Genomic DNA, 72,089 nt, shown 5'->3' on the forward strand with positions numbered 1-72,089 from the left:
AAGTTGTTTGCTGCTTCCCTGAGTGCAACCCCAGCATGGCCTTTTTTGTTGTGCAGCCTCTTCCCCAAGGTTGTGAGAATATTTGACTAAAAAATTGCTGTCGTTGTCATCTGTCTGTCCACTGTTAGGTGTGTGTGTCTCCATTCCCATAACCCTATGGTGGGAATGCCTCCTTCAATGGGGTGAATAGTACATGACTAAACTATCCTTTGCATGCCTTCCTATTTTTCTTTCAATGCTTCACTAATTAGTTGAAGTACGTTGAGCTAACTTGGGTGAAATTATTGGGTGAAATGATGATGATTTTGTAAAATCAGGTTAGTCAGATTTACTCTTGGTGATGCAGCAGTTTGTTCAATATGATTTCTCTGGGAGACGTACTCATATTTGGCTCTAATTGTGCTTACTCACTACCAATATAACTTGTCATTAAGAGGAATAAAAATGCCTACATTTCATTTTAATATAAATCTATAAAAGAACAGTAAGAACTGTCTTTAGTTTATTAGACCAAATTTAACAGTGCCTTTTATGAGAGAATCATCATTATGGATGAACATACTAAGAAGTGGAAATTTTAAAATATAAAGTGAGGTTCTAGATGATATAATTTATTTGCATATTTTCAAATATAACTACTCCCAAGATTTCAATTTAAAATAAGACACAGAGAATGGAAACATAGATTGGCACAGGTGGAGAGTTCAGAGTCAAGAGAAAGGATTAGGCTAGGTTGTTAGGTTTATTGTTAGGTTCTTCCATGAGTTGACTTATATTTGTGTTATTTTCTTCATAGGTGGGATTCAGACCAAGATATTTTTAAGGCCCTCTTCTGCATTAAAATTCTATCATCCTGTGGGACCAGCTTAAAAAATAGAAAATAAGATTAATTGCTAGTAGAGGTTAGAAGATAGTTGATGAACACAGACTTAACAACTTGAAGGTGTTAAGACTTCTTCCAAAATATTTGTTGAAAACATTAGTTGAACTCAGATGCATAGGAAAGATTTTAAAATGCCTTTTACAATTGTTACATCTTTTATTTTTTTATTAACATTTTCTTTATCTTTATTACTTTTTTTTTTTTTTTTTAGACGGAGTCTTGCTCTGTCACCCAGGCTGGAGTGCAGTGGCCAGATCTCAGCTCACTGCAAGCTCCGCCTCCCGGGTTTACGCCATTCTCCTGCCTCAGCCTCCGGAGTAGCTGGGACTACAGGCGCCCGCCACCTCGCCCGGCTAGTTTTTTGTATTTTTTAGCAGAGACGGGGTTTCACCGTGTTAGCCAGGATGGTCTCCATCTCCTGACCTCATGATCCGCCTGTCTCGGCCTCCCAAAGTGCTGGGATTACAGGCTTGAGCCACCGTGCCCGGCTATCTTTATTACTTATTGTTATGGGTGTGTTACAAAACAAACAAACAAACAAAAAGCCAGAAAGTTTGACTTAACCTGTGTTCTTTTTACATGGATCAAGCCGAATTGGGTACATATACTAGTCAAAGTTAGGCATACATAAAAACTTTAAAACTATTTATAATTTACATATATTTATAAAATTACTTCTAAACATTATTAATGAGAAAGTTTTGACTTAAGAGATTTAATTTAAATAGTATTAATAACCATCAGTTATTATACAGAGAATAAAGCAGAATGCAGCATGGATAGTACCATTTTAGAATAAAAATTAAAGGCCAGGCTGGGTGGCTCACTCCTATAATCCCAACACTTTGGGAGGCTGACGCAGGTGGATCACGAGGTCAGGAGATTGAGACCATCCTGGATAACACGGTGAAACCCTCTCTCTACTAAAAACACACAAAAAAATAGGCAGGCGTGGTGGCGTCCGCCTGTAGTCCCAGCTGCTGGGGAGGCTGAGGCAGGAGAATGGCGTGAACCCGGGAGGTGGAGCTTGCAGTGAGCCGAGATCGCGCCACTGAACTCCAGCCTGGGTGACAGAGCAAGACTCCGTCTCAAAACAAAAAATAAATAAATAAATAAAAAATAAAAAATCGACAACAACTGTGGAATTGTTTAACTATAATGCACTTCGGGCCCCACATCGGCAGAAAGCATAGTAAAATTAAATAGTAAAATTAGAAAGCCTTTCTACAAATAAGATACCTTTCTGCACGTTTTTTTTTTTTTTTTTTCCTTTACATTAACTTGTTTAATGGCATTATGGTCCTCTCCATCATTTCTCCCTCGCCTTCATCAGCTGACCGACCATCAAGGTAGTGAGGAAGTACAGTCTATTTGTCCTCTGAAAGGCCTCTCAATTCTACCCTCTCCCCTCCATTTTCACCAGTCCATTCTAAGTCAATTGGGTTCATTTGTTCTTTACCTAGAGATTCACAGTAATCTCTTCTTACCCCAACGTCTCTTTTTCTCTTTTCCATTGTTGCAAGTTATCTTGCTATTTAATTAATTTATTATTATTATTATTATTATTATTATTATTATTATTATTTAGACGGGGTTTCACTCTGTCACCCAGGCTGGAGTGCAGTGATACAGTCTCAGCTCACTGTAACCGCCACCTCTCCAGCTCAAGTGATCCTACCATTTCAGCCTTTCACGTAGCTGGGACTACACGTGCGCGCCACTACTCCCAGCTAAATTTTTAAAAAATTGTTTTGCAGAAACAGGGTCTCTCCATGTCACCCAGGCTGGTCTCCAACTCCTGAACTCAAGGGATCCTTACACCTCGTCCTCCTAAAGTACTGGGATTACAAGTATGAGCCACCAGCCAGACAAGTTATCTTGCTAAATCTAAATTGGTCAAATCTTCGTTATTTGTAGTATATATTTTTATCTTTTATTGTTATTATATCTAGGACTTGGATAGATACTTCTATAGAGTGTTAAAAAATGCTTTCTCACACACACACAAATACATCTTAAAGTAAAAAAATCACCTAATATATCCTTTTCACTCCAAATAACTGATTTGCAGTTGGAAGTTTGCTTCCCACCTCAGCAGCAACATCTATAACCAATAACCACAGTGTTGTAGCCTTATCATATAACTTGATAAAAAACTAGGCCAGTATTACATATTTTTGCATGATGTTAGTGGTATCACCAATGTTCCCCTATTATGGTTTCTAAAGTTATAAGGACATCATCCTAGAATCAGGAAGACACCTTTAAATGGAGTAATATTTGCAAACACTGTCATGTGAGGCCATACATCATTGTCAAAGAGGCAATGAAAGCAACGTAAGCATCTATGGAGGCATTCAATGAGGTGGTTTGATATTACCACATTTTAAAATAAAATTTAATATACTTCTTAATGTTGCTTAAGGAGTACTATACCACTTTATTTCATTCTTTGTCAGGTTAAAACTAGAATTATTTATCATTTGTTTTCATTACTTTTTTCCTTATTTTAACTTATGTTAAAATGTAACTCTCACACACATATCTCATTCTCTCTGTCTTTAATTCAGTTTTGTTTGGTATATTCTGTTACAACCATGTTTTTTGTTTTTGTTTTTGTTTTTATTTTTGTTTTTTGTAGTCTTCATAGCCCTGTCATAAATAAGGGTGGTTTTCATGTAATGTTAAAATAAATCATTGATTGCATGGTGTTGAAAGGCCCATGCCAGTTTGTTGATGATCAAATACTATTGCTTTCCAAACAGGCATTTTGATATTTTAAAGACTAACATTAGAGGGGAACGAAAGGCAGATGTTTTACCTATAATATGATCCTTTATGTTCATGTAATTCTTTCATATGAGCCTGTTATTACCTTTCCCAATTACACACACACATGTATATACGCACACAATTTTGAGAGAAATACTTTGCTAGAGAAGTTTGAAATTGGCTGTTCACTCTATTATTAATTAAGAAACACAACTGAGAATAAGAGAATTCTCACAGTTTTGAAGTAACATTTAGAGTTGTGGGCTTACACAATTCACCATGCCAACACTTCTTTTCTTCCTTTTTTTCATGATCAAGAGAAGTGTTATTCATAATGATAGGGAGAAAATGGAGATGGGGATTGTGTTTCAGATTAGGTGATTGCAATGTTATCTAAATGTTTCTATCTTTCAGACAGATTGGTTGAGGAGCTGCCCAATGATCATCAGATGTTTTCTATGAAAAATAAAGAAGCATACCAAAACAAAAATATCTTCACCTACACAATATTTTCAGTATGAATCAATTAATTCGCTTCACAATATGAATATTCCTTTAGAAATATCAGTTAAGTTACAGATTAATTTGAACTACCTTAACTGGGAAATTTAAAACCTTGTTTTCCTGACAAGGAGATAAAACTTTTGATTCAAAAGAAAAAAAAAAAAAAAAGAAAATAAAGAGGAGATTTTAGCTATATTCTGAACACCCAAAGGACACCTCTAGGGAACAGAGCCTGTCAAGCTAAGTAATGACAATTTCAAGAAGTCTACTATTAGAGCAACTTTTAAAATTCAATTCTATCGAGCAGATACTGAACACTGCCCTAATTCATTTTTATGAAAATCATATGCAAACAAAATGATTCTGTCAAATATTCAGTATTTCCAACAAGCATTTATTTGTATGGAAATACATATTCAGAAAGGACATTGGGGTCAGATAAATATGTCCTAGTGCAAACATACACATGTATTTTTCAACAGTAGAGACAGAGGACTATTTGAGAGTTGTAAAATGAAGTGGAGGAAGAAAGTGAAGCTAGCCAGATGTATTTTACTTTTTGTACTCCATACTACTGATAAATGGAGAGGCAAATATGAACTGAGCTGATGAGTGGATACCAAAGGCAAGTCTACTTTCATCTTGAGGTTTTGAAATTTGCACTGCTTAGACACAACTCTGTGGCAGGTTGAAATTTTGAGAAAAGAATTTCTTTTGTTTGTAGACTGTATTCTATACTTTTAGTAACCAAGATATTGGTTAAATGTTGAAAAAAAAGTAATACCACTTTTTGGTATACAAAAAGTATACCACTCTCATTGTGAAACTGCCATTGCAAAATTATAACTGAGAAAATTATTGCAGTGAAAGAGATCCAAACTAGCCAACCCCATCTTGCTTTTAACCTCCAAGCTGTCTTTGTTCACTCCTAGGCATAGGCCAAGCTAACTTTGGGAGGAACTTGGTTTATACTTTAACTTTGAAACAAAGATGCTAACAGCCCTTTCCCAAAACAAACCCCTTTCCTGTCTGGGGACTAGACTGCCTTTGTAGGACTAACAAATTAGCCACAAGATTAGAGAATATGGTTTAAGAGTCATGCAGCTGAAGGCTACAAGATTCTGACCTTTTCTAAATTTCTTCTGGGGATAACCTCACTATTGTAATACCTAAGGTCACTGCTTGAGATATTTTGAAGACTCTGCACTTAATCAATCAGTTGGCACCACCCAGATTGATAAACTGGTGCATCCGGTCTTGTGACCCCCAGCCAGCAACTAACAGTGCAACAAGACAGCTTAACAGCTTCTATTTCCAATGATTTCATCTCTGAACCATCTAATCAGACCTGATTCACTGGTCCCCCTACCCACCAAATTATCCTTAAAAACTCTGATTCCCCAAATACTCTGGAAAACTGATTTGAGTAATTAAAAAACTCTAGTCTCCCTAACAGCAGGCTCTGCATGAATAACTTTCTCTATTGCAATTCCCCTGTCATGATAAATTGGCTGTGTCTAAGCAGTGGGCAAGGTGAACCTGTTGGGCAGTTACAAGTCTGTGTTAGCATTGTGCTATGCATTTCAGATTTATCCACTCATCTAATCCTCACAGCTATTCTACAACTAAGTGTACTTATCCATATTTTACAAAGGGTAAAAGATTAAGATTCAGATGTGAGGTAACTTCAAAAATATCTTCCCTGTTTCCACAGCATTAAATAAGTTTAAATTTGAAATACAGATCATATGGTGCAGTGCTTTTCAAATATTTTGGGGAGTGATTCACAGTAAGAAATATATTTTACATTGTGACCTATTTTATACATATACCTGAAAAAAGTTTCACAAAGAACCATTTGCTTTTACATAAATGATGTATTTTGATGCTTTTCTAATCTATTTTTCTATTCTATTTACTTATTTTTTTATGTTATAATCTCGGGCCACTGATAACTCTCAACCGTAAATTTTGATCACTTAATTATTTGATTATTTAATATTTTCCTCCAATTTCCTTGGAAATTAGAATTTTCCTAAAGACAAATAATACCATTCATTCATACATTCTCTCACTGTCAGACCTCAGTATATGTCTGTCATCTAATACAATTTAATTTTACCACTGAAAATTCATAATCTTAAAGAGTCTGTGTTATATTTCCCAGAAAGAGTGAAAGTAAGGGATAAAAGGTAGCGATATATAGGGGGAATCAAGACAACTTGTAATTATAGGTGTTAACATTTCATTGAGAACTATCATTCTTCTGTATTTTATTCAGTTCTCTTCCACTGAATTGGTTTATCAGATGTTCAAAGCAAGAGAAACACCTAGCCACACCCTTCCTCCTGGCCAACTTGTTGCCTTATAAAATGAACTTTGGTTCAGATGTGTGCAATTTGAACTCAAGAAAATCAGTTACAGAGAACGAACACGAGATTAAGAAGCACATTTCTTCTTTTACCTTGTAGTTAATTCAGACCTAAATTTCTATATGATTAATTTGATTATTTTAATATTGTAAAAAGAATCTATCCCTTCATTCACATTTTCTACTTGGAAAATGATACCCATATGGATTTTTTCCTTACATTTCTGTCAACTTTAAATATGAAATACTGTGTTTCTAAAGTTTTAGATAAAATCCTTTTCTTTTATTGTTTGAAGGCACTCATATCTTAAGTACAACCTCTATGTTAATTTTTGTGGACCCTTGGATTTACTACACATCAAAAAAAAGTTAAAAAGTAAATACAGCATTAGGTGGAAAAATATATGCTTCTATGATTCGTTTTGGGTATCATGAGAATCATATACAACTAAATGTCTACTTTCAAAACTATAAATATAATAAAATTCTTTAAAACCTAGCATATGCTGCTTCAAATGAGACTCAGTTTTGAACAGATGTTCCCTTAGACCTGTTATATTAAGACTAAAATTACTAAATCAGCATTAGATGTTTTTAAACTTAGAGCCATATTTGCCACTGATTTTTATTCAAAGCTCCCACAGGCGTCAGTGGAAGATGCATGCATGGAAAAATGGCATAATATGTATCCTAGTTTTATTTATTTCATATGTATACAGCAGTATAAAATAATTTATTACATTTACACTCATTTTACTTATGTATTATTATAGCATTCACAGTAACAAACACTATAGTTAAGATTGAAACTCATCTTTAGTTATAATACCCTGTTTTCACTCACAGATAACTGTCTCAAAAATGTGTTTAGAGCTGAAATTCCCTGCTTACTTTCAGCTCTAGCACGTATGAATATATTGGAAGTCTGAGTTCTATCATTCAGAAATTTTTGAGTCTCATGTGAAATTTAGTATTTTTTGAATGATGAATGCAAGATTTTTATGCAACTCAAAAACGTCTGGAGGGTAAAACTTCAAACTAAGCATGTGACAAATTTTCAAGAAATAAAAGCAATTTTTCTAATTTTACAAATACTTAAAAAATAACAGTGATTAGAAATGCATGCATGCACACTAAAAGTATTAGAATTTTAGTCGTATTATTGCCTGCAATACTCTGGCGGCACCCATCTACCCGCATTCTTACAGAATGCTATAATCTAAAACCTATGCCAAGATTTGAAGAAAAAAATACTCTACTGAACAGTTTCACAAATTACTGTATAAGGATTTTGTCTGACTTCGCAGAGGGATGTTTCTTGAAGTACTAACAATATATAAAATAATTTTACTACTTCATGGTGTAAAAAATATGGAATTCCATTATTTTCTGTTTTTCCTTGTTAAAAAGGAACATAAAAGGATGTTAAGTGCAAAGCCTTTACCACTACAAAATTAGACTTGAAAAAGATAAAGAACCCAAGAAATTGTAATATGAAAAATATAAGATTTTCAGAAAAATCATCAAGTATACCAATATTTTAAGTATTTTTGAGTTCCTTGGGTATCAATAGCACACACAGAAAAATGAGGGGGAAAAATACATGCAATGACAAATAACAGTGCTATGATCAGTGAGTAACTTAAATACTTTTCTTGATCTTGCTGAACTTTTGCCACATTCTGCCTGAGTAATTGTTTTAAAGATTAACTGAGCTCCAGTAAATAATGTTTAGAAGGTAAAATGGTACAATTAATGTACAGTTGTTAAAGATTATGTTGAGAATTGTGAGATTCTTTTTCCTCCTCTTAATTGAAGAGGCAAGATAGCTTCTATAATACAGAGAATCTGATGCCAAATTACAACTCAATTAACAAATAAAACAATGAGAAATTAAAATATTCAAATATTCGACTATAGTTCTTAATTTGCAATGTTTGATAAAGGCATTGCATTTAATATCTTTATAAAATAAAATACACATATTTCCTTAATATTTGCCGAGTAAAGATGACACACATACTGACACTATTATATCTGTGAAGTAATTCTGATGTGATATTTAAATTTGATTTAAGATGATTTCACCAAACTATGTTCACACATTAAAAATTAGAATTCTACATGTGGATGAAATATTTTCTAAAAATTGTCTTTTGACATACCTTTGAAACATTAAGACACTGTTTCCACAGGAAATTTTTTTTTGACTTTGACTGCTCTAAAACTAACCATGTTAACAAGGAGTAAATGACATGATTATTTTTTTCTGAAATAATTTATTGACAAAATACTGTCTAATAAGATGGATATTATTTTTCTTTGATGTATATAAAATTATGTAAGATTGTATATTAGAATGACCAGATTAAATAGAAAGCCTATTCTAAAATTCCTTGATATATTAATCTAGTAAATGCTTAATTAGAAACCTTCATTATTTGTTGGTTGCACTTTCCATTTTATAGTACCCCTCATGGGAAGAAAACATTTTAACCAACTGACTAGAATCATATCCTTACTCTGCTGTAACTTCTAATTTATTTTGGATGCAACAGATAGTTGATTAATGACCTAATAATTTAGCATTTTATCTTTAAACAATACTATTTGTCCCCCAAATTAGGAAGAAGTTCTGGTTTTGGTTTTGTAGATTGATGGTGTAATTTAAGAACTAAAATCTAAGTTAGTATAACTAGTTACTAGGATATATGAAAATAACTAATACACAAATATATAATATAAAAAGTTGGTTCAAGGGAGATTATATACAATGATATAAAAGGTTAAATAATTAAAGAAAATGTCTTTGAAGTAAATGACTTAATATAATTACTATACATGAAGTGAGTATAATCTTATTTTCAATGCATGCAGTAAGGAAGATGGATGTGGATATTCATCCGTGATTGCAAAATGATGCATGAAACGTTTTAATTAAAGCAGAGTGACTCAAGAAGAAAATCATTTTCTTGTTAAACAAAAGAATTGGAACAAACAGATTTTTTTCCTGTTAAATTATGTATAAACATTTCCTTACTAAAATAGTCTGTCATTCAAAATACTAATGTAGTAGTAATGCCAAAAATTTAAGAAAATGTTACTGCTGCACTTAGTGAATTTATGTGCTTTTTGTATTACATATGATGTTAGCTTCATATATGTTTAAAGAGACTTCAAAAGGCTGGAACATTACATACATTATTTTGATATATGAACTGACTGGAATACGATACATTAATATATAATTTGATAACAGTCAAATAAGTGATACCAATATATCACTCTAAATGTACATATCAGGACCTAAGTGTGTGTGTGTGTGTGTGTGTGTGTGTGTATGCATTTTAATGTTAAATCTAAGGAAAAATTTCCACTTAAGTTACATAAAATGTGATGAAGAACATTTGTCAAGTGTTAAGTTTTAGTCTATTCTTTAATAACACAGTGCAGCTCAAACTGTCATTGAATATAAGATCAGTTAAAAATTAAGGGAAATATTTCAAAACAGGTTTCTAATTTGAACTGGGCAAACATTTTGATATAATGTTGAAGGTTTGATATAATATTTTGATAAAATGTTTTAAAGGGTGAGGGGAGCTGTGACAATTCTGTTTTTTGCTTGAAAGTTTATCTTACATTGTCTGATAATTTTTCCTCTCTCTAATGTGTTCTAACCAGCATAAACAGTAGAAAAAAATATATAAAAGAAGGGAAAGTGCTTCTTACTAAATTTAATAATATTGTTGACATAAAAGTAAAAGGCAAGCTTAACTTTTGAAGGCTGACTCATGAAGAATTTTTTCATTAATCAAACACTGACTACATTTAAGCTATAAAATTTTCACATGGAATACTGAAACAATAATGTAACATGTTTCTATCTCTAAATTTAGAGATCTTTCATATTTTAGTTATTCCTTACCAGTTCAGATGTTTATATATCTCCATATATTCATATAGAGTTATAGATGTTATATTCATGTGTAATTAAGTCACAAAACTATGTAAAACTATGTAAAATAAAATTCTGTGTGAGTTACATGACTGATGACTTCTTAAAATAGTAATCTTCAGTTACATATTTTACACCACAAAATGTACAGACACCCAGTTTTTTTTTCTAACAACAAATACTGGTGAATTTATCGATTCTTTATAAAAGCTTTAAGTGATTCTAAATTCAAAGCCATAGAAATAGAATCAGACTCATGTAGATTGTTAGATAGTTTGATAGTATATAGTCAGTGCTCTGTCTGATAATATCAATAGCTACATCTTTGGCATTGAAAATTCAGTATGAGTTTTTGACAAAATTTTGTAGCTTAGAGCATCATTTTCTTTTAACAAGGAAAAACAGGGTTGAGTAAGATATGAAAATTGGGAGAAAACTATTAATGATTTTTTCTTAGTAAGTTTGTCATTGGGACCCTGAATTACCTTTTATTTTATTGTATTATGTGGACTGTATGCATCCATTTAAAAACCAACTGAGTTGTACCACATTTTAGGAAAATTATATAATATAATATATATATTTTATATTTATTTAGAAGCTTTGAAATAGTACAGTAAACACTTTGCAACACGGTGTATAAACTACAGAATGTCTTTGATATTTTGTGGGTCTTCAGAATACAACATTTTTTATAACCCACAGGTGAAAAGAACATAATCACAATTTCTCTTGTAAAGTTGGAATAGTTTGGGGGACACTTGATCACACAAAAATAATATAAAACAGTCAAGTTTAAAACAGTGATATTGCATTTATAATGCACAAATTTCCTTTATCTTTATGACTGGCTTCTCGAGGTGAATATAAACATCTAAAGGGCTCAGTGACATTTGGGGAGAGAAAGATAGATAGTGCTGTAAACAGGCACACACTGATCGGGGAGGCAAAATCAGTTGCCTCTAAAGTTTCTACAGTTCTGCACATTTCAACTCATTTCTCAGGCCTGCTGAGAGCAATTAGGTCCTATAATTGGCCATGATGACTCCGCCCGAAATCTAAATCAGTTACACATGACTAACTGGATGGCCAAGATAATGAAGTTGAAAAGTTGATGCTTTTGTTGGTCGACTTTGTGCAAATCATGCTGCTTCAGGTAAGTCCTGTAGAATTGACTAGCATATCCTTTTCCGTGCTGTGAAAAAGAAAGAAAAATACTCTAAGAAAAATAGGTTGATTTTTGGAGTTTAGAATTACATGTTATTGTAAAAGAAAGAAATACAATTAGAAACTAGTTGTACCCTCACACCAAACACATGTAGTGTCAAACTTTTTCACTGCTAATAGTCATAGCCATTCTGCTGTTTGGTATTCTGAAAATGATAATTTTGATATTCTTATAAATTAGTTTTGCATGGGAAATGGATATTTTATATACCAAAGACTAAATTTGTCAAGATTAACTTCTTAAAGTTATCTAAATAAAACAATCCCTACACTTCACTATGCAAGAGTATAGAAAAAAAAAGTGTGGCCCTTACATTTCTAGAAAATGTCTCTAGCAAAATCTATAAATAACTCGTTTTACATTTTATTTCATAAACTATAAATTATATATATTAAACCAATATTTATTACAGAAAACTGTACCAGAAAGTAGTTATGTAGTTAAATAATTTAAAGATGACTCACATTTTCTAGGTTTATTTAATCTCATTTATAAAATTTTAAAACCAAGTCTTTTTATGGTCCATAAATTTTTTTAAAGTATTCTTATTTATGAGGATCAGTTTTCTCACAAAGGAATTAATAAAGGCAAAGGGGAGAAAAATATTATCAAATTTGTTCCAGTTGTATAAAATATATTAAATTACAAAGCAGAATGCCCAGATTTGATTGTCCAGATTTCATAATTTTAAGTATTTTATTTGTAATGATAAATAATATTTCTTCCCTTATCCATAAACTTTGTAATATTTGACCATAAGCACAATGAGAGCAGTTGTATCATATCAATCAGTATGTGGCACATAACAGACGTATAACAGAAATGTGCTGAAAATAAAGCTAGTTGAATTTAGATAAAATTTTCACATATCTCATTAAAAGTTACAAAGCACATTAAGTAGCAAGACTGAATTATTTTAATCTCATAAATGGTGTTTTTTTTAAACAAAGATAAGAATGATCTTCTCAACCTTATTCTCTGGTATTTCAACTCATTTCAAGTCTATCTAATTATCTATTTATCCTAATTTATTTTTCCTCAAAAGTTCAGTTTCTGATCATGAAACAGTTGTTTACTAGTTCACCACTTAGCAGGCACATCAATTAAAACCATAGAGTCGGCCGGATGTGGTGGCTCTCGCCTGTAATCCCAGCAATTTGGAAGGCCGAGGTGGGTGGGTCACCTGAGGTCAGGAGTTTGAAACCAGTCTGGCCAACATGGTGAATCCCTGTCTCTACTAAAAATACAAAATATTAGCCTGGCATGGTGGTGGGCGCCTATAATCCCAGCTACTGTGGAGGCTGAGGCAAGAGAATTGCTTGAACCCGGGAGGCAGAAGTTGCAGTGAGCCAAGATCATGCCATTGCACTCCAGCCTGTGAGACAAGAGCGAAATTCCATCTCAACAACAACAACAACAACAACAACAAAAACATAGCAGTCAGGCACCATCATCAACAGAAATGAAAATGAAAATAAATATCTACATGTATTATGTAGTATAATAACTATTATTGAAAGTAATCAGAACATATTTTATAATATTATATGATATCAAGAAGTATAAAATGAATTTGATACAATATTGTACCACACAGTAGCCAGGTCATAATATTCCAGAGAATATTCTACAAATAAATGGAATTATTATTTTAATAGAATGAAATCCTATTTTTCTGTGTCCTTGAGTTCAAACTGTTTCATGAGAAACTTACATGTGAAATAATTCAAATAAATGTGTTTACACCAATCAGAATTGAAAATTATTCAATAAATTAGAATAGTGAAATCATAGAAGTTCAAGTTTATAAAATGACTCAGAGCAAATCATTACGGTCACCAAATAATTTGTTGTCCAAACTGGACCCACTGGTGAGTGAAAAGAAACACTATCATTAGTTACAGAAGATTTTGTGCTTTCTGGACAACCCAGGAAAATATTGTCACCTACAAATAATATTACTTCTTTCAAAATAAGTTGGGTTGGGGCCTTTATTTTTAATAGTAAAAATCAGAAAATGCTGATTTAGAGGAAACATTCTTTTCTTAGTTCAAGAACAAAAGAAACTCAGGAGTGACCTATAGTCAACCTATAAACTAATTCATTATGTCAAAAAACTAATATACTGAAAAACTACATCTTAGTATAAATTCAGAAAGTAGTCAACCGAGCATATGTTTAGAGTAATAAAATATCATTTCTAGTTCTTATGGCTTAAAAGCCATTAACAAAAATATTATATGTTCACTTGATTTAGTTAGGATACAAAAAGAAATTGTTTCTTTTTAATAAAAGAAAGTATTAAAATGGTTCACAGTTACAAGAACACAGAAGCTTAACACATGTTATACTCAATATCTTAAATATAAACATAAACTTAAAATACATCTTTTAATTGCTGCTTAGAGTTACATGTTTTTTTTTAAAGTTCACCTATTCTACTTGTCTGAATAATCCACCTATTCTACTTGTCTGAATAATATAATCACCTTTTATTAAATTTGCTTCCTCCCACCTATGCGTTAATTCAGTAATGCAGATTTGGATAGGACAAATATAAGATCTGAACTTAGATCTGATCTAAGTTCTGACGGTCAGAACTAATTAGATTGAAGAAGGAAGATTTCCTCCATGTCAGAAGTTAATCATACACTTGTGAAGAGTTATCCCTCAGTATCTGTGAGGGCCTGGTTCCAGGTTGCCCCCCAAATCGGAGGATGCTCAAGTCCCTTATAAATGGCCTGTAGTGTATGCATATATCCTATGCATGTCCTCCTAAATATGCTAAATTATCTTCAGGTTACTTACAACATGTAATATAATGCCTAACAGCAGGCACATCACTTTGTTCACATAAATTCAAGGTAGTACTCAGTGCATGGCAAATTAGTGTTTTGCTTTTTGAAACTTTGTAGGATTTTTTTTTCCAAATACTTTTTATCCACAGTTGATTGAATCCACAGACAAGGAGTCTAAGGATGCAGAGGAGCCAAAATCTTGCCAACCTAGAAATAGTTTATACTATTACTAAAGTTTTAGTCACATCCGCTTTATTTCAAACCTTTTAAGGGTTGAGTTTAAACATTGAATAACTATTATTCTTGGCTGGGCATGATGGCTCACACCTGTAATTCCAACACTTTGGGAGGACGAGGCGGGTGGATCACTTGAGCCCAGGAGCGTGAGACCAGCCTGACCAACATGTTGAAAACCCGTCTCTACTAGAAATATAGAAGTTAGCAGGGTTTAGTGTCACAGGCCTATAATCCCAGCTACTCTGGAGGCTGAGGAACAAGAATTGCTTGAATCTGTGAAGTGGAGGTTGCAATGAGCTGAGATCCTGCCACTGCACTCCAGCCTAGGAGACAGAGCAAGGCTCTGCCTCAAAAAACAAACAAAACCTATTATTCTTTTAGCATTGCATGGGCTAATGTTGGACAAGCAGCAAGCAAATATCATCTGACCCTCCCCCACACACAAAAAAATTAATTGATGACATTTTAGAGTCAGGACCAGGACAATTATTCCAGTGTTAAGTAACATGGAACATTTGCTGATGCATTTCAGGTTCAACAGAATGAGTCAAATACACAGAGAATCTCTATGCTTTCTAATGTATTCTATGTATGTTTTGGAATTATCAAAGCATACTTGGAGAATTTCTTTTTCTTTTTATTTCACAAAATCATTTTTTTCTTGTGATGCATCAGCATGTAGGGTATTGGTCACTTGATGGGAAAGAAGGTTTTATTTTCAATCAAATGAAATCAGAAGTAATAGGAAAAGGACTATGTTCCTTTTTAATTTTATTCATTCAGTGCATTCATTCTTCATAGTGAATCATAAATGCTAGATTAAGACACTTATCTTAATATCTAAACTACAGGTGAAAACGTATCCTTAATGGAAAAGAGAATCTCAAATATCTACCTTCTCATAACTTAGCATAGATATAATTTTTAATAAAAATTCCATGGTATATATTTTTCCTTATATTGTGGAATCCTATTTTTGCCTTTTATAATTTGCAACTGATATTAAGCTATGAGAAAAAATTAAATACTTAAATTAATATTTTAAGGTATTAAATTGACTAATGACTTAAGACAAATGACGGTCACAATGTATGTTGCAAAAATAATTGTAAAATTGTCAGTACTGATATATTATTTATTGCATGTAATTGCCTGATAAAAATTATCTTACATAATACATTAAAATAAAAATTTTAAATTGAATATTCACATTGTCAAATTTGCAAAAGAGGAAAGAAAATACCCTTTACACTTTATGATTGTATAAACCTCAGACACTAAAGAAATACATTAAGTTTATGAAATAATCTATTTCTGCAATTTAAAGAAAGGACACCCTTCAAATATCTCTGATGCCTGAGACTCTCCACTGCAGTGAAAAATTTCCGGAGGCTGAGATCAGTAACCTATTCCAGAGCTTATTCAAGTGTTCAATAAGCCTCATCATCAGGACACTTCTTTACATATAAATGCATCTAGCATACAGGAACTTGAACACATTCGCCCCGTGGAAGTCAGAAATATCTGCTCTCTGCTCTATGTAAAAGCACATCACACACTTCAGAATAGTTTTAAAGTGAGCCTCCATTAGAAATTTGTACAGATAAACAATCCATTCTTTTAACTTTCCTCTGTCTTATTCTTGAGTCATGTTTAAGGGTTCCCTTTAAAATCTTTTTGAATTTCTTTTTTCAGTTTAATCTTACATCCAGAAATAAGCACAGTAGTGTTAACTATTAAAAGAGGGTAACTGCTTGATTTTTTATTTACCTTCCATTTGAACACTCATATTTGCTTTTATTTTTTAACATATAGTTGTATATTGTTTGGATTTTAAATCATTATCTTTCTCTCCCCAGACATTATGAATAGATTAGATTTTAAATTTAAATATATATGAATCTATATAAATACATATTTACATAGATTTTTATACTATATATTTATATATTATTTACATAGCTTTATATTATATATATTTTTAAAAATCTTGATTACTTCGGTTTATTTATTTATTTATTTTTGAGATAGAGTCTTACTCTGGTATGCAGTGGTGCAATCCTGGCTCACTGCAACCTCAGCTTCCCGGGTTCAGGCGATTCTTCTGTCTCAGACTACTAAATAGCTGGGATTACGGGTGCGCACGACCACGCCAGGCTAATTTTTGTATTTTTAGTAGAGACGGGGTTTCACCATGTTGCCCAGGCTGGTCTCAAACTTCTTATCTCAAATGATCTCCTCACCTGGGTCTCCCAAATTCCTGGAATTACAGGCATGAGCTACTGTGCCTCACCAAACTACGTTCTTAATTTTAATTCATAAGGTTCATACTCTCTTACACTAAATGTGTTTTTTCCTTTCACTAGACAGAATGCTTTAATGCCTTTTTATTCTATTTTGACAGAGATAAGACATTGTAGAACATAGGTGGAAAACAGGAATTTGGAGATGTACTATATGTAAACCTGATTACTCTTTCAGAAAGTAAATCTCATAAAATAAATGACTCAAACAATCCTTTAGACCATTAATGTGAGAAATACATAGTAAAGCCAGGTATTTATTTTTACTTTAGTTTATATGTATATTGAATACTTACAACATAGTTTGCAATGAATAGTTATTAAATTAAAATTTAAATCCAGGGATATTTAAAAATAAGAAAATAGGCAAACACAGTTTTGTGACATAGAAATATACATCAATGGATGAATAAAATATATCATTTCAAATAGAAGAGAGAAGCATGTTGAGCATAATAATTGTGTCATAGACATTCTCGTTCTAGCAACTCTGGCAGCCTTAAATAGTTGGCCATCTCTCCTAAAATTCTAATGTTACCATTGTGGGAGATATTATTTACCACTTCAAGCCATAAGTTAAAAATGGGTCCATCCTAATTTTCTCACCTAGCAGAGTGTGTGCAATGAATAAATTTATTTCATAATCTGTGAGGTACCTTCCAAATCAAGTAGAGTTGACATACTATGAAAGGCCCTAAATTTATTACCAAGACAATTTCAGAAATTAGTATTGATCAGTGTTTATTTTTAAACCAAATTTCATTGCTATGTAAAGGACTTAACAGCTTTAAAAATAGGAGCTTTTATTTGTCCAAAAGTGTACTCCACAAATATAATGGTATACAATTACCCTCACATAGCTTTGTATGACAAAGTGAATCCGCTGAAACATTATCAATATTTTTTTCTAGATAGAAGATCAGCAGGCACTTAGAAATTTCTATATGTGTGTGTATGCATGCATATATGTGTATGCGTAAATCAAAACTACCTTCTCACAAGGCAATAGTATATTTACAACTGTTTCACCAGGAAATATCTACCCAGTGGATTAGTGCAACTATGTCAACTACTCTCATATTATTAAGAGAATAGATGTAGTTATAGTAACTCAGTTTTGTTAGATTTAATAATACCTCTAATTAATTATATGGACGAAGAGTGCTTTTAACTATGAAAAAAACTAGTGATAGTGTATTAACTCCTATAGTCAAAATGCTTTGAATATTATTATTTGAATTGACTTGAGGAAGATATCTAAAAACACAGAATAATTATTTTTAACTTTTTCATTTAGAAACAGGAATTGTCAGTATTCTAAAGATCTATTTTTGAAACTCTAAAAACATTAAACTTTTATATTAAAATATTTGTTTAAAAAAGAAGCCAAGACAATGTACTAGCACAGAATTTTGTAAAATATTCCTGAACTTAGTTCAAGTTTCTCTAAAAATGTGAAAAATTATGTTCTAGAAACGTAATAAATTTTCCCTCAGGAGAAAAATAACAGTATATGACCCTAACCTAGCCGCTTTGGGCACCATATCATTCGAAAAACAGAACACCATCGCCCAATTAGTATCTCAAAGTAAAGTTTGGAGACTGAGTTATTTTTCACATGTGCTGACCCTATACTGGTGTATATTGAGGAAATGTAAATATAACATATCTTTCTCTGCATGTTTATAATATCACTGACAATTTTTCTGGAATCCTTCATCACAGTCCAATAAAATATGGAAATTGGGATTTGTTCTAGAAATATTTGAAAATAGCATTGTTTACATTAGCAATGAAGTATCCTTAAAATTTATTTTGAAGACAATTCCCTCAGTTATATCTTACTTTAATAACAACAAAGGACACTTTCATTTAAGTTACTGTATCAGTATTGTGTGTATCTGAAGTTCCAACAAAATATCCATACTTAAAAAAATACACAGTTCTTTTTTTTTTTGAGAAACGCAGAGCTGATAATATTTAGTGATATTTAGGCACTTACTTTTCAAGTGTTTTCCTTCCAAACAACATTATAAGAAGACTAAATTAGCACCTTTCCTGTGAGGTTGAAATTAGCACTGATTTTCAAAACAGAAAGCATGAAAATGCTGAATGGGATTGGTCATTCTTGTAATTACAGGAATGCTGTGCTTGTATAAGCCTATTTGCACCTATTGTATCACAATATTTACTCCAACTACTTGTGATGTGCACCATTTCATCTTTTATACGAAAACCAAGTATAAATTCCAACAGTGTAAGATGAGAAAAAAAATACAAGTAAATAATAAGACCTTCATTAAAAAATATATAGCTGTGTAGCTAATGTATTACCCATCAATAACCTACTTAAAAAAGGGTAAAGTTTCAAATTAATTTACCCACAACCAAACAGATTTAAGACACGTAAACAATTGGAAGCTCTGGGTTGGTAAATATTTCTAAAGCCTATTCAAAGATACATTCAAAGAAGACACAACACATACAACTTAGAAACAGTGTGTAAATGTATGGCTATTTGCATATTTGATGATCAGATTTCCCCTAACATAATTTGGTTACTTCTATGTCAAGGCAAATAGAAGGTTAAAAGCAGGAAGAGAAGACTAAGAAGGGAGTTAAAAAGGTTCACACACTGAAAACTGGCTACAGAGAAGAGATGCAGAAAAAACAACACTGCACTAAAGCACTAAGACTATACGTTCTGATAACCCCTTGAGTTGGGTTGCCAGAAAAAATACAGAGGGCCCAATAACATTTGAATTTCAGATAAACAATGAATGAATCATTTTTAGTAGGTGTATGTCCCATAGAATATTTGGGTGCCAAGTATATTTTATTTGTTAAGTCTGGCAATGCTGTCCTCAGGGCATCTACTTCATGATAGCACAGATGACATTACTTAACACTAACGCCAAAAAAAAAAAAAAAAAAAAAATGTTGCATTGTGTTTTTAAATTATAATATAGGACTAGTTGGTATAATAAGTTCTCTATATATTTGTGTCAAAATAATTTAAAATTAAGGCATGTGAGTTCAGAAAGAGATTAAAAAAACCTAATTAAGTTATCTAGAATATAAATTTTTAATGATTAATTGTCTAATTATCATATAGTGTATAATCTTAACTGTTATTTAAATTATTTCTTTGTATTATGATTAAATTTTATCCCCATTTTTTGAGTGAAAGTTTTGTTTTGGTGAGATGGATAGAGCATATTAAATAAATATTATTTCTTCTTGGCATAATAGGTATAATTTTTAATTGCCTATCCTAGAATGAAAGCCTGGGTACATACTTTAGTTTTAGTTATACTTTAGAAACTCATTAAACCACCTCCTTTTCTTCCTTTCAATTTAACCTGTCATCAGATAATTAGAGATTTGAAAAACTGATAAGCAATGAATTAAACTTGGCTTTAAAAAAAACACAAAAATGCTTAATTATTGAAACAAGATAATATCATGCTTATTAAAGGTTAAAATTCATTTAATTACATTCTAGTTAGATGCCAAGATTTAGGTCCTTAAATCATTATGTTACTTTTGGAAACTTTAAACTTGGTGTTCAATTAGAGATCATGTAAATTATTATAAACATTTAATTACATAGCAAAGTAAAAATGTTGCATTATATATTTACTATCTATGCAAAGTATTACAATAAATTTAAATAAAAGTTCAAATTTTAATTAATCAATCTTTGTTGGGGCCAGTAAAGAAGTCTAGTCAAACAGTTTTGAAAATGTATACTTATATATATGCATTATTATTAAACTATCAGAAGTGTACAAAACTACCTATATATCTCATAATAATGTTCTCATAAAGAAAGTACAATTCTTCAACATGATATTTAAAAAACAGCATCTGATGTACCCATTCATTACTACAATGACATAAAACAGATATAACTTATGCAATAATGACGATAAGTAAGAATGTCATATACATACAAACTGTTACATAAAAACTTCAGAAACCTGAAGGGAAAGTCAGATGAATCGCCTCCAGCCATAGGTATCCAGTACTATCAACAACCTCCTGTTCATAAATATTATACATATCCACAATGGCTCACCCATTATGTTTATATTTAAGATAACTTTATATTTACTTACTGTTTATGTATATGTTTGCAAATGGTACATGGCAGACAATTGAAAAGGAAATAGCTTAGTGAAATTAGCCGGGAGTGATGGTGAAACATGAACTTAAAGGACTTGTGAAAGAGAAAGTGATATGTCAGAAGAAAGAATAAAAGAACTAGTATAGATAAGGCCAGAATAAAAACAGAAAATTAAGAAAATCTGAAAGAAGATAAAATAAGTGGAGATTATTTAGGACTGGAAATGGTTAAGATTTTTTGCTGCTTTAGTTTGCTTTTTTAAATGTTATTCAGAGACTACTGTAATTTTATTATTTATCTAAGTCAGGGTAGAGTTCTAGACCAAGTACCTTGAAGAAAAAAGAATTGCACCTCATTTCCTTTCAGAATATTTCATTTATTGATTCATTGCTGTAATCTATAAGCATTTTTGGGTGTCTACTTTATCCCAGACACAGTTACGGAACATGGAACTTTTACATGGAGCACATGATTCAGCTCTAAAAGAACTTACAGTCCAATGGACCAACAATTGTTTCACAAACTATTCTAAAGATAGGAATTACGTATAAGAGTCTATAAGAAGTAACAGTTACAGTGTCTGTATCTCAGTGTCTGAGAAGTCTTCTCATTAAAAGTAAAATAAATTGAATCTTGATTGATGAGTAAGAGACGGTCATGCAGATGAATGGACAGAAAAGCGGGTTTTCAGATAAGAGAGGATGCCAGAAGAACAGAATGTCTAAACACACAAGGGCTTGAGAAAAAGTATCCATGAAGAAACTGACTAATCATTAAATGACGTGAAACAGAAATGTAGGCAGAGCTTAAGTATAAAAGTCTTTAAAAACTAGAATAAGTATGGACGTTACTGTGGCTCCAACAGAGAGCCTCAAAGATGTGTTAAGAGAACATGAGTCAAATGTTTTGGAGAAATAGTCTAATTAATTAATATTAGTAGCTAGATAGTAAAGGAGAGGAGTCCTCATTGCTTTTGGTAAGCTAGTCAGAAAGGACTGGATTTGAGGAACACAAAGTAAATGCCTGCTTTCTCACAGAGCACAGTGGGAGAACTCAGGGTTAATACATTCCATATCTGGAAGTAGTTTGCATTCCATTACTCTAAATCTTCAAAATGTAACAAGACACTGCACTCACAAAGACTGCCTGAATACTTTGTGGACAACTCAATTCTAAGGATGACTGTGAAAGGAAAAAGTGATGAAATGAGATGCTCAAAGAAGGGATTCCATGCCACTGTCTCAAGGCTCGGGTATTTCCCACAGCAATAAAACCTAGGAACCTATAGAAGAGTACAGGAATTTTTTTCCATAACATTTAATGAAGAAAAAATAAGGCACATAATGATCACAGACTAATACTGAATTCACTTTATAAGTGTGAGACTGAAACTTTTTAAAATAAATAATTGCTTCTAGGTTTCTTCTTTCATAGAGAGACATTCATGTCTCTCTATGATGTCTCTTACCCTAGGAAGTAAACCTTACCCTAGGAAGATCTGGTCTGCAACTCACAGAATTAGTAAAGACACATGGATAATTTGAATGACAGCATTTCAAATAACATACTTTAAGTGATTAAAAGTAACATACATTTGATTAAATCTCTCCCATGCAAAAATAACCCCTGCTACATTTCAATTTAACAATATTTTAAGTTACCATCTTTCCTCATACCTATTTTTTGCTTCTAAAATTTTTAGTTAAAAAAAAAAAAAGGCCGGGCAGGGTGGCTCATACCTGTAATCCCAGCACTTTGGGAGGCCAAGGCAGGCTGATCACTTGAGGTCGGGGGTTTGAGACCAGCCTGACCAACATGGAGAAACCTCATCTGTATTAAAAATACAAAATTAGCCAGTTATGGTTGCACATGCCTGTAATCCCAGCTACTTGGGAGGCTGAGGCAGGAGAATCACTTGAACCCGGGAGGCAGAGGTTGCAGTGACCCAAGAGCATGCCATTGTACTCTAGCCTGGGCAACAAGAACGGAAAAAAAAAAAAAAAAAAAAGAAAAAGAAAGGACACTGGCTTTTTGTGCCATCTCAATGACTGTTAGCTACTATTACTATTGGTATTATTACTCAAAACGTGTCTTGGTCATCCAAAGCAACTTTTAAACGTTAACCTTCACTATATCTCTGGATATATCTGATAGATTGGATAAATTAGAAGATTTACTTCTCCATATTTATTATTTGCTCTCTAATTCGGCATTTTGGTGCATGCACTTTCCTGCTGCTAGAATGCCCTTGGTCTCTATCCATTAAAAATCACACAGATAGTGCTTGAATAGTGGCCCCAAAGTGAGTTCTACACATTCTTCCTTGATTACACTGTAAGAAGTCTTTCCCAAAGATAACCAAAGATATTTTATTCTAATAAATTAAATATCATGTCAATGAGATGATAAACTTAACATAGACTCGTTGAAAACTAGTGCATTTTGATAAGAGGAAAATGCTTAATTGCAGGTGACTATAGTAATTATATTCACAAGCATATTAGATTAAAAACAATTACATTTATTTAATATTTAATTTCTTCCACAGCTAGAAACAGCAATATTAAATGCAAAAGCTTTATCACTGTATAAAAAATGAGAAATTTTTTCTTTTCATATGAGAAATAAACATAAGTGAGAATGATTCTGAAATGAAATTGGGCACTAAAACTTAGTTGTTAGATCTCTTGTTATTTGGGCAAAATAGTGATATATATGCAAAACTGATGTAGAAGTTAGAAGACAGAAACACATAGAATAAAAAAAACATGAGAATTACATAGAGAGCCCAATGAATAAACTACAAGCCGAAACTAAAGTTTGGGTGGTTTCTTAGGTGTTTTTTCAAAGGAGTTTATGACACTATTTGTTAGTTCTGTATCACATTGAAAGACAAAGATACAAAAATATAAATAGAAAGCTGATTGAGAGAATCAGGTTTACCAGATAATAACATTTTGGTGAAGAACAAAGGAGGCAAAAGTATCTCTAGGCTTTTATGTGTTCAAATACTGATCTGTGATAGATAGATATATATATATATTTGGTATATGTTACAGAAAGACATGGTTTTCCATACTAACAGATGACTTTCACTTACTTTGAGCATTTTAGGGCATCTATGTCTTTTACACAGGGCTATCAGGACACAATAGGATAACAATATCTTGTATAAGGCTAGAATTTGCACCAATGTGCCAATGCAATTCTCTAAACATAGATGAGTCAAATTCTATACGGACATTGATTTTCATCATTTTAATTTCTTTTTGCCTGAGCAAATAGAAATCCTTTTTCTACAATTATCAAATATAATATGCTACTTCCTATACTGAAACAAAAATCTGTTGCTTGTATTCTTCAGATGATTTTCACTGTTGTACATAACCAAGTATCTTTACTCATTGTAAGTATACAAGTTAAGTAAAATAATGAGAATATGAAATTTTAAAAGTTATAATCATGCTTTGTGATTAACACATGAAACAAATAAAGCTTAACCTTTGCTGAGCATTATTTATTTGGTTCTATAATATCTGTTCCATTGGTTTCTTGGATGGAACAGGAAAATAGGGAGACTGTACTTTTAAAATATGTATTATGTGAAAGAATATATATACTGCAGATGTAAAATAGTGATATATTGTGAAAAGGATATTTGGAGTCTGATTTTCCTCTGGGAGTAAAAGAGGGCATAATTAGTTCTATTTAAGCCGAGAATTGTAATTTTGTCCATACTCAGACTGATGTCATTGTTCCAGTTTTAACTGAATATATGGTTGCCTTGAACACTTAATGAGTGCTTCTTTTGGGCAGGCACTCACTGCTTTAAACATGTTAAATAATTTAATTTCCACAATGAGCTTTGGAGGAACTATGTCACAGATGCAGAAAAGGAATTATAGGAAGGTTAAAGAAATTAGAGAGGTCCCACACACAGTAGCTGGCTGGGTCAGTAGTTGAAACCTGGTTGACTGATCCCATAACTGGTGCTCTTCACCACATTACTTCTCTGATGTGAGAACATGTACAAAGGTCACTCATAATTCCACAGTATGCTATAAGTTCAAAGGAATTAAAAGCATACTTGGAGAGCAAAATAAAAAATGATATCTTCTAAAATTAAAAGTTCCAACCTCTAAAAATGGTAACATTTGTGATGCTTATGGAAAAACTGTTCTGAAATCAGTAAGAACAGGGTATGTCTCAAGCATGTATTTAATTAGTATACCACATCCAACCAGGTGAGCAGGTTGTACTTCAGGCACATTTTAAAGCTGAAAACTTTTCAGGAGTAATCCAATATGCCCAAGGTTGGTTTATTCATTGCTAAAAATCTCAAAGGAAGACTGTTGATTTGCATGAGGTTTAGGGAAGCGAAGGAGGATACAATAATTCAAAATACTTTTGCATTTTTTCATGTTTTGCATTTTTCAATGTTTCTAGGATGACCCAGAGCATATCACACTGAGAAAACCTGATTGGAATATTTTTATTTGTGCAGTAGGTATAGATCACTTAACATCAAGCGAGGATGCATTGGGCTATTTGTGGTCAATAGCAATTAAGTTGATCTAACTCCCTTTACATCATCAGTCAGAGTTCTGATAGTATTTATTTTTATTTTTCCTGTGGAGATCTCTTAAGAGTATTTCAGTATATTTGACTATTATATTGGTATTTTAAATTAAGATATTAATCTTATTTCCATATATCAGCCTGTGATGAGTTCATGAAACATAAGCATTTTCCTATATTCCAGGCCACGAGAATATTTATATAATCTAGTTCCAGGCCAAACAAAACTGAAGACCACTGTGCTTGGAATACAGTTGTGCCCAACAATGAGTTTTCTTGAATGTGGGTCACACTGTTCTTGTCAGTAGCTTGGGAAGACTTGCTTAAAGCAGCTGGCTAAACAGTGTTTATTTACAGTTTTAAATTGTTATGGTGCTTCTTTACAATAAATAATACCACTAAAAATAATAGGGCCAATTGACGTCCTTTTGAAATTAGAGAGGAAAGTAAGTTAAAGGAGAAGAAACTTAAAACATTAGAAAAAAGAACACAGACTTAAAATTAACTTCAAAACAATACAATGTGCCTTTGTAACTACTTTAGATGTTTCCTTGAAAAAAAAAAAAAAGGTAATCTTCCTCTATATTGGATATATAAGCACACTTTTTATAAGCATTATGAAAACAATTTCTATAAAAATTACTACAGAGTGATTTACATTATCAAGGAATATGTTACTAGATATCAAGCTCAATTTTAACTGTGAGAGGCAAATATTAAATTATTCAATGTTAAGTATTTGCTAAAAATAATTCTAATATAAGCCTGAATGTTTAATTTTTATAATAATTTCAATAGGCATTAATATTATGTTGTCATAACTTGAGAAATATCTTCACACCACTCCATAAAATAACTTAAAATTACAGATTTCCTCAATCATTAGCTTAATTCAAGCTCTAAGAAGTTAGAATTCACTCCAATCCATCAAAAAAGGCATTTCTGCATTGTCTAATATCAGACATTTTGCCTATATAAAATTAAGTATATTTATATAATAATATAAAATATTTATAAAATGATTCTAAAATTATTTACTATAGCCTATTTCACATGACTTACTGTGATCCTTGACAGAAGAGAACTGTCACCTTGTAACAATTTATAAAAGTGATATCTGTATTTTGTCTTATTTCATTTACTCATGCCTATAAAAGGGACATTCAGTAGATAGTTACTTCTGTTATTACGAAATTTAGTATTATCATTTAGCCAACATAAGTTTTCCATTTGATTATTTTCTCTTTCCTTTTATTTTTCTGAAGTGTATGACTAATTCATGCTTCCACATTACCAAGTTAGGCTATATTATAATTTGATCTCCAAACATCAACTCCAGATAGAATAATTGTATATGGCATATAAGACCTGCTTGCTATATCTTCCAAAGTGATGAAGAAAGCATGTATTCCTTCTAGGTTTAAGGGTAGCAGGCAATTATGATTTTGAATGATTAATAAGGGGTGTTTCATTTTTATTTAATTGTCAGCCGTTCTATACTAACTGCCACCATGGATTGCCTAAAACTTCAATAGAGGATGATGTGACACCAAAAGTGAAAATTCTCATTATAAGAGAAATAAGCCAATGTAGTAAAGAGAAGACTCCATATTAAAAAAGGTTAAGATATTTTTCATCTAGAGTCAACTGACTTTGTTGTACAATAATAGCTTAATGTGTAAACTATTATTACATACAATATGAAGTTTTAAACCTGCGAGTTACGATGCATACTTTTTAATATACACAATCTATGGTATTTATTACATATGTACATATTTGACATTTTCATACTCAACATTTATACTCTATGCATCTCCCTAAATTTCTTTCTAAAACTACAATATCTTAATTTTTGTTCCTGGACATTTCATTCTCCATTGCAATTCAACAAGTGAGCTGAGACAAAAAAAAAAAGACTTTAGGAAACTAAATTTTTTCCTCTAAAAAATTCCAAAGAAAGAAAAACACAGTAATTCCCAGAGAAACAGGAAGGGAGGGAAATGAAACCAATGCTTTTTCAATTGTCTCTTCTTCATCTTCAAGTAAATTGAACCTTTCCCCCCTTTGCCAGATGCAGATGAGGAAAGGCATTTTGTGGGAAAATACAATGCAGGGCTAGAACGTGATATTTCACCAAATCAGATGGCATATGCATATGTATCTAGTTTACAAAGCTTTCTAGGTAAAATATTTCCATATTCCTCAGGAGCAAGAACCAATGTCAAGGTTAGGATATTTCCTGTAATGTGTAATTTAAATCTCACAGAAGCTATATACATCCATTTCCCCTTTTCTGCTCTCCATAAAGACAGATTAACTGATTACCATCTTATCTGTGTAGCATTTGTTTAAATACTTAACATTTATTATGTCACCTCTTTACTTTTCCTCTCAATTCACAATTCCTTGAGCCATTTAAACTCTCTTCAGATACGCCATTTACCAAAATGTTAATCTCTTTACTCTATTTAAAATTTCCTTTAAGCATCCTAGTCCACAATTTGTCACAATCTTCTAATCTGTGTTCAAAGAAAAATGAAATACAAACATCTCAATTTTTCTACTCTTTTGCTATTAGATAGTATTCAAGTTAATATATTTAAATATTTGTTGCTATAAAGCCATTAAGTTAACAAAGGATTATGTTTCAGTCAATAAGATATGAAGACAAGTATAAAGCATTTCTGATAGACTAGCCATAAAGAGAACTCAAAAGATAGAGAAATTATCCAAGGAGAACACTATGTCTTCCAAAATGATGAAGAAAGCATGTATCACTTCCAGGTTTAAGGGTAGGAGGCAATGTGACTTTGGATAATTAATACTAACTAAATTGTTTTCTTTGCTCACACACTGGTATATATTAGGCTCTGCAGATGTTTTTTTCCCTATATTATCAAGGAAATCACGGCTATTAAATTTGAGTGGAACTCAAACATACTCCATTATTTCTCCAATTATATAAAGTTTAAACCCCAGAAAAACTAATTTTTAGTTAGAGACTAGGATAGTAGTAATGCTTTGGGTGGTAGTAACTCTAAGTGGGCAAAAGAATGGATTTCTTGACATACTATAGTAGTAATGTTTTGGCTACTGGACATATTATGTGACAATGTTTTGGTAACTATATAGGTGAACTCATTTTGTAAAAATTTCTTGAGTTATACATTTATGATTTTTGTACTTTTCTATATGCATATTATACCTTGATTAAAAATTTTTAAAATAAAAAAAAACTGCTACCTGTAAAGTTGATTTCAGTCATGAATCAAATCAATTGGAAATATAAGTAATATTAATACATGTGAGAAAATTATGGAAATTTAAATAATAAGTAGATAACCAATGATAGTAAAAAAACTTATTTTTAAGAAGAAATATTGCTCTTGTGATTATGTTAAAAACTTTATCTTTTACAAGCAAAGTGTAAACATTAATGGATTAAATGGTAGAATCCTTCTGGATTTGCTTTGAAGCATCTGAATGAAGGAGCAGTTTTATCAGTGTTTGGATGAAACAAGTTTGGTCAAGAGTTGATTCTTTAAGCTGAGTGATGGAAAACATGCAAGATTTAGTACACTATTCTCTCTACCATTGTATGCTTGAAATTATTCATCATTTTAAAAATATTTAAAAATACTGCTTATGAGAACTCTTTAGATTCTGTATAATATTGTCCTCTGTTACCACTGTTTTTTTAAAAAAGATTGAGGTAAGTAAAGAATCAGGATAAAGCTATTTCATGACCTCTAATGTAATCATCTGCTGTGCATTTCTAAAGAAAATAGACCTAAAATCTGTACTACCAGTGACTAACAGGACAGTTAATTCTGGAATCATAACTAGGCTTATTAATGGTGAAAATAATACACAAGAATTTTATCCTAATTTTTCAGGTCAGCCTCAAGTTTCCTATACGTTTTCTAAGCATACAATGTCTGGCAACTGCCGAGCTGTAACATTAACTCTCATATCTATAGACTTATTCCTACCATTCGGATTAAATCTACCTGTGAAACATTTACGCTTACATATACCATCAGGTGTATATCATCATGACAAATTTATTATATCTATTTTGTCTACTGTTGCCATTGTTGACTCAGAACTTTCTACTATGTTTTACACTTTAAGAAACAAACCCATATCTTTTATTAGAAGAGAAGAGCTCCTCTATCTTGACTATTTCTGTATTCAAGGTGATTCAGAATTTAATCCAGAAAATATATATTTAATGTTGATTTCAGTTAAGTGTTACTTCTATGTTTATGTCTTGTTAAAAGAAACTTAGTTGAAAAATTTGATGAAGACATTTTAAAATATCTTTTTATGGAATAAAGTGGTAATTTTCAGCCCAAATATAGTGACTGACATATAGATGAGCCTTAAAATACTTGGTGATAAACTAAAGCTAATTTTCTAGTTTCTGTAAAATATATGATGAATATCAAAGACAGGTAATATTGGAATCTAGTGTAAGATTCAGGCCAATCTTAAGGTGAGGAAAACCTCCTACTGACTACAACATTTTAACTAGCAGTTAAAAATACTGCCTTTCTCATAATACATAAACACTAGTACCAGAAACCTGTTTCATCTACAGTGTCATAGTTTGTTTTGCCATACTTTAGCACTGTAAACTTAACAATCAGTGCCTTAAAAAAAAAAATAGACTACCCGGGCGTGGTGGTTCGTGCCTGTAATCCCAGCACTTTGGGAGGCCCAGGCCAGGAGATAGAGACCATCTGGGCTAACAGGATTACACCCCGTCTCTACTAAAAATACAAAAAATTAGCCGAGTGTGATGGTGTGTGCCTGTAGTTCCCAGCTACTCGGGGGGCTGATGCAGGAAGATCAGGAAGATCCCTTGAACCTGGGAGGTGGAGGTTGCAGTGAGCCGAGATCGCACCCCTGCACTCCAGCCTGGGTGACAGAGCGAGACTTAACCTAAAAAAAAAAAGATGACAGTATGGTGCAAAAAAAAAAGGATATACTAAAATGCTAAAATGGATTGAATCTTGTATCTGTTTCTCAACAAGCACCATACTGTCATGTTAAACAACTTCTGATAATAAAGTAGCCATTAGTTAAATACATTGACTCCTATCTCCTATGTTGCACATAATCAAAGTTTGTTCCCTAGATAGAATTAAAAATTAAACTGATTAAAAATGTAATGACTCTATATGGGATTTAAATGTATGTGAGTGTATCCATATGACTGAATCATGAAACCAGAACATATAAAATGTATTTATAATCCCTTGTTGAATGACTTGAAGTTATCTTTGATAATTCAAACTAACACTGTATTGTATATATATACAGACACTTTATCAAAGTTAATTTCAAATATTGTCTCTTCAATCCATACAGTCAAAAGAATTGTATCTCTAAGAGAAAGGGTATGGGTAAGTGTCTTGCTATTACCATACATAATGTATATACATTATGCCATATAAGGTACAAACTATAGAATCATAAATAAAATCTGATTTTGATCTGCAAAATTCCTAGCTTATAATTTATTTTTAATCTATGTTTTTGGTATGTAATTACGTTTTGGGAGACAAGGTTTTTGAATTTCCTACACTCTCCTCACCTAAATTGAAGTAGGTCAAGGTAATTTACAGTGACTAGGAAGTGTTATTGAAACTCAATACAAACCTAAAATATTTTGTTATACTCCAGGAAACATTAAAATGACTCACATTATGCTGAGTTTAATCTTAATTCAGTAATGTTATTTAATCTTGAATAGTGAATCTCAGAGTTCGAAATAGTTTCTAATCTATATTATCTAAATGACACTATCTAATTTCTATTAAAAGGATTGAAGATGACGAAGACTCACCCAAAAAATGTCTGGCACATTGAGTATTGAATAATGTTTAATGATATTTATAGGCAATTGAATTTGTAGATTCCAGACTTATTTACAATATCTTTATAACTTAACATATTTAAATTTTGACTCATAAACCTTCAGTATGATGAGGCAGGAAAAAATTCCTAAGTAGGTATTTCTTTTCATTGAATAATTCTATTTATAGTTTAATTGATAGTCTTACTTTGTTAAGCTCATATGATAGACAAATGCTTACACATTTTACATCAATGTACAAAATAAGAAAGAGGATGAAAATGATCTGTAATATAAAATGAGGTATATAAATAATATGAATATGCTAAATGTAAATTATAAGAAGTCCTAAATATGCATGAGATAAACTGCTTTGAAAAGCAATTGAAGAGTCATACTAAAGAGCTATAAAATATTGAATAAAAGTATAATTAACTTTTATCGATTATGTTTTCTCTATATGCCCTTAAATGATAATATTTTACTTAACCATTTATTTGTGAACTCAAAAACATAATTTTAAAATGCAAATAAATAAATCCTACATGGGAATTAAATTAAAAATAAAGTGACTAAACTAGAGGAAAATATAAACCTCTCAGCTTTATAAAAAGATGAAACATGAGAGCTAACATATTAAGTTACTAGTAAATAAAAGAAAGATGGTATTGCAGATAGGGAAGAATGGGTAGTAATTAAAATTCTAAGAGTGTTAAGAAATATGAAACAATGTAACTCTGCCTTAGGATATGAAATAAGTTCTTAGAACAAATCAAAAGAAGTATAAAATCTCAGAGTCCTGAAACACTCCATGATATTTTACACAAACACACTAGTTGGGTGCATTTCAATAGCTTGAATTAGTTTAAATTCTACTTCCCCATGTAAAAATCTGTAGGTGTAGCTAAAAAAGAATATAACTAATTTAAAACATTTTTTAAAAATTGGAAGAAAAGAATAAAGTTTGCTTGGAGGTATCAACAACTGCATGTGTGCATAAATGAATGAATAAATAATGACAACATTAATGAAATTTTGCATAGTTTAAAAATGCCCATTAATTCATTTTTCATCACATAATTATTTAGCATTTATAATATGCATAGCTGGATAATGAGTCAAAATATGCCAAGAGAGTACTTGTATTGGGAAGAAAAATTGTAGTAGAGCTGGAGCAGATTTTAGCAAAGTTAATAAATGGTGAGAAAGCAGCTGCAAAACATAGTACTTATTATTGTGTAAGTTTTGAATACTTAGAATATAAAGTTTGGGGTGAACCACAGGTCAAATTATCAAAATAAAGTCAATTCAATTGGAAGTCATTACAATGGCACTTTTAAATATTGCAGATAATTATAAAGATAACTATACTGATAAAAGAAACTATGAAATTGTTCTTTAACTGGGGGAATAGAAATTTCTTGCATGCTAACTAGTTCCAAATTACCCACAGGCACAAATTTTAAATGACTTGAAATAAGTCATAGAGAAGTACTGATGTCTAAGTAAAACAAATCAAATTGCTTACAGAAATGACCAGATATTTATGTATAAAACAACTGCTGTGTTTCATATCTGCACCTCAGAAGGATTTTTATAGCTTTCACTTTAAATTGTACTAGCTGAGATAGACCACTATACAACAATTAAAGAAAAAGAAACAAAATATTATAATATCTCATGTATCTAGTGTTACAGAGAAGTTGCTATCAACGGCTGCATCAGTTAGTTAACTGGAGGAATGACACGAACTATGAATAGATGATCATTTTTCAGAGAAGTAGAATATAAAAAATTCACCAAATACAACAAAATAAATAATATTTTAAAATAGCACAAAATATAATAAAATTCAGATAGAGAAAATGAACAGGGTTATTTTATTTTATTTTTTTCTGATGCCAAGTTATCATTTGTTTCCTATTCCTGGAGTTGAAGTGAGTAAACTTTTTGATAATGACAGATTTATTCATAATTCCTGGATAAAGGGATTTAATGATAAAATAGAATGACTAGTATATTTCTAAGACCATAAAACTGTCCCAAAGAAACTGAAAAAGTGAGAAAATTAGGTTCACCAATCTGTATGTATATAAAAAAGTAAAAGAACAACAAAAAAAGCTCACCCTCAGAGTACACATAGTAGCACAACATGGAAGAAAACTAATCAGAAATTAACACATCAAGTAAAAAAGAAAAAAATCCTGCAAGAGAGGTCTGTTCATTTAGTGGTGTATGGGCCTATATGAAAGCAAGGCCTTCTATAAAAATATTTATTTTTGGACTTTAACATTGGATAGTGACACCATATTTATGACATTAGAGGAAAATACAAATCCTAGAGAAAACACTATACAGAGGTACATAAGTATGAGAGTAATGTGTATCAATAAGAAAAATCATTTTATTTTGAATTCTGTGTATGCTCTTACTGCACTACTGAGTTCAACAAATTATGAAAACTCACAGAAGGCAGGCTGAGATAATGAAGGGATTGGAAGAAATGTTACTAAACAAAACATGTTCTGCAATTTCAATCAACTAAAAACTTGAAGTGCACATAGACATAATATAGATACCTAAAATTTTCCCCCATTTAAAGTTTATCCATAAAAGGTCTAGATAAAGCTTTAGCAGTATTCTAAATGAACTGTTTTAGAAATTTATTTTTTTAATCATGATATGGGTGCGTCAAGTTGAAATTTCAAGAAGGTTAACAAGTTGGCAAAAATAAAATTAGGTCAGGAGACAACCAGAATGACTTTTAGTATACTTGGACTAGTCCAAATGTTGTATAATATGAAAGCAAGATGGGCCATGAAAATAAATGGTTCCCTTTAGACTCTAGAAAGCTCCATTGATTCAGAAATGTAGTTATTATGATGCAGTTTTTTTTTTCACTTCATTCAGTCCAATTTATCATTGTATGACACTTAAATATTTTCACGAGTATATTTTGATGTAATTATATTGAGTATCTTATGATTATCTTCAATTTTTAGGAATTAATTATGTTTATTGGCAAGAATCAACAAGTATCCAAATAACAAATACTTATGCCTTTATTACTGTATAGTTCAGGCTGATAAGAACTGAATTTCATGTTCATTTACTGACAAAAATCTTAAGAGATGGTGTTCAAAGTATAAAGCCAAAATCATAAGCAGGAATGACTATAAAAATATTAAAGTGTTTTAACTAGGAGGGTTTTCTGAAATTATACTAATAATATAACTTTTGTCAATTACATTACTGACTTTATATTCATTTTATATTTTTATTTATGGAGATTATCCAGATGGTTTTACACATAACTTATTGTGTCATTTTAAAGAATGAATTATTTTAAGTAAGATGTCTATGGTTCTAAACAAATCCTTAAAATTTTCATGATAAAAATGCAATGCTATTTTAAAACTCCAGAAAATATTTTCTTTCATTTTAACATGATTATTTAAAGAGCTGCAGGTAATTATTAATTTTAATTAAAAATGAAAGTGGTATTTTAGTGTTTTTAATTACGCTAATGAAAATTAAATGTAAAGTAAAACTGAAATTTATTAACATTTTAAGGTAAATGTAAATATAGCATTTCTGAATATATGGCCATGTTCTACATGTTTAAATTTATTTACGCAGTCTTTGAGTGAATCCCTTTGCTCCATATCAACTTAGCAAACTATGACATTATAACAAAAATAAGAGAAAACAAGCTCAGAAAGTGCTCATGAATAACATAGCAAGTATTGAAAGATGTGTTTAAAATTATTCCTGATTTTTAAAAGTCTCCTTTTATTAAATGCATCATTTAGGCTCTTCATGGGTCTTTTGTTAATACATTAAAATAAAAAGAAACATAACTGTAAGCATATTTGTAAGAACATGAAGTACATTATTTAATGTTTGCATCCATCTATTTTTGTGTAAAAGTTGTTTTCTTGCAGTTTTTAGTTTTAACTTTAGCAATCGGAGGTACAGAAATCAAAAGTTATTTGTATTGACAATGATCTCTTTTGTAATTTTAAGCATATCTTCACTTCCTTGTCATTACTGTAGAATTGACAGTGATAGTTTCATTAGGCTTTTCAGAGCTTTACACAAACATAACTAAATACACTGCTATTTTTCCTAACATTAAAATGTACATTATATTCATTATGAAACTGCATATTTAGCAAAAAAACCTATAACTTTAATAATTATTAAAATATTCTGATTAAAAGCAAGTAATTAGTGCCAATTTTTAGCTTTTTTAATTATGTAAGGGACTTGCTTTTAGACTTAAAAGATGACACTATTTCTATTCTGAATGAAAAAGAACACAAGTATCAATAACTATCACCACATGAATTTGGGGGGCAAAATGGTCAGGAGTAGTCTTGTTTTAGAGTTTATATTATCAGACTAACCATAAATTTTTTATGATTATTAAGTCAGAGCCATGTGTAATTTTAAATATAATTGGATGACTCTAAGATGACATTAAATACTAAAAGTTAAATAAAAAAAAAAAAGTCTAGATATGATTAAAGTTGTATGAAGAACTAAGAAGAGTAGAAGTGAAAACAACAAAATAGCTATTCTTCTGCAAATTTCCCACCCCGGGTCACACGTCAACCCAAACCCTAAATTTTGAGCAGTATGAACTGGCTAAAACAGATTAGGGGGAAAAAAAAAAAAAAAACCTACTATTAAAAACTAATTCATTCCAACATAGACATATATATATATGTTGAATATATATATGAATAATGTGCAAATAATTAAAAATTTCCTGATGAAATAACAGATGCATTCTTTTGATTTTTAGCAACACACATAAATGTTAATAAATTTTATAATCCCTGAATGAGATTTCTAAATGAAATACCAGATTCTTAAGAAATAGAAAAATTTGCATTAAATATATATGCAGCAATAATATTTTCATAATAAAAATTGCTTCCAATGGTCTTATTAATAAAAAAATCTAGTCAGTAAAGGAAAGACATTTGTAGATGTTTAAAATTCCGGTCTATATGTAAGTGTAATTTCACCAAGAGCACTAAGAGCAAAAGAGGGCAAGTTGATTTTCCCACTATATTTGAAGTAGATTTACCTGTTAGTATATGGTAAAAGCAAATATTGTATTTATTTAGAAATACAAATTTTTATTAATCTGAATCATATGCCCTTCACTTTTTGCCTTGAAATTATTAATAATGTATTTCTTTAATGTACATTCTTAGTTTAAGTGAAACAGTAGTTAAATTCACTGTTTAAAATTTGGAAAAGTTTTACTTTTAATAATAAATATAATTTTGAATCCAGAATTCAATTTCAGAGGCAAAGACCACATCATGTTCCTCACTTATTAAAATTTGGTTTTAGGCTACTTTATTTCACTATCATGTGTGGATTTGTGAATTAAACTTAAGACATTAGCATCCAAATTGCATTTCAGACATCTCAACATTTCCTGTCTTTAAGTATTCGTTCTGTCTTTGTATAACTTTAAAAAGTAAAGCAAAACAAATGATTTTTTTGGTTCTGAAGTGCTAAAGTGGTATATCACGCTGGGGTATTTGGGGTTCTGAGTAATTTGAAAAGCTGAAAACAATCTTTCATAAAACACCCCCTGACTATTGTTGTCACAATGTATGCATCTAATAAAAGACCATTCCTTTAAGCATATAACACTTGTCTATTTGCATTATCTCTGTCCAGATTAGTAGCCACAACCTCAATGCATTCAATCTTTGCTTTTCACATTATACATCATAAGGGCTAAAATAAATATTCTTCTGTTTTTTTTTTCTTTAGGTTTTTAAAAACACTTTTACTTTTCAATTTCATCGATCATAAATGAAATGACATATCTACAATCTGTCTCATCTTTTGTTTCTAGCTTATAAGTTCCACAGTTATTTTTGTAGTAGATGAAAGAAAACATTATGTAGGATGGATCTGCTATACAAGATAAGTCATCTTTTGATTGAGTTGTCATGAGTTTTTATCTTTGTCAAACATTATTTATGTAGTTTGACCAAGATATTGAATTGTCAGTAATATTTATCCATTAATTAAAAGAAAAATATTTCTATTTCTCATTACCAAGATCCTCAAAGGAAATGCATTATGGAATCTCAAAGCATTTTTATTCTTCACAATGATTATATAAAATAATAAATTTGGAGAATATAGTCCTATATTTTGAAAGAGCTGAGTGCAATTATTAATGCCTCAATGTTAGAGGAATCTATTATTTTAAATAAATAAAGAATATTGCTCTAAAGTGCTGCCAGCATCCTGTCACTTTTATCCTTGTTTCTTAAAAAAACCTGAACTCCATTTTTACCAAAAAGAGTGGAATGTTGAACTTTATCTCCTCAAAGGGAACACTTTTACAGAGCCCTTTGTGTAATACTTACTCAAATATGGTGGTTTGTAAGGCGCTCGCGTATTAGACAGCAGTCCGTCCAGCTCCTTCCTCTCCAGAGTGCTGTGAAGGGCCTTCTCTTTGCCAAAGGTAGAGAAGGACCGCTCCGCCCCAGGCTGGGCTTCTGGAGTTTCAAACACCTCAGTGTCTGGAACAGAGTCCATGCCGGGTACATGCAGATTGCTGCGATAATCAGCAGCCTGGCGTCCATCAGAAGGGACAAAAGAAGGCATCCAGCACCGATCTGAGTGGCCCAGAGCTTTACATTCCTCAGTGCAATTGGAGAACAGATCCATACCTGTTAGCAGAAAAAAGAAACTACAGATGTAGTATTCACCAACATGACCAGTTACTTAGCAGTGTAAGATTACAGGCAGCATGACGGGTGACAAGTGAAGGTGTCTTAACAAATTTTTCCTGGCTTATCCTGACAGAAACCAAATATCATTTTGTCTCATTTTTGTTCATCACTTTAAAAAGAGAAAGTGATCGGCAAATGTAAAAGATAAGACTCTTCTGGCAAAGAGGTCTCTGAAATAGATGTTTCTAAACTACGTAGGGTGTTGGGGAAAATATTGGCTCTAAATAATGTAAATAACTGGGAAATGGTGAGTAAAAAAAGTAGACATCTTTTAAAAAATCTCTCATGAAGCGTATAATAGAGAAAACAACAAGGTGTAAAAGCTTTAAAATCCATGATCCCTAACAATGATATCTGAATTTTTTCCTTAAAAACAAATAAACATAAGAAATATGCCAAGCACCAAAAATGATATTTAGATTATGAAATTTGAATATGAAGCAGAAAGTGAAATTCAACAGAAATGTGGTATACACAGAGGAAAATCAGTAAAAATCAAGAATAAAATACAATTTCATTAGCAGCCAAAAGCATATTTTCTGAGGTTTCTAGGAAATGACTTCCTAAAGGTATTCCTCAATGACACTGTGGTAGTCCATATTACTAAAAACCACTTATCATTTACCACCTTAGACAAATCCAGAACAAACGACTGTAATTAGTGAAACCAAGGTAACCAAATGCAGTGTAAATCAACTGCAGATACTATTGACAAATATCTTATTACTTGCTCTATATTGGAACACACTTGTCCTAGTCAACAAAGAGTTGTTTGCTTACTAATCCTATAATACCAAGATCTCAGAGGACAAGTTCAAATTTCATTGTCTTCCTTAGATTGACAAGATTACAAACATTATCTGATTATGATCAAGAAAGGTCATTCAGTTTCTTAAGCAAACCATAAGAATTTTCGAGCAATACAGAATACTATTTAATATGAATGCTGATACATAGCACTACACAGAAAAACACATAAACAAAGATAGCATTTTAATGTTTTTCTAAACATAGTAACATATCTATCAAATATTTTAAAACAGGGCCGAAACGATCTCAACCTATTCTCAAACTTTAAATGGATAAGAAGCTCCCCGGCTCACGGGCATGGAGCTGGGTGTGGAATGACAGTGCCTAGTAGGCCACTTTTATTTTTTAAATAATATTAAAAAAAAGAAAAAATAATTAAAAAAATCTAAAACAGGATAAATTTGAAAAACAAAAGTATATTATTAGACTGTAGAAAAGAAAGTCGAGTCCATACACAGTCTGGAAAAACATTTTTTAAATCAAAAAAGTAATATTTATTTACTGAACATACTTGATTGTTACTTCTATTAATATCAAAAATGATTTGAGCTCTTGAGCAAGTTTTGAATTTTTAATTCCTGATAGTATTCTCTTATATATTGATTTATGTGTGTTTGTGTATATGTTATCTGCATATAAAAAATAAAATAATTTTTCAAAATTATGAACACTCTAGTTTGTCTAAAAATAATTTTTCAAAATTATGAACACTCTAGATTAGTTTGTCTAATACTATCTAGATTATCTAGATTATCTAATACTTAACTCTAGTATTTTGGAGTTAAGAACAGCTAATTACATGAATTTTAAAAAGTAACACAAAGCTTCTTATCATTTATTAATCTCACTGTGTAATGACTTTTTAAAAATTTTATATTAAACTATGTAGGATGCTAAGTCTGACTTTGATTATAATATTTCACTGATAATTTTCCTGTATAAGTCTAGAAATAAATTACTGATCAGTGAACTGTTGAGGAACAGAAACGTGAGCTGAAGCTGGGATTAAGGAATCTGACTGAGAACAGCATGTAAAACATGTAAATGTTTCACTAGACACCAGAGAAGCTCACTCCTTTATCCTATTTTAGGAAGAAGATATGTGAAAAGAAAAAGAGAAAGGGAAATAGAATGTCCCTGATACACATTTACATACTAACTAGGTAGAGGCTACAGAACTAGAGAGAAGATTTATATTTTGACATGATAAATGCTGCCTATTTGTTAATAGAATGATAGGGGAACATAGATGTTTTTGATAGTAGAAACCGTCTTTAAGAGTAAAATTATTATGAGCAATTATTTATTTTTAAAATAAACTTAATACATACTCAATTTGAATAGCTGATATAATTACATTCCAGTATAAATTTGAACTAATACCATTTTTCCCACATGACGAATAAATACCATTTTAAATATGCTAGATAAGACAATATACAACCTTTCACATATTTTTTTGCACCTAGGCCCAACTACTCTTCTACTTGTGAATATGATAATTCTACACATAACTTTAATAATCTAGTATGTCAACATACATTAGGATACTGCTTGATTTTGGTAGAAATTACTTTTATGTAGTTTATACCCCAATGTGCCCATTTTCCTATCTGGCAAGTATGTTTTTCTTCTGCCTCTTTCGATTATTTGAGTTTGGTTAAAATTTCCTCAGATTACATAGTAAAGTTCACACAAGTTGAGAATCGGTATTAAAAATAAACTATAGCAAGTGCATGGCAAAAAAAAAAAAAAAAAGTGAAGACATAGAAAAGTTTTTTTGTTTAAAGAACAGTATCACTCTACCAAGGCAATAAATGTGTAAATAACGTTCTTAATAAATCTATGAATTAATCCTTTTAAAGTGGAAGTCCTTTAGTAATAACATGCAGCTTCATACAACTAGAAGGAAAGGTAAGGTGGCTCAAATTGTACATAAATGTTTCACCAGTTTTATTGATAAGTGTACCTATTTCTCAGGAAGAAAAATCAGATATAGAAACAAACATTTAAAACATAACATTAATAGTAAATCAATAAACTTCAGATAAGTAACAGAAAAATTAATTGAAAATTGATTTTTTCATTTGTTGTGTAGTTATATAGTTTGAGAGCCACATAAATTTATTCCGTTACAATTCCTCACCTTCGGAAAACATTGTATAACTAACATTTTATCTTTTATCATCTGTCGTTAGTCCCATTAAATACAGTACTTTAATTACCAAATAACCAGAGGTATATTTAAGTTTTATTGTGATAAATGACTTTATGATGCACAAGGATGCCAGATATTACAGTAGCTAGGATATATTAAAATGCATAACTTTAATACTGCTCTTACAATTTTTTAATAGCTCAAATTGACACTTCAAAAGTTGGTAAGTTTAACTTAATTTTTCTTTTTCTCATTCAATGCCCTTACTATGGAAACTGTGGGTTTTTACAACAGAAAATTACAGACCAAACCTCAATTAAATTAAAAAAAATTAAACAGACTTTAGGGATACATGTGCAATTTTGTTATATGAATTTATTGTGTAGTGGTGTAGTCTGGATTTTTAGTGTAACCATCACCTGAATAATGTAAATTGTACTCATTAGATAATTTCACATCCCTCACCTGTCTTCAGTCTTCCCATCTTTCAGAGTCTCCAATACCTACTATTCCAAACCTCAGTTTTGAAATTTTGATAATATCCAATAAATGTTTCAACATATACCTTTTACTTGCAATCTCTCTTTCTAGTTATTTATTTTTTCCATTTTTCAGAAATAATCTGTTCTGCAAGGGATGACAGCTGACGTGATAGACTGCCTGTTATGCAAATATATATGTAGACAAATTTTGAAGTACGTGGTTTTCAACTGGCAAGTAACTTGTCCTGTATACTCAGAAGCAGTGGATATTTCCATTGAGACCAAATTGTGATTTCAGAAATTTTAGAATTCAATCTGTGCTATTTTTTTGGTGACTGTCATAATACAATATTGTATGAACATTTCTTTTTGTGCAACAAGCTTTCATTCAAAACATTTATTTTTTTCCAAATATGATAAATTATTTTTAAAGAAGATAAAAATCTTCTCATGTTTTGAGAAGATTTCTAGTCTCTTAACTACTTAAGATACATTAATTGTAACCGCAAAAATTGCAGTATGTTTTAGGAAAACATGGTTTTGAAGCAGATAGTTATTAACACAACTCACTCATGAAAAAATCAAAATAAGTCCATAAAATTTTCTCCCTACCTATAATCTTTCAAAATGTATGTATTTTTCACCATTTCCTCTCAATATTTTGTCTTCTATATTGCTTCCAGTTATAAATCTCTCCACATTTTCAAGTTGTAGCTCCAAGTTTCACCAGTGAATAAGGTTTTATAAATACTGGTGTAAATTCATTTTGTACATAAACCCAAAAGCAAATTTGACAATTATCTAAATTCTTAATGGAGTTTGGAAATAGCTATTTGTGTTTATAATAAACCAATAATTCTATTGCTGATATTGTAGTAATGCAATGGCTTAACACATTTCAATGATATATTTTATCTACTAATTTGAAATAACTGACCAATCAACTCATTTTATTTTTAAAATTCATAGTCAAATTTTGATCATGTATTGTATCTATATCTATAATTAGTTAGAAACTAAACATAGTTGGAAGATAAGTTCTCCTATAACTGAAAGAAAAAATTATTGAAGAGAAATTTGGTAATTTTCAGAGAATGTCTAACAAGTAATTCAATCACTCATTAGGATTCTTTCTTCAACATATTTTTTTAAAGGCACAAGGTATTAAAAATAAATCTATAATTAAGCTTAGCATTATTGACAGTGTAGGTATTTTATAACAGGAAAAGCAACCTGTCACTACTAACAGATCACTTTAAATATACCTCAAATAATATTAAAATGTTTAAGAATATACAATTTAAAATATTCTATCTGTACCCTAAAATAGAAAAAAAAATTACATTTTAATCTAATGTCATAATAAAGTTGAAAACATATTTCTTTAAAGTCCAGTTCTTTGGCTATTTAAGCTGTGATTAATCAGTTTTTCCTCTTGTGATGGTTTATGTCTGCATTTACCACTTCTCTTTGGACTACTGCCATATCTAACCAATACATCAATAGTGCACTGAAAAAAACGGAAAGCACCTTGACAAGGCTATAGAAAGAAAGTGCCACAGAGCAGTGGTCAAGGCGAAGAATTTCACACATGGAGCCAGGTGCAGTGGAAAACTGAAAAAGCTTATGTGATTCTCTGTGCAGCTGTCTTCGTGTTTAAAGCCCTTCTATGAACAACGTTGGTGATGGCAAATGGCTTAGAAAAAAGAAAAGCAAGAAGGAGGGGATGTAAGATAGAACAAAAAAAGAAAACTATTCATAAAAGAATAAATAGAAGGCATATCTAAATAAATAATACAGAATAATGTTAATGAAGAAAAAGAAATAGTAGTAAAGAAAAAGGAAGTTTAAACAGGTGAAGCACTGAGCTAAATAGTCTGTACACTATAGTGTGGAATGTGGTACAAACTGAAAGAGAGAATTCGGAGTCTTTATCTTTCCAATGTTAGCTTTGCTTGATAATCTAACTTTTCCCCACTAAAACCTAGTTAAGTGAGATTTGCTTATTATAGCATAATGGTTTTATTTCCTATCCTGAACTTAGAAAGCTATGCTATGAGTAATATTACCCAATTTTGCAAAATAGTAAGATCACTAATATCTGGCTTTATATTGAAATACAACAGATTTATCTGAAATGGGCTTAAATTTTTGGAAATAGTCTAGCTGCCTGATGTGAGGCTTATAGTACATAACAGCAGTGTGGATTGAAAAAAGTCTTTAAGTAAATGCATTTTAATTCTCTGCATTTGAGGTTTTATACTTAAAAAAGAAAACACTTCAAAATCATTCTTATAATAAAATTAGACATTAAATCTGATTGCAATTCAGCACACAAAGGTGCAATCACTTCTTAACATAAGTGCTTTATTACAATCCTAAAATAGCTATTATTGTGCCCAGTATGTTGTGGCTGCCCTGTAACTACTAATGAGATACATAAACGGATTGCTAATTCTGTAATACTTTTACATGTTTAAGAACTTAAAGATAAGGAAAAAATTTTAACATTTTGATAAAAATAAAAACTCCCTGGCTAAAGTGTTTTCCACAACCATTTTAACATTTTCGTATTCTTTTAAATGCTTTGACATCTCCAATAATTTGAAAGAAACATTACAGAAATGGTAACACTGGGTGACTGTAAAATAAAGTAGCTACTGGGAAGATGCACTGATAAGAATATGTTCTCATCTATCTTCCAAATTTGGCTCTTTTTGCAGATGTTTATTCATTACTCTTTCTTCAGTTAGGGTATTATGGGTCATTATGTCTGAGGGACTAAACTAATTGAAATGTTCATTGAGATTGAAGTGCTACAAGAAAAACAAAGCGGGGCGTGTGGGGTGGGAAAGGAGTAAAATGCATCCAAAGAAACATGCAACAGATACTCTTTTTAAAACATTAAACATTTTGTTTTAAAAGTTTTAAAAGGCTGACAGTTAAATTAGAAATTCTGAAAAAGAACAAGAATGAGCAATGTTAAATGTACAGTTTTTAAAGATAACAATAAATCATATGCCATATATAGGGCAAAAATGAAAGGGACTTTGTACTCACACATAAACTTCTGGCAAGATCTGGTTTGTTGTCAGGTTCCCAGACACTAAATAGATGCTCTGTTCACTTAGCGTGAAGGCCCGCAAGGGGCAGGGACCTCCGGGGATTCTTGGCAGTTCTCAAGTCTCATTAGGCCTGCATATTAATGACTCACAGCAATATAAAGAGACCCTTGAGCAGCCTTTTTTCCCTTCCTCTTGCCTGGGTTTCCCAAGGCTAAGGCAGCCACAGACACAGCACACATTAGCCAAGTGAGGGGCTTGTAGCAACCACTGCTGCCAGGCCACCATGGGGTGTACGCTGCCCTTTGACACACTGCCTCAGCACCATCCAGAGGTCCACCAAGTGTGTTAAGGAATGAGTGCTCTCGAGGACTAATATCACCTTGAAAATAAGAACCTATCACTCTATGGTTATATTATTAACTAAAATAAAGGTCCAGTCTCAACAGAGCTGAGTTGAAACCAGAGACAGTCTAAGATCAACATTTTCAGGAGTTAGAAAAGTTGACTAGCCTTTCTATTTCTTCATGTGTCATATAAACACAAAACTAGTTAGAAAAAGTAAAATATTCAACAAATATCATTCAAAGATGAAAACCAAATAATTAGGAAAGATACCAGAAGTTTATTAAATCATTTTCATTTTAACACACTTATTTTATTTCATGTAAGAGTTTCCTTTTAGTATCAGTGATAAGAGTTACCAGTATCTCATAAAACTTGACTTATAAAAAGAAAAGTAAAATAAAATAAAATAAAATAAATATATATCACATTGAAACCGTCAGTGACTACCATCAAGCCCAAATATAAATATTCTCAGAGTTCACCTTTTGATATGTCATGGACCCTGTTGAAAATATGAAGAAACCAAGGACACTTCAGAAAATACACATTATCACGTATTACCTAACATTCTGAAGCCTAAGACTCAAGATTAGAAACCCTGTTTTCAACCCATTAATGACTTTTAATCACCATTACTTTTCTCATTCAATACTTGGTGGTGTGTAAAATGCATTGCCCTGAAAACAAGAAATGTGGATTCTAGTGTTCAGTCATCCATTTATCCTCTTATGACTTTGTGCAGGTCAATCAATTTTACCCATCTTCAGTTATCTCATCCATAAACAAGTTTAAGAACACCTTAATTGACTGAAGACTGGTAACTGTACCAGGTGAGAGAGCTACGTCTTTCTGTATGCAGTGTGTCCATTAAAGAACATTACATAAGCAAGATATATTTCATATTCTGAAACTCTCCACAATGAATTCCTAACTTTAACTCTGCAAAGGAACATTGCATTTTTACAATTCTCTTTAAGTCTGCAATTATCAAAGTAGAGTGACACTCTTTTTCTGTAGGGTTACCAGCATTAAACACACGGAAAATTGCCTAGGACATCATCCTTCCTCGGTTTATTTTTAAAAATAAAAACTATAAAAGGTAGCATTTAGATTGCCCTTTGATCACACTTACCAGCTGATTGGCCACGGTTGGTGGCATCATGATCACTATCTCCCTGTTCACTGTCTCCATGACCACTGTCCTTAGAGCTCACTATGTCGGCTTCCTGAAATGCAGAACTAGAAGTACAAAAATGTGAATATTAGAATCAAAAAGGTGAAGAAACACAGAAAACATTCTTCTGCCACCACATGGTCACAGATGGTGCTGCAGACCCACAGACCTCTTAGTTGGCTTTGTTTCTGCATAAAGCTAGTTTTTATAACCTAAGCGTAACTCTTTAAAATGATCGATTAACAGTCATTTTGAGCACTTAAACCATATAAAGTTTAGGCATTATTCTATAATTGAAGCTAAATACATGTTTATATCATTTTCATAAAATAGATATACATTTGGAACAGTAAGGAAGACTATCAGAAACTGTGTAGGAGTGTAAATTGACAAAATATTCAAATACATTTTAAATGTATATAAATGAAATATAATGTATAATTTTTAATGTTTTGTTTAGGAAACAATACAATCCATATTTATGTCCTGCCTTAATTGAAAATATTTTATACATTTTAATTTTAATTTAGAATAATATACCTACTTTCTACTTTTACTAGGTAGTAAATTGTCCATTACTGCTAGGGAAAAAAAGAGTTCATACCTGTTAACTCGGCGAGGTCTGTCAACTAGATAGCTGAGCTCTGCTCGCTGGTGTTTAGTCTAGAAAAAAAATAAATAAATAAATCAAGAGCATTTGAATGCTATGGGTTGAACTAGTAGTCTACTTTTGAGGTTAGGGACTATATCTGGCTTAAGTAATTGTATATATTTTTATGAATTTCCAAGCTCTCCTAAGACCTCATCCTAGTGATTTCTGTGTAAGGGCAGGGGAGATATGCAGAGACACTTGAAACCACATTTTAGTCACTTGTAAAGGTTAAAAAAATAAAATTGGCTAACTTTAAATGTGTGTGTGTGTGTTTTAAAGAGAAAATACAAATGACTTCATGGCTAAAGCTCATATACTATTGTCTCTAACAGAGTCAACCTGTTTATATTCTGCAGTCTTTATTTTCAGTGGCTTAAAAAAGTGTTTAGGTGCATACTGGTTGACACGAGAAAAACAGCACGCTCAATAAGCAAAAAGTTTGGATATTTTGTGGAATTATGTTGTTGTTTATTTTCAAAATGTGCTTAAGATACAAATGAGCTGTACAAATATTCATGAAATTCAATTAATAATATCTAAGACTCAAATAAAATAACCTGCCAGGAAAGGAGTTCATAATCCTGCCCTCCCCGCCACACCCCCATTCTTTTCCACTCCAAAGGCTCTCTGCATTTGCCTCCCCACCTCTACCGCCCACACACCTTTCCGGTCCAAACTTTCTTTTACATAAACCAACTTTGTTCTCCCCCCAACCCCCACCCTCCAGCTCTGTCACTTCTCCATGCTTTTAAAAAGAAGTCAGAATTGACAAGCCAAATTCTTTTATGAAGAAAGCCAACAGCAGTGATTTATCCAAAACAATGGCAAGAAGGTGATTATCAGCTAAAAAGATATATTTAAGACAACAATTGTTTAAGCCTTTCGTTAGTTTACTCTTAACAGGGGTTTGTGCCAAAGCAGCTTCATTCAAATTCACACTGTGTGGGCGCTCGGCTTCAAGAGCGTCTGTAAATGCTGTCCAGAGCCGAACTGAAGGATTTTTTTGCAACCCGAGTTCAGAGGACAAGGATCTGATAACTTGTTCACTAAAACATGCATTCGAGGTTAGACAACTGTGTAAAGTTAAACAATCTATAGCTTACTTGTACACGCGACTGAAAGCATAGTTAAACAAAGCAAAATAGAGCCAACTTTATTAACGCCTGGGACAGACGCAAAGAAAAAAGACCTTTGCCAGTGCTAGAAAGTAAGTCCCTCCTCCACATTTCCCTCTCCCTTCACGCAATTTCCCTTTATCCCCAGGTTACCGAGAAGGGAAAGGGCTGACAGGAATTAAGGTTTTAAAGGAAAGATGGAAGAGCAAAGGAGGGAGCTCCAAGGTGGCAAAGTACCAAGGGGACGGAATGAAAATAAATGTGAAAGAGTGGAACAACGCGAAAGTTAGGTTACACACGAAGGAGTGGGAGAAGGTGACCGCCCATCTCCGCTCCCACAAGGATACACATAAGGTAATATCCTAAAAATAGATACACAGTGCAGCAGAGATACAAGGGCCGGGCTAGAGGAGGCTTTCTGATGGAGGAGATGAGAGATGGTGGTCCTTTCGCTTCAGCCTTACCTCGTTGGACAAAATGCTTCCGTTGGAGATGATATCAGGCTGCTGGTCGGTGTAACCGGTGACTATGGCCCCGCAGGGGTTGTGCTCAGTGTCCGTACTCCGCGAAGGGCTGCAGGGCTTAAGAAACATCAAGTCGGTCTTGGCGGACTCTGGGGTCAGGCAGACCTGGTAGCAGTAATTCTGGTTGTGGTGGTGGGAGCCAAAGCCCCCGGACTCCTCCACCGGCACCTGGGCCGGGTTACTGGGTACATTGGAGCTCTGCACCAGCATGATGTCCGACTTGCTGAGTTTCTTCTTGCGCGCCCGGGCTTGGCGGCCACAGCAGGTCGAACCTCCGCCACCGCAGCAGCAGCAGCAGAGGCAGCAATCGCTGGCCAGACAAGTGTAGATGTTGAGCTTCTTCTCTTTTTGGCAACGCACGGCCAGCACGATCATGGCCAGAAGGAAGATGAAGGACACCGAGCCCAACGCGATGATGAGGATGAGGGTGAGGTCTAGCGAGGTTTCCCCGCCGCCAGAGCGGCTGGGGCGCTGGTGCTCTCCTGACCCTCCGCCTCCGCTCCCGCCCCCGCCCTGGGGCTCCACGGCGCCATCCACCAGCTGAACCACCAGGGTGGCGGTAGAGGACAGGGGCGGCTGCCCATGGTCGCGCACCTCGATCACCAGCTCATAAGGCCGCTGGGGGTCGCGCTTGGCCGGGACTCGGCGCGCTGTGCGCAGCTCCCCGGTGCGCCAGTCCATGCGAAAGAGGTTCATTTCGTTGCCACGCACAATGCTATAAGTGAGCCGGGCGTTCTCGCCATCGTCCGCGTCCACGGCGGCCACGCGGGTGAGCAGGTAACCAGGCTCCGCCGAGCGGGGCAGCACCTCACGCGCTGGAGTCCCGTTGCGCCCTGGTAGAGGCGCCACGATGGCAGGGGCGTTGTCATTTTGATCTACTATGAGGATGTTGACAGTGGCGTTACCCGCCAGCGCCTGGGGGCTGCCAGCATCCCGGGCTTCCACCTGAAAACTGAAGTCCTTGAGCTGCTCATAGTCGAAGGAGCGCAGGGCGTACAAGTAGCCGTTCTCAGAGTTGATAGACACGTAGGTGAAGACGCTCATGCCCTGGATCTGGCACTCGAGGATAGAGTAGGCAAGCTGGGCGTTGGCGCCCTCATCGCGGTCGGTGGCGCTCACCGCGTAGATGTAGGCGCCAGGCACGTTGTTCTCAGTCACATACACGTCGTAGACCGGCTGGCTGAAACGCGGCGCGTTGTCGTTCACATCCGACACTTGTACCTGGATCGACTTACTGGTGGAGAGCGCAGGCTCGCCCCGGTCCCGGGCCACTACAGTCAGGGTGTAGGAATCCCCCGCCTCTCGGTCCAGAGGGGCTTCGGTAACGATGGTGTAGTAATTCTTAAATGAAGACTTGAGGCGGAAAGGCACGTCTCCCAGTAGCTCGCACTGCACCTGCCCATTCTCCTCTGAGTCGCGGTCAGTCACGCTGAAAAGGGCCACCACAGTGCCGGGCGCCGCGCCCTCGCTCACCGCCTCCTTCACGGTGCTGAAGCTGATCTCTGGCGCGTTGTCGTTAGCATCCAATACTCGCACTAGCACCTTGCAGTGCGCAGGCACGGCGTTGGGGCCCAGGTCCTTGGCTTGCACGTACACTTGGTACACTGGGCTCTCTTCATAGTCCAACTCGCCGCTTACCTCCAGTCGGCCAGTGCGCGGCGAGAGTCCGAAAAGCTCCCGCGCCCGGGGAGAAATGTGGCTGCTGAAGGAGTACACGACCTCACCGTTCTGACCCTCGTCCGGGTCTGTGGCGTTGAGCTGGATCACGAGAGTGCCTGGGGGCGAGTTCTCTGGTAGGGACACAGTGTAGACGGGTTGGTCGAAAGCGGGCACATTGTCATTGGAGTCCAGCACTCGGATGGTGAGTAGGGCCGTGCCGGTGCGCTGCTGCTGGGGGGGCAGGCCTGCTCCCCCGCCACCTCCCCCTCCTTCACCTACTCCTCCCCCTCCTCCCCCGTCCACCGCGGTCAGCACGTAGCGGTGCACCGCTTGCTGCTCTCGGTCCAGTGGCTTCTCCAGCACCAGCTCAGCGAATCGGTTGCCATCCCCCTGGGTTTGCACGTCCAGGGAGAAGTAGCTGTTGGGGGTGATCTCGTAGTCGCGCAAGGAGTTGGTGCCCACGTCTGGGTCGAATGCGCTCTCCAAGGGGAAGCGAGTGCCTGGCGTGGCGCTTTCAGAGATTTCCACCGTCAGGTCCGGCTCTGGGAAAGAGGGGGGATTGTCATTAATGTCCAGCACCTCGATCTCCACCTGGAACAGCTCCAGGGGGTTCTCCAGAAAGACCTCCAGGTGCAGGACACAGGAGGGGCTCTGTTTGCAGATTTGCTCGCGGTCTATTTTCTCGTTCACGTACAGCACCCCGGTCTCCAGGTTGAGGTCTAAGTAGGGGGTCCTTGAGTTTGGCACCGTCTGAAACCCGCGAGCCGAAAGTTTTGTAATGTCCAGACCCAGATCTTCAGCGATATTACCCACGAAAGTGCCATGTTCCTGCTCCTCCTGTACCGTGTAGTGAAGCTGGGAAAAGACTCCTTCCACCATCCAGAGCAAGGCAAAGAATAATAGCACAATCATCTCCAAAAGGAAAGGAAGTAGCTTCCCGCAGCCAGTCAGCTACCCAATCACCTCCCCCACCACCACGAAAAAAAAAAAAAAAAAAAAAATCTGAAAAAATACAAATAAAAGTGCGCTACGTAGGGGCTCCTGTGGCTTTCTGTCTTTAAAAATCTTACTCCTTTTGCTTCATTTTAGAGCTTCCCGCAATCCAGCCTCATTTTTTTTTAATCTTAGCACAGGAAGGGTGACAGGCGTCCCCTTTCCTCATCTGTAATCTTTCCACTGACCAATTAATAAAATAACGATAATACAATAGTCAGCGTCCTTTATTCCGACAGTCTTGGCGCAACGCGGCGCTGGCAAATCCCAAAGAGGAAATTTCGGTATTTCAAGACTGTCCTCGGTTTGTCTTCTTGCTGATGGGAGAAGAATGAGGAGGAGAAAAAAGAGGAGGAGGAGGAAGAAGAAGAAGAGGAGGAAGAGGAGAAGGAAAAGGAGATGCTGTTGGCACCGTTAAACATGCCTCTTAATGTCAACGGCTGGCAAATGCAAAAGGTCTTAAAATCAGCGACAGAATTTTGTGCCGGAAAAGCACAGAACGGCTCTGCAGCTTAAAACTTTCATTCTCTTCATTTCTCCGGATGGATGTTCTTCTTGACATTTTTTTCCTCTTTCATTCTATTTGTATTTTTTGTCTTTCATCGTCTTGGTTCCCTCTGTTCTCATCTCCACCGTTACTTGCCTCTCTGTAAGTGTAATGAGCAATTTCTTTTCTGCTGTTTTCTTCCCAAGCCTCTTTCCCTCTAACCTCTTTTTCCTTCCAGTCCTTCCTTCCTCCTGCTTCAGCCTCTGAGCTTGTGGTCTGGACTGGCAGTTTCTGAGCTCCGAGCGCTCGGCTTTTCCGTTTTTGCGCAGCGCCATCATTCTGCCAACCAATCGCCGAGGAGCACCACCCACCGCACTGCCGGTGACTGGCCAAACCGGCCGCCAAACAGACACGTCACGGGGCAGCCGGGCGGGGAGGGACAGAACTCTCGCCCGAGCGGCCGGGGTGAGTGTGAGTGTGAGAGCGAGAACAGCCCCGCAGGTCCCGAGGCGCTGGCTGGGGACACTGCCGCGGAAAGTTCCCAGTCCCCAGCCGCAGGTAATGGGAAGGGAATAGAGAGGTTCCCCTGTTTGCATCAGCAAATGCGAAAACATAATAGCAACAGCTGCGGTATCCTCTCCTAGGAGCGGGATTTCCGATGATGCTAACATTCTTTTTCCTTTAAGGTATTTTCCCTAATACGCATCATGTAACTAAATCATCTAGAAGGGGAAAAAGTAGCGCAGGAGCCACTAATTGGCAAGGGTTACCTAATTAAGGGACCCTAGCAGAGATTGGCAGGACATTTAAAAAGTGGGTGTTATATGACATGTGTCAATCTAAGGGTGAGGGGTCTGACGGGGCCGTGAGGAAAGGGGTGAAGCAAAAGGAGTAGGGGGTGGAGGTGGCTCCTAAAAAGCGGAGGAATTCAAGCTAAAGGATGTGGGATGACAGCGCTTATAGACGGGCAGACGCGTTCGACGTGCCTCTTTCTTCCCTAAATACATATTCACAAAATATTTATCAAGTAGATTAACTCAAGGACCTAGCTTCGAGCCGTGAGTGCGTTTATCAGTGACTGAGGAGTTTGATTTGAGCCGCTTCCCACGAGCCCGCCATCCTAACGCCGAGCCCTTGGGCATCCGGTACACAGCAACGCCAAGCGCTGCAAAGCGCCTCTGATATCCCTGCGCCTTGTGCGGCCAAGTGCCACGCAGCGGCTGGGAACACCGACTATTTTCTAATTTTTTTGGCAATTGGAGATCGATCCCTTTACCCACCATGCTAGAACAGACCACTGATTTCTGCCGATCCTGGGGTCAGCCCGCGGGGTGAGGACAGTAGGGTGGCGGCGAAGGCGGGCGGGGTGGTGGTCAGGGACCGTGCACAAGAGGGGCCCGAGTGTGCACCGCTGCGGGTATCTGCGAACACGTTTGCACATTCACGGTACTGGCATCCATCCTCTCTGGCCCAGGGCTTAGCTCTGGGTAAGCCCCAGCGGAGCCTTCCTGAGTTCTGAAGGACGCGCTTGACCAGCTGTGAGTGCCCATTCCGGAGGCGCAGGGTCAACGCGGCACATCTACATAGCTAGTTCTTGTGAAGTTAAAACACAGCGCGAACTCTTTAATGCTGGGGAGTGGATAGAATGCCAATTCTCTAAGGAAAGATATGTAAATATATATTTTTAATTAACGGGCTACTAGCAAGGAATTGTTTGTTTATTCACGACAGAAGCCCCTATTCAACCTCCTTCCTTTGCAAAGAGATAGGAAGGTCCTTTGCTGCTTTCTGGTAATGAATGACCCAAGACTGCGATCACCACAACCTGCGGGAAAGGTAGAGTCTTTTACCCGACCCGGAGATACGTTGCCATTCCCTCCTGGCAGGGAATTAAGGAGGGCAAGTGTCCATGGGCGTGATTGTAGCCTGAGACGTGCTTCTGAGAGTCCCACGAATGCACGTCTACTGCCCCGATTTCCGCGCCACCCCCCCACCTCCCCGCAACGCCGGGTCCCCCCGGCCCCCGCACTTCGCTCTTTCATGAAGATGGGTCCTGCCTTTGAGCGCTTAGGAAAGGATGCCAGCAAAAATGGCTAATCCTTTTCCAGCTGCAGTAAATTGAAGACTGACCAAAGCCAAGCGAAAACCGCTGCAGTTAAAATGATTTTAGCATCATGTCTGCGGCTGAGAATGGAGCAGCAGTGTATAAAGGGACCTGTGGATCAATGAAAAGGAGATTATAGTGTATCTGAATGTTAATACGGTATTGCATCTGTACTTCCCACCCCTCCCCCCTTTCTTTTTCTTCAGATCTGCAGAGTTGAAATGAAATGTTTTGAGCTCTTCAAGCTGACTCGTCAGAATACTGGAGCCTTTTAAAAAATGACGGTAATTTTCTAATGTGTTCATTTGTACGTATGGAAACACTTGTGTGTGTGCGCGCGACTGCGCGCGTGTTTGCATGTGAGAGACATGCAGCTGAATGACAATGCAGATCCAGAAATTGGGGAAGAGGGTTTGTCCCCGAAATGTAGGTGAACTTTGAGCTGACTTGGGGCGTATGCTGAAAACCAGAGAGCTTCCAGAGGTGGAGATGAGATGGCCAGATTTGCCTGTAAATAATCACTATATCCACTGTAGCGCTTGAGCTGCTTTTTTTTTTTTTTTTTTTTTGGTAGCAGCTGTGTTTGAATGGAATTCTCTCCGCAAACGTGGGTTACAGGCGTCTCCTAGCGGCGAAATCAGCATAGGGCAGACCAGAGAATTTTGCTTTGGAGAGCTCGCCTTTTGGAGACTCTACGAGATTTCTTGGGTCATAGGTGTCTGTGTCTGCACCAGCGTCGCTGAGCCCAGGTCCCCTAGAGGTCTCGCCTCTCCGACTTCTAGTCTCTGTGGCGCCAGCCAGGGACCGGCGGGGTGACGGTGGGGTCTTCTTCCCAGCAGAACAGAACAGAGCCTGGTCCTCCACCTCCCGCTAGATAGCTCCAGCAAAGGGCAATTCCAAGAGCATTTTGTTTGGAGCCAAGATCAGATATTGGCATTAATAGTCTTCTGTGCCCCTTTACCCTAGAGCCTTTAAAACAACCACACCCCGTCACCCACAAAACAAAACAGCACTCTACATTTGCCTTTTAAAATGCCTCTAAAATGTAACAGGCTTACTTTTTCCCTTGCTGTGTCAATCAAACAGATCCTGCCTTTCGTTTTTCTTTTTCATTCTTACTCCTGTGGACCCCAGAATTTAGTGAAATGAGGTTTGATACGGCAGCCTCAGTAACGAGGTTGACTACATCTTTGAACTGTAGAGCATCATGTATATTCTGTGTTCTTCAATCCCCCCGTTACTGGAGCGGAAAAGGAGAAGGAAATCTATTGTATGTAATCCCTTCTTCACCCTCCCCCTTCTACCCCCTAAGAACGCAAACTGTTTGAGCAAGGACAAGCAGCACCCTAAGAAATAGAGGAAAAGCAAATTTATTATTTGGAGGGAGGTTGTCAAAGTCAGTTTTCATAAAAGTCCTGGTTTATATATTAGAGTGATAGTGCATATTTTTTATTTCATTGGGCTTTAAGTGTAGCAGAAACAGGGGGGCGCTAAGGATCCCACAAGTGTGTTTTACAAACTTTGAAACTGAGTTAAGGGATTGCTTTCTTCTCTGTCCTTTGCTGCAGAGGGTGGGGCAGAAACAAGTTTGTTAACCAGCCTTTGGATAAATGAGTGTTTGCAGTGATTTAACATGACTTGAAAGCAATTTGTTTCTAAATCCTCTTATTATTGCTATGTGCCCAGAGCTTTGAGGGAAGTGTTTTTTTTTTTTTTTTTTTTTTTTTTAAGAATTGGAAGAAAAAATTACTTTATCAATAACCAGGCTCCACCAGGATTGACCAAGATGTTTGTTCCTGGCGCTTGTCATTCTCAGCAAGCACAGCACAGAGAGCAAATATAAAAGGCCCAAAGTGCATCGCATCTTTTATGGGTAAGCATGAAATAGGTTTATTTGTGGTAGTGTAGTCCAACTTAAGAGGTGGGAAGACAAGGCTTTGGAAGCAATGCCACAAACATTGCGTTAGTTTTTGTTCTTCTGTAGTAACAGGTGAATGCTGACTAGAATTTCTGGGAAAGATTTATAGCATATGCAATTTTAAGTATTCAGGTAACTCTTTAGTGACTGTGTTTTAATCCTTCAAGCCCATCAGAGAACAAACCAATCCTTGTTCTTGGGATTGAAAATACTAGATATCCCATCAAGCACCACTATCTTGATATTTAAAGTAGAAATATGCTTCTCCATTTTGTTTAACCTAGTTAATATTGGGGTGGCTTCACATTTCAGTGCCTTTTCAGTTATCAAGCAGGGCCAACATTTTGTTAAACTCTAAACAGTGAATTAAAAGCGCTGAATGAGCTGAAGCAACCCTCTAATGCAAAATGACAAATTGCACTTAAGCGATACATGAACAAAAAATGATTTATGGATTTTTACAATGATCTGAGCAAATGAAAGCAACATGAATTATACAACCTAATGCTCACAATATCATTTTCTAATACTACTGTTTCAGTTCAGATGCTATACTCTGCTCCTTTCTGTAACAGAAATTAATCAATAAGAGGTCCAGGAATGTTTTTAAATTGGGCACTGGTTTATGATACTGATTCCAAAGTGTGTGTGTATGTATACATATGCATATATGTATGTGCATGCATACATTTTATTTTGGTTTTGGGGAGGTGCGTTGATGACGAATAGTGAACATGCATTCTTGTCAGATTTTTCACATATTGTGTCTTTTGGTAGTGAATAGTCCTTTGAAAACTTTTGTTTTTTCCATATCATCTTTAAGAATGTGAATAAATAGATCTCATTCAAAATGACGGTCTTTATTGCCACATGAATTCTTTTTCTAAAAATTAAAATGCATTACCTCATCTTCCTCTTTTCTTCCATTACTTTGGATATTAAAACATCTTATTTTTCCAAAATGTCTCCTAACCTTTTCATATTTGTTTTATCCTCTCTTTTTCAGATCATTGTTTTATTCTTTAGAGCATTAGAAACGTACCTGGGCTGGTGAAAAGGTCATGGCACCTTAGTTTTGTAGCCTTAGTAGACAAAATATACCCTATGGGTTGTCTTAAATTACAGAAAAAAAAATCAATCAAATAAAATTTCATGTGCTATTTGTGTTTTGAGTCTGAAAAATACAAAAATCTAGTTTCCTTTGTGTTATGATGATTGACTACTCCTAGCATTTTTATTTAACCATTTGTGGTTTGTATAAGTGGATAATTTTTGGTAGGTATGTAGATTTTAAGTGAAGGTGGTGTCTGTACTGTGTTGCATCCTCAACCACAGGAAACTGTTAATCACCCAGAGGCCTCTAAAGTCACATTATTAGGCTTAATCTTAATTATCCAGGTTTATAAAAAGAAAAAAAAGAGAGAGAGAGAGAAAAAAATGAATCCCCATTTCTGCTTTCGACAGCATTAAGAACTACTTTTACTGAAAGATTACTGAAATCAATGATGTGATTATGATTGTAAATAAGAACTAAAAGACATCATATTTAAAAAGCCAGCTGCTTTGCTTAACAAGGAGATGTGTAGGTTTTACTGACATGGCCCAGAGACAGAAAATGAAGCTTCAAATATAGAGGTCGATATAGAACAATTTCAAAAATTAATTGCAAGTTCTGATCAAGTTCATATGAGTAAGAGAGAAGTTGTCTAGAAAGAGTTCTTTTTTTTCCTTACCCAATGGTTTTACTTTTTATTTGATAGAGATACAAAACCTGCCTAGTTATAGTGTTTGCCTGGGAAGTGTAAACTATTTTCTTAAAAGGAAACCCTTTGATTTTTAAAATACAAAATAAGATTATTCTGTATAATAAGAATAAGAACCCAAATTTTGATTAGGGTTGCAAGTCATAGAGCTATATTCTTATTCTTATAGTAAGAATAAGAACCCAAATTGTGATTAGGGTTGCAAGTCATAGAGCTATATTCTGAAGAGTTTTAAAACATTGGGGACAGACATTATCAAAATAATATAAAACACAGTTTGAGAATTACATTAATAATTAGAATTACATTAGAATTAAAATAGTAAATCAGAACAAACAGTAAAACAGATACCTCAATTAAAAAAAAAAAAAAAAACAAGTATTTCTCTCAGTCTCACTGCCTGCTTAGTATAACTCTTTGTATAAGAAACATGATTTCCATGATATCTTATTTAAATGGGCTTGGCAAATGCTGTACTTTATTGCTCTATTTTATTGCAATTTCATCTATTCATTTTAGGTGAAAGTTACTAATGGTTTTTAAGCAGCTTAATATTTACCTAGAATTGTTACATAAGCTATATTTGGTATTCTCCATCTATATAGGTTTTATTATGCCAACATTAGAATTAAGGCTAAGAAGGATGTTCAGAGTTTTAAGTAACTCAGTGCATTATTACAGAATTCAAATCTAGGTCTTTTGCTGCCCATACACAGGCTCATTTTATTACCCCATCGGCTTTCTTCAGTCTGTCTGAATTGAATTTACTTAGGAGGTAAAACAAACAAAAAACTTAAATTAACTTAGAAATGGAGTTAATCCAGATTTTGGACTGACAGATATGCTGATTTTAGTCTTAGTCAAATTGGCTAGTACATTACTGAGTTGAGTATTGGAAGAATTCATAAATATGTTTGAGGGTTTTCTTCTTTAAGAATTTTTATCAGTGAAACAAAAAGCTCGAATACATTTTCTCACAGAGAGTGACATTATAAGCAGTCATCTTTTCCTCATGCAGAAGTACCCAATGTGGAAATCATAGATTTTAAGGAAGGGACAAGAAAATTGATGAAACAAGTTCAAAATAAAGGTACCTGTGCCTCATCATTCCCAAAGAGCGCTGATCAATGATCCCAGAAGTATGCCATGTTCTCTTAATTCATCAGAGATTGAAAGCAAAGGAAAATCAAGAAATATACCCAGTTTACACGGTGCAAATATTGGTGTTTATTTTGTAAACATTTCTGAAGCAGTCTTTAAAAGGGGAAATGTGTTTTTGTTAAATGAATTTCAAGTATCACTTCATGCTAATTTCTTCTTCAGTGTTGCTTAAAAATGGTTTTAGTCGGGCCCGGTGGCTCACGCCTGTAATCCCAGCACTTTGGGAGGCTGAGGCGGGCGAATCACAAGGTCAGGAGATCGAGACCATCCTGGCTAACACAGTGAAACCCCGTCTCTACTAAAAATACAAAAAATTAGCTGGGTGAGGTGGTAGGCCCTGTAGTCCCAGCTACTTGGGAGACTGAGACAGGAGAATGGCATAACGTGGGAGGCGGAGCTTGCAGTGAGCTGAGATGGGCCACTGCACTCCAGCCTGGAGCAAGACTCCATCTCAAAAAAAAAAAAAAAAAAAAAAAATGGTTTTAATTATAAAGTTTTGAAAATTAAAAAATTAAATTTATTCATGCCAGGAGAAAACTGGACAAGAACTTAAAAATACCTTTAAATTTTGAAAGACATAATCAACGAAGATGATTGTGGCATCGTACTTACTACTATAAGTAAAATTTTTATTAATATTTTGGTATAAGAACTGACAGAAAAAAAAAGATCAGGTTTATTTTAGAAGTGTACTCAGTAATTCAGAGTATATGTAATGGGCTCTATAGGGTAGGTTATACATATTTTTTACTCATTTCTGAAGGTACCCAACTGTGACAGGAGATGATATGGAAAGTTTATGAAGAACATAACCTTGCTAATTAAACCAAATTGGTTCATATTCTTGCTTCTCTAAATATTTGAAGTTGGACAAATTACTTTGAAGCTCTATTAAGTGTGTCAAACATTTGAAACATTTATTAAACTACGATGATACATTGACCTTGTTATTTTGAGGTTTCAATTGAAATGATATAGGTGAAATTCTTATTCTATAGTGGATTCTCAGTAAATATTAACGATTTGTATGGTAAGGTGTTTTGGATGAGGTAGTCTATAAATAGATATTTGTTGAGAATAATTGGCATTAATTTTCTTGAGGATTTTATTTCCTTTGTCAAATATGTATTATTTACTAAACAGATACCAAAACATTTAGTGTTCCTATTTTGAGGGAAATTGCAATATAATTTTGAAGACTAGATGCAAATGATAAGTGAAGAAGACAACTAACTAAATTTTAGTTCAGCTTCAAAAACATAAAAGTCAATTATGAGCTTTTCCCATAATCATATATCACATTTATTTGCTTTCTTTCAGAAAAACTTATATTTTCGGTAAGTTAAAATTTATATGATAAAACTGACAGGCAGATAGATTATAAAAATCATTTTCACAAGCAGATAGCTCGTTCATTTTTAAGTTTTTTTATTTAAATATTTGTCAAAATTTTATTATTAAAGGGTTCTAATTTGATAGAGTCATTTACTTTTTTTCTAATTCTTTAGCGTAGCATCTTAATACCTTCTCCTTTATTCATGCCAATAAGTACTAAAATTCTCAAAATTAAAAACAAATTAGTGAAAAATAAGCCTCCTAAAATAGAATGAATTCATTAGAATACCCAATTCTGAGCCTTAAGCCTCAATTGTATTTGAACTTTATTTTCTGCATTTTCCTTGCCATTGTCTGCCTATGATTGCTTTTATTAACATTCTTTTTAGTAATTACTACAATTTGAGAGGCAAAGACTCAAAAATATGCATTGGAGTCTAGCCATATGAATAGTGAGAGAATGGAAAATAAATGTAAATTATGATATATATTTCTCAAGAATTTCATAGTCCTTGATTTTGTAATCAATTTGATAGAGAATATATATATATATATATATATCTTCATTAAGAGTATTAAAAATATTAAAACATATAATGACTATGAGTGCTAAAGGCATGGAGAAAAAAGAAAACACTTGAATAAAGTAAATTAAAGATTTCTAGAGAAGGACAGCTTTTGTTATGATTTTAAAGGCAACAGTGGTGCAGATTGGTAGAAATAAATATCCGAAGAGGGTTAGATGGACTTGATCAGTAAAGAAATGAAGGCAAGGATAGCAAAAACACTTTTCTAGAAAGGTCATAGAAACAGCAAATGAATGTATTCAATTATAGGCCAATATCCTGAATTTGGACCCAGTTGCTTAAATGCATAATTTCAGCAGTCCTCAATTTTGTTTCATTTGATTTATGTTTTCCCCATCTCCACTAGAAGCTTGGCTAATTTGATGTCAATGGAAATGCGTGAGATCTTTATTCAGCTTTCACACCTGAGCAATGCTTTTGGTATATCTTGGGCTAATAGCCAATGTTCAGTCTTAGAATTATGATAAAAACCTAATATTATTGCTTGTTCCTTAGCATATATATTTGAGAACCTTGGCGGCTGCTGTTAATTTAATGGTAAAGTGCTGATTACTGATTTTCTGAAAGCTTTTTTTAAAAAACCATAGCTAGTCACCTAATTTAACAATAATATATTTACATTTTGCTGAATAACACAAGTGGCAAAAGTATTGTTTAAGCCCAAGGAACCTGACAAGCATTCAGTTGGTCACAGTTTTTGATGGATTTGTTGGCTGCATAACTAACTAGTACTTAATGACGATGTGCTGACTGGATGAATGAATGCTTGACTTTTTACCTTTCTGTTTTAAATTTTAAAATATATTTCTAAGATATTATACCTTAGTTTCATAAGCTATGTTTTTAATAATCTGTGTTTGTAACAAGTATTTTAAAATTAGTTATTTTTAAGAAACTTTACCTAAAATGAAAAGTTAACTTACCTAATTACAAGTGTGTTACAATACTTGATGTCTCCCAATTAATACAGTGCATTTCTCCAAACTGCCACTACTCAAAAGTGGTATCTCTTCTTATAATTTTCTTTTGTTTTCAGATTTTCTTCTATTTCATAATACTGTGTTGTATATATAAATATGTATAGAGTAAGCACAATGGTCAATATTCTGAATCGTTTTGTTCGTTTTATAAGGTCATGATGTCATACTAAGAAGAAACCCCCTGAGATGAGAATGTTAGATGTTAAGAGTGAGTATGACTGATACAGAAAGACATTTGCTGCCCTACGTAGAATCAGGAGGTATTTTAATTTTGAAGCATGTTGCAGGGTTACGTTAAAAAGAAAGGTTGATTAACTTGTTATATTTAAAATGATGTCTTGAATTTCAAGTCAGAGGGGACACTGTTGAGCTTCTAGTTTCTCTGTTCTTCAAGCTTCTGAAACGGAGATACTTAAGTTCAAATATGGTATATTAGTCACCATAGTATATTTTCTTTTTTCTTCTCTTGGGTTGATGGCTAACCCCCGTCTTCTTTATTACATAACTGACACACTCATATTCTTTGTGATTTAGATATTATGGAGTTTGTAAATACTTAACTCTGTATTTTGGCTATCTAATAAGGCATAGGTCGGTTGTCCACAGTGCAAGAGTTTAAGTGGAAATATACACACATGCACACCTGTGTGCACACACATACACATGAGGAAAAAATGGCATTGCAGTTAAAACTTTGTTTTGTCATAAAAAATAGAAACAGATCTGTGAAACAGAAGTGATCACAAAATCAGATGATGCTACACACAGAGTATACTTGGATTACAATGGAGAACTTGCAAGACCATTGTGAAAAAAGAAGGTTTAGTTTTTTCATTTTATACAATATACAAATACGAATTCCAGATGGATTTAAGCATTCATTAAAAATATAAAACCACGGGATAACTAAATTTGTAGTGTACTGAATATTTCTATCACTCAGATATGTTTTTTAAAACCGGGCTTAACATTGTACTTTTCGTGTCTACTCCCCAAGGCAAACAAAAACAAAAACCAACCAACAACAACAACAACAACAACAACAACAAAAAAAACAAAATGAAACAGACGTTTCTGAAGGACAGCAGAAATGGGAAGTTTTTTCCATGATGCAAGACACTAAATGGAAAGTAATCTTCTCCTGGAAGCTACACCTAGATGGCCCTAGTCATGTGAAACCAGTGATGATAGCAACAGATGAAGATTCTGGATGGGGAAACTAAGGCTTGAACAGTTTGGATATGTCTGTTATTAAAATGTAAGCATCTTTTGACATTGGAGTAGCAAGATGGGGTAAGTAGGATTGTTAGCCTTTTAAAATATTCCTTATTAAGAGAATTTTTTTAAAACCCAATTTTTGTGCTAAAATCCGAGACACTCTGGAAGGTGGCTTATTTCAGTTGGAAAGATAGTAAGCTGGTTTTCAGAGCCCAAGTAGACAGTATATTTTGGAATCCTGAAGTCTGTTATTTCTAACATGCCCAGATACCATTGACAAGTTATCTTCTGACTGAAAATCTAAGTTACTGATGTTTTTGATGGTTATTTATTTCTTATTGCAATTCACATTGGAATTTTTCTAAAGGTTTTTTATGTCTTAATTTATTTGTTTTAGTATATTGGTTCTTATCTGATTAATTATATTTTTTCCTAGAATTAAAATAAAATTATATTTATCTCAGAAAGGCAAATAATGAGTAAATATTTAACCTAGAACACATGATATGGTTATTTTAAAAGTCTATTGATCTTTATCATTATTCTTTTTAACAATATATCAGAATTAGGCTATGTTGAGATGGGAAAATTCATTTATAATTTTAAAACAAATACTTCTCTAAATAAATATGTTTCTCTTTTTTATTTTTAAAATTCATAGTTTGGGGTTAGCTGGCATTCTCATAAGTTACATAATATTTTTATGTTTAAAATAAGGGTATGCTTGGGGGCATGAGATCTGATTCTTAGGTTGGGGACTGTAACAATAACTCCTATTTATGTCTCTGTTTTAAAATCAGATCTGTTGTATACAAAGAAGAATTTTACATGCAATAGCAGAAATGTAATAAATCTTAAAGTTTTAATTTTAAAACTTAATTAAAAAGATAAATGCCATGATACTTAAGGACCTCTATTTAATATGCTGCTTCTGTCTTAAATTGTTGATGTTCACACTGTCCTTGCAGAATTTTATTGCATTCAGGAACGTTTGTGAATTTTCTTTTATCTAAGAAGAATGTGTTATATTTCAGTGAATTATAGGTGGCAGTATACACAACTAAATTCCATGTGTTACTGCAGGTAGATAAGAGGTTTTTCAATTGTTTAAGAATTTTATATTTAAGCTTTTTGTCATTCTAGCCTGGTTTCTTAATGACCTCCCATTTTTGGTCTTAATATAAGAACACCAAATAAACTTCCTTTGATAAGAGAATGCTGGTGAGAAGTATTTTGAATCTCAAGTTTATTCTGAATGTTAGTTAAATGCATTAAAAAAATTGCTAAATAAAGATACATTAGAAAGAGTATAATACTCATTGACCACTTGATTTAATATTAAAATGAGAATTTAAAACTAAATGAACTCTTAGAATTACATATCAAGCCAATGACAGAGAATTTTTTATTCTGTCTCTTTCATTTTCTATTTTAAAAGTTACAAGCAAATATGCTTTGACTGCTAAGTTGTGAAATGCAATACTTTTCTGATTTATTATCCTGAAGTATGATACCTATCTATGAGAAAGTTAAGTACAAAATTGCCGTTCTTTATGCCTGATATACACCCTGAAAGTATTATATTCACGAGAATGATGAGAAAATTATATATGGTATGAAGAAAGAGAATAAACCTTAAATTGATGATCGATAGCTATACTGTGGCATCTCATGGAGAATAAAAATGTTGAGCATTAGAGCAGTCTATTAACTTCATTCCTTTGAGAAACTTTTTCAAAGTGTGTCTCAAGGTTTTAATGACAATTATTCAGAGACATATGGGGTGGTGGAAGTGAAAGTCAGAGAGGTAAACAGGTCAAACTCTGGTGCCCTGCATACTTTTCCTGTTGTTTTGTTTTACATACTGAACCTTGTGAAATGTGACACCCCTTTTCCTTTGAAACTGAAATTATTTTATCTAATCAAAATTTCTCATGCTTAGAGGAGGAAATTGAGAATGAGATATTCTCAGTGTAGGGCTGACATTACAGAATATAACCTCTGATAAGTAAACATTACTTCGTTTTTATTTATGTTTACTTTTCTTTTTCTTCTTTTTTGAGGCAGAGTCTTACTCACTGCAGACTCAAATTCCCAAGGCTCAAGCAATCCTCCCCCGTCAGCCTCCCAAGTGGGTGGCACTACAGGCGCACACCACCATGCCCAGCTAATTTTAATGTTATCATTATTTTGGCTGGTCACAGTGGCTTACGCCTGTAATCCCAGCACTTTGTGAGGCCGAGGTGGGTGGATCACAAGGTCAGTAGTTCAAGACCAGCCTGGCCAACATGGTGAAACCCCACCTCTACTAAAAACTACAAAAATTAGCTGGGCATGGTGGCACGCACCTGTGGTCCTAGCTATTCAGGAGGCTGAGGCAGAAGAATCACTTGAACCCGGGAGGTGGAGGTTGCAGTGAGCTGCGATCACGTGACTGCACTCCAGCCTGGGTGACAGGGCGAGACTCCATCTCGAAGAAACAAACAAAAAACAAAACAAACAGCAACAAATATATATATATATAGTCATTATTTTTAGTAGAGATGAGGTCTCACTATGTTGCCCAGGCTAGTCTCGAACTCCTGAGCTGAAGAGATCTTCCCACTTCAGCCTCCCAAAGTGCTAGGATTACAGCCATGAGCTACCACAGGTGGCCTATTTATGTTTTCTTGAGCGTGGGATTTTTTTTTTTTTTTTTTTTTTTTTGAGACGGAGTCTCGGTCTGTCACCCGGGTTGGAGTGCCGTGGCGTGATCTTGGCTCACAGCAACCTCTGCCTCCCAGGTTCAAGCAATTCTCCTGCCTCAGCCTCCCGAGTAGCTGGGATTGTTTTTGTATCCTGGCTATTTTTTGTATTTTTAGTAGAGACGGGGTTTCACCATGTTGGCCAGGCTGGTCTTGAACTCCTGACCTCATGATCCACCTGCCTCGGCCTCCCAAAGTTCTGGGATTACAGGCATGAGCCACCGCGCCCTGCCTGAGTGTGGGATTTTTATTTATTTTATTTGTTTGTTCTTTCCCTCACCATAGTTTATTTATTAATTTTAATATACTCAATTACTTTATAATTATTGACTCATAATCAACTTATAATTTTCCAGTAGGTATTATTGTTTGCATTTGCTCACATTCATACTGGCCAATTGTTTTGCACCATTTAACACAAGCAGATGTATCAACATCATTGATTCTTATGTGAAATAAACAGATTTAAATAAATCCAGATTGAAACTATTTATTCATAATATTTCCATGTTCTTTTTCAAGGTCCTTAAAGATAGAGTCTCAAAACTTTTATGTTTCTTAAGTACTTTTCAATGAATTTTTATTGCTTTTTGATAAGATATAGTTATTCAGCATTTGAAAGTCTGAACACTCTAGCATTTGGAGTTAAAAATAGGGATACATCTATAGAAACCCAGGGAGATTTTAGTTAAATGTATTGAACTAAGTTCATTTTAAAATGTGAAGCCATGAAAATCTGCTAAAATAGGAGACCGATCAAAGAGTCTCTTTTGGGATGGAGACATGCAATGGGCCCCAGGTTTTATCTTCACTTTCTGAATAATTTGCTCACCTTGATAGCTCCTGAGTCAGATAGTGTGTCAAGAAAGAGCAACTTTTCACCTGAAACTAATACTAGACCTAAAACTACCACATTCCCATAAGATATGTCTCCCCCAAAAGTATTTTAAATGTATTAGTTGAGATTTCAATACTTAAACTGTTGCCTAGGTTAAATTAAAATAATAAAATAAACATCTTCGCGATGTGGATGTTGCGATATAAGTACAACTGACTTATTTTGCATGTTTAACTAGGGCCTAGGAAAAATCATTTATACAGGTTGTGCCTACATGAACCTATATGATAATCTAGATATTAGATCCTTTACTTTTGTGGACTCACATTTATATAATATAAAAACTTCCAGAAATTAATAACTTGTAATGTCCCATGTAATTTCACTTTGAAATGAAAAATGGCAAGAAATTTTGATCATTTGCTTAATTCATTTATTTATTCAACATATATAGAGCACCTGTAATATGCCAAGATGCTTGAACACATTGGTGAACAATGTTCTTGCCTTCATATGTGTATGTGTAAAGACAAACAATATCAATTAAGTATATTAAATGAATAAATCATCTTGAATACTAGGACATTAAAAGTGCCATAGAGAACAGAAAAAGCAGAACAAGTTAAAAGAATCTCTTAATTTTAAATTAAACACTTGTTTCCTATGAAATTTGTGGTGGTTATAAAATACAGATATGAGGTTGAATGGGATAATAAGTGAATATAGTTGTTATGCCATGAGAAGAGAAAACAAAAAACAAAAATTTGGTTGTTCTTTTTTAAGGCTTCTTTCAGGAGTTGCTTTAAAGCTGATTTCTCATTAGCTACCTAATTGAATGTTTTCCCACTCGGCAATTTGCCCCACACACTAAATCGGTGGCAGAAGCACTGAAATAACTTCGTCATTCTAATGGCAAGAAGGCTTTTAAAAAGATTTTGAATAAGTTTCCATTTTTTGATAGTTAACTTTTTTGCAGAAATATTAGTTAGTATTTTAAGTGTCAGTGGAGGTAAATCATTGGTTCAGGATGTTGCATACCAGCAGGACCCTTGGAGGAATTTCTTGTTTACCTTAATAAAACTGTTATCATTTATGGGGAGTAGCTAACAGTAAAATATACACAAGGAAATAAAAAGCAAAGACAAATCTAATTACTATTATTTGAACAAGTAAATTTCATATAGAAACTGATGACAGTGAACTGTGTCAAACTTGACTACTCTGACCGTGTGCCTCCATTGATTGGTCTTTGCAAAAATCTGATTTGTAGTCAAGCAGTAATGAAAATGCTTAAAGATGCTGAAAGTCAATATAATGGGCACTTTTGGAATGTACCACGTGTTCAGTATGCTTCCAATATACATTTTATAAGATTTCTTTCAGTTCATTCGGTTATATTATTAGATAAGCACTAATCATAGAAAATGTTATTTCCTCTGCATACAAAATCTGTAGTGAAAAATGCTCACTTCTTGTAGTTCTCTGGAAGATTTTGTCTTGCTAAAGTTTCATAGTTTTATTCTACCATTGTATCTATCACCCAAGGTTACTTATTTATTTGCTCACTGTCTTCACATAATTACTTATTTTAGAAAAGCATGAAATGCTTACTTATAGGTTGAAACTTTGTGGTAGGTGCTTACAAGTACTTTTCTGGAGAAAAATATTCTCATAGGAAAAGTGGTAAGATGATAGGGTCAGTGTGAGTACCCAATTTTTGAACCATCACTTAGTTATGTGTGGGTCATAGATGTATGTGGACTAGAAAAGGAGGGATGGATCCCAGGATAAAGGTGGGAATATCAGTAGACGTAATAATATTAGAGAAACAGAAACCTCGGTAAATTCAGTCAAGTTCTACATATGTGATGTTCATAATGATGACAGTCAAGAAGAAAATGTTAAATGTCGTCACCCATGTGACTTTTAATAAGGCAGAGATATTTTTAATTCATTTCGGAAAGATTTCTATGAAACGGTCCATATTTATATAAAGTAAATAACAAACTACATTAATGAAAATAATAATTTCAGTAGTGTCTGAAGTCCTTGACTAGTTATTTTAAAAATGCTTTGATAAAGAAAATTATTTTGTATGTATTATCTATTTTTGGATTCTGATGGATACATCATTACAGATTGTATTCAATCTATTTTTAAAAAACTGTTCCATATATATTTAACTTACTGATTTGCCATGCCTCATTAACTGCAAACCTGTTTCTCAATGAATTTTCTGTTATTTATAGGCTTACAGTGCAATGAATTAATATGTTTACAATTATATATTAAAAACTTTCTCAATCACATTTAAATCATTCTTCCTTCTGTATACAATGAGCTCTATTTTATCAGAAGTTATATGGAATTGTACATATTTACCCGTAAATGTGTTTCTAACTTAATTTCACCATATAAAGTTGAAATTATATGTCTTAGTGTCTTTAGAACGATTGTTAAGTTTATATAATATCTTTCTGGGAGAAATGAGAGCAATTAAGAGGCACAATGTTACCTATTTAATTAGCCTATTTGTATCCTCAGAAGAATCCTTAGTTGTGAAACCTATGAGGGAGCTTGCCCTTAGTTAATTGAATCAGAGGATTTTAAAAGTCATTTACATTTCTCCCTACTCATTTGGTTTCGTTTTGTTCACTCTAAAATGGCTCACCAAAAGATTCCAGACCATAAACTTTTGTCTAAGTAATATTTTGTTGAAACCTGTGTAAATCTATGGTCAAATCTAGGGTCAGTATCAACCCTATTTTGTTCCCAGAAAGCACTGAGTATATTTTTACAATGAAGAAGTATTCAAATAAAAAAAATTATCATGTAGATCTTTAAGAGTAAGGGATTCAATGTATTGACACCCATTGAACAATTCAAAATGCAATTTAAGAGCTACTTCATCTTTCTTTTCTATGGATATTGCTCAACCACAGGCACAAAGAGCTTAGTTCACATATGGATCCTCCCTTCCCCAGATAATTATATTTACTAAGATAAACTTTACCTATTTTACTTGAATATTTATTTGAAAGGTAAGTCCCAGTTTAGAAATCAGTGAATGAAAGGCATCATGCTTTTAATTACTTTTAAAATGAATCCAATCTGTCTTCTTTGAAAACTCTAAATTAGATTAAACTTTTGAGGGAGAAACAAAAGCAGAGGGCAGTTGCCAGTGAAGTGTTTTGAAGCCAAACCTAAGTTACCAATCCTTTTATGGAAATAAAGGAAACTAAGAAAAACAGCAGCTGCTATTTCAGCTCAATAACTACAGTACCTCCTAATGAAATCATTTTAAGACTGCTGAGTAGAAATAGTTTAAAGGTCTATTGTAAAAGAAACAAGAATTTTATTCATTAATTAGACTCATCACAGACTGCTTTGAATTTGCAAAACTGAATAACCTTTTATTCCATGGTTATAGTTAAATCCTCAAGCTCATTTGATTTCCTATGTCCCATTTGATTTCACTTTAAGTTTTCACCTTTACAAATGCATTATAAGCCAATCCCATAATGTTTTCATTGCCCTCTCACTTTAGTAAAAAGGCAATAGAGTAACTCTTCATAAAATTAACACACGATTGTGGGAATATAAATTGCAGAAATGAAGTCTGCTGATAATGCACAAGTAATAGAACGGAGAACATTTTTGTGTATGTGTTTTCTCAACTTCAGATAGCTAATGGAGACTTATTTTTTTTTAAATTTTAATTGACATTTTTATGTTGTAGAATATTAGACTTGTGCAGAGATTACTTTTGGTTTTGTTACTTTTCAGTTAAGATTTATTCAAATGCAGAATTCATGGCAGTGTTTGAGATTCTGCCATCTAACAGGTATGAGACATTAATTCATACTTCATTAATTTAGAATTTCTGAAAATTTGGGTCTAGTATGATATTTTTTGACAGTGAAAAAGAGGGTATGCTAAAAAATAGTATACATACTAAGTATGTAAAGTATACATATATGCTTATGTATATACTAAGGAAAAGTGTACATACTTAGAAATCAGCAGGTTTCAAAATTTTAAGAATAGTTGAAAATGTTCAAAGCATTATTTTTCAATAACTATGTCATGGTTACAACTTACTAATTATATCATTTATCTTCATAAGAAATATTTGGTTGTTCTAGAGCTTAACATACTTCCTATTATTACAGTTTCTTAAAAATACTTAAATTTATTTTTTCAATGCAATCCATTTGAATTTTAATCAAACAGTACAGTGAACAAAACAGAGATCTATTGCTCCAGCCTCCCTATCAATATACACAGTCCCCAGGGGCAATACTGTGAATCTTTCAGCTGTTTCTTCTGGTATTTGTGCATGGCCCAAGCAGTACTAATTTCTGTTTCTTGATTTTCTGCTTTAGAATGTATGTTTCTATTAATGTCTCAGAGTGAGATTTCTTTTAACTATCTGCACATACATATAAAAACATGCTTCCTCTCTCTCCATTATCCTAAAAGAGCTTTATTATATTTTTTGGTTAAAATATTATTTAGTGTTTACATTATTATAAGCATATAAATTTGCTTTTATCTGAGCTTAGTATTATACTTTGAATACAGTTAGTTTCTTGAGCAACTGTTTTTATTGGAGGTTATATCTTGTTTTATCATGTGTTTAATTTGCATACACTTACCACTCCAACACTTCAGAAACATTATAAATCCTGTCAGTACAAACATATCAGGTAATCTCCTGGTTTTTTTTTTTTTTTTTTTTTTTTTTTTCAATTTTTTAATGACAGCTTCTGAAATGGCTGCTCTTTGGGTCAGCTACATAGCTGCTAACCCCAGACTTCTATCACCATCATCCTAGACATTCCTTTTGCCTTTCTCATGTGTTCAGTCTTTCGCTTATCCTCTTTCTGTTATTTCTTAATTTTAGGCAAACATTTCTTCCAGAAACTTATGAGAAAGGAATCATGGACATTGCATTTTTGAGATTCTGCAATTATCAGAAACATTATTGAACATGGTATTTGACTGAAGATGGAATTCTAGTTTAGAAATTAATATTTTTCCAAATGATGAAGTTGTTTCTTCTAACTTCCAGTGTTTCTCTTGAAAATGTTATGATGTTCTGATTCTAAATGCAGATCTGTCTAATGTGAACTGTTGTGCTTGTTAATCTTTCCAGAAGATTTTGTTATTATCTATTTATCTTTGGTATTCCACAATTTCAAAATGGTACATCGTGTGTGCCACTCCCCATAAAAACACAAACCAAAAAAATACATTTCACTGGGTTGAGTACTCAGCAGGCCTTTGTACATTCTGAAAGATAAATATCTTTCAATCTTCAAAAATATTTTGATATCATTTCTTTGATGATTTTATTCTTTTCCTTTACATTTTTTGACTTTTTTTCCTTAAAATTTAAATCAGTGCTCGAATTGTATTACCTTTTATTGTCTATTCTCCATATCTTTGTGATTTTTCTGCTTTCTAAAATGTATTCTTAACTGGACCGTCCAACGCTTCTGTGGATATTTTTATGTCTGTTATTACATTCAGTAATTTCTAAGAGTTATTTCTTTTACTCTGAGTTTACTT

General features: G+C 33.8%; 1 protein-coding gene across 2 annotated transcripts; it reads right to left on the reverse strand.

The window, feature by feature from the left end:
• Positions 1–10,249: 10,249 nt before the first annotated feature.
• PCDH10 (protocadherin 10) lies at positions 10,250–52,158 on the reverse strand. Of its 2 annotated transcripts, none has more exons than XM_023217604.3 (5): positions 48,669–52,158; positions 47,042–47,100; positions 46,396–46,502; positions 38,035–38,340; positions 10,250–11,680 (listed from the first exon to the last, which is right to left on the reverse strand). In XM_023217604.3, the coding sequence occupies exons 1-5, from the start codon at positions 51,297–51,299 to the stop codon at positions 11,661–11,663; spliced, it is 3,123 nt and encodes a 1,040-aa protein (XP_023073372.1). In that variant the 5' UTR covers positions 51,300–52,158; the 3' UTR covers positions 10,250–11,660. The 2 variants fall into 2 exon arrangements, with proteins under 2 accessions (XP_023073372.1, XP_023073371.1); XM_023217603.2 differs by lacking the exon at positions 10,250–11,680 and adding an exon at positions 31,876–31,910.
• Between the last annotated feature and the right edge of the window lie 19,931 nt (positions 52,159–72,089).

This window comes from Piliocolobus tephrosceles, chromosome 3, assembly GCF_002776525.5.
Source record: "Piliocolobus tephrosceles isolate RC106 chromosome 3, ASM277652v3, whole genome shotgun sequence".
In the NCBI taxonomy this organism is placed as follows: domain Eukaryota; kingdom Metazoa; phylum Chordata; class Mammalia; order Primates; family Cercopithecidae; genus Piliocolobus; species Piliocolobus tephrosceles.

Coding starts and splice junctions, on each gene's coding strand:
- PCDH10 (XM_023217603.2), bottom strand. CDS start 51,299: ATGATTGTGCTATTATTCTTTGCCTTGCTCTGGATGGTGGAAGGAGTC. Junction 47,101..48,668: donor GAAGCATTTTGTCCAACGAG/GTAAGGCTGAAG, acceptor TTTTTTTTCTAG/ACTAAACACCAGCGAGCAGA. Junction 38,341..46,395: donor CAACCGTGGCCAATCAGCTG/GTAAGTGTGATC, acceptor TTCTGCTAACAG/GTATGGATCTGTTCTCCAAT.